At 40.4% G+C, this 72089-nt stretch overlaps 1 protein-coding gene across 2 annotated transcripts; it reads right to left on the bottom strand.

Annotated features, from left to right (window-relative positions):
* Positions 1-53392: 53392 nt before the first annotated feature.
* On the bottom strand, positions 53393-70036 carry Ska1 (spindle and kinetochore associated complex subunit 1). 2 transcript variants are annotated; one of them, XM_046419470.2, is made up of 7 exons: positions 69820-70036; positions 69158-69256; positions 64867-64991; positions 63010-63107; positions 59981-60127; positions 54837-55006; positions 53393-54091 (listed from the first exon to the last, which is right to left on the bottom strand). In XM_046419470.2, exons 2-7 carry the CDS (start codon positions 69243-69245, stop codon positions 53943-53945), a joined length of 777 nt encoding a protein of 258 aa, XP_046275426.1. In that variant the 5' UTR covers positions 69246-69256; positions 69820-70036; the 3' UTR covers positions 53393-53942. The 2 variants fall into 2 exon arrangements, with proteins under 2 accessions (XP_046275426.1, XP_046275427.1); XM_046419471.2 differs by having other exon boundaries at positions 69874-70036.
* Positions 70037-72089: the final 2053 nt, after the last annotated feature.

Below are 72089 nucleotides of genomic sequence, written 5' to 3'. Positions count from 1 at the left end.
TAGACCCCAAGGTGTCATGCCAAGGATGGGAGCACAGAAACTAGAAGGAGCCAGGGTCCCTGACGACTGTGCAGCTACTGTGCATGTACTGGAGTGAGTCCTGCTCTGGGACCTTTTCATGTATGAGAGGAATAAACTTCTATTTCTTTAAGCCACTTTATTAGTATTTTTTTCTGTCACATGTTTCCAAACTTGACCGTAACTAAACACAATATTGAGTCATTTTAGCTGACACGCTGCAGCATCTCAAGAAATACTTGGAAAGGGGAGGGGAGGGGAGAAAACAGAGAAGGCAGGTTTTGGTATCATAAACATGTAAGCAGAAATCTGTAACTATTTAGAAGAATGAAAAATTGGGGAAACTCTTGGACTTGGATCTAGCATCTTGTTTAATTGTTTATGTATTTCCCCTATAGGTCTCTTTGATGGCACTGCCATGCTACATTGTTTTATTATATCAGTAATGAATGCTCAAGACAGAAAGAATGCTTTTGAACATATGGAAAGGTATAAAGTGCAAAGTATATGTCACCTTCTTGTCCTCCTCAAAGCCAGGCTCCAGAGGTGACCAGAACCTAGATTACTTCCAGAAATGGTCAGTGTATCTGTAAGCAGTTGTGCTTACGTCCTCTATATATGTAAAAATTTCTTGCTACCAGACAGGATTGTGTCACAGGGGCAGTTCTGCCCCTCACTGTTTTTTCTTAATCCTGCGTTTTTGGCCCCTCCAGGCTGTTTGTGTGTTCTGTGTCTGTGTGCATCACGTACCACAGCCCCACTGGAAGGGCTCTGTGTTGCTCATCTAGGAAGTCCTGGAACCTATGGCAGGTGCTTAATAAATACTGCTGAATGAATCAGGCCTTGAAGGACAAGTGTCCAAGGTGAAATTTTCCTCACCGACAAGATGTGCTGCTTTTAAAGCCAGTCTGATGACCACTGAACACTCCACTCTCATGTCCCTGAGACTCCTCAGGACTTTTTCCCAGGCCACAAAGTTGGTATTTCAGAACATGGAGCACTTGGAGGGATCCAGGAGTTATGGGGTACCCAGAGGGTTCCAGAAGTTGGGGGGGCGGAACCTGAAGGGGAGCACCAGCAGTTAAGCTCTTTAGTGGAAACTGGAAGAGCTGCCCAAGACCCAGAAGGAAAAAATTAAGGTAAAAAGAGCCAGGTTCTTAAATTAAACTGAAGTGCTGGCTCCCTGCATCTCCCCAGTCTATCCCTTGGGGCCTCATTAAAATGCAGCTCTGTTGAAGGAGGAAGAGCCTCCAGGGCTGGAGAAAGAAGGACGGCCTCTTCCTGGCCAGTCTGAGGCCAAACAACCCAGCTTTTTTTTCCCCCTACATGAAAAAGGCACTAAAAAGAGACTCCTACCAGGTCTCAGACCTCTCAGGTGTGAGCATTTCCACAGGCCAAAACTGTGTCTGGAAGTAAGACTGAGACTGAGAGAGGCAATAAAAGGGAGAATATAGCTCTGCCTGGCTCCCTTTCCCCAAATTCCATACTCCTTTTAGGTTTTGCCTGCTTTTAGTTTTCATTTATTGGTTAAAACTCCATTTTAATAAACCTGACAGGGCATCACATTTGCTTCATGAAATTCAAATCAGTTTGCAAGGAAACCTACTACCACCATGTACAAAGACAGTGCTTGTGCACATTTCTCTTCTCCCCTCCCGTCCCTGAGCCACACCACCCCCTGTCCCCTCAGCCTTGAAACCAGCCTGCTCTTGGGAAAAACTGAAAGCAGCTCTTCTCTGGGCTCCAGGAAACCAACCCAGCCCTCGGGTGTTCTCCCATCTTCTCTCCTGGCTCCGGTGCTAGTAGCTGCCTCCTCAGAGAGCTGACCGGGGTGTGGTAAGCTTGTGCTGCTGCTATAGGAAGAAATGTGCTTTCCGTGGGAAACTGTATATTATCTAGACTCTGAAGGCCACCCTGGATGGTCTGATTCTGATTTTGTGGAAACTGTTTTACTTTTTCATAAACTGTGGGTGACTGATGGCAATGGAAAATGATTCTTGTCTGTAGACATGCAAATTCTGCCCTGTCTGGTGGAGGTTCTACTAACTCTCCTCTTCCACCATGGAAGAAGCTCACTCGGCTTCCACATGTGCATTCATTTCACATTCCTTCACTCCCGTAAATTTTGGCTTTTAAAAATGTTCTTCTTTGAACTGGTTGGGACATCTGTTTCCCTCATCGACCCATGAATCAATAAAATCTTTAACACAGGTGCCTTTTAGATCTGTAGGAGATCTGTAGGAGGGCCATGATTTTACCTTTTTAAAAAGAATTATTTCAACATATACACGTTCTAATATCCAACCTGTGTATGCTTCACTATATACTTGCATGTATGTGTACAATATAGTATGGACCCTGGACTTTGGGAGCTCAGAGGAGCAAGAATGAAGAACACAATACTCCAGGCTGGTCTCTAAAGGGGGAAGGGATTTAGGGAGGAATTTCCCAAGCAGAGGGGGTAAGGCACGGGTGTTCCAGAAGGAGGGAGCTCCAGCTACTGTGGTGGAGACTAAAAGAGGTTTCAGTGGGCGGAGGGCAGGATGCAAAGTGAGGCAGAGGCTGAGAAAGAAGGGAAGCCGAGTGTGCTGTGTGCAGGAAAAGATGTTCCAGCTCAGCTTCTAGACCATGCAAGGGCACTGTTGAGGTTTAAGACGAGCTTTTAAAAATATATACTCTGACAACAGTGTCTGTTTTCTTAGGATGGAAGGAAAGCGAGTCACTGAGGAGACTTTGGAGGTGGCCAAGCTCTTCCCTATAATCTGGGAGGTGCAGAGGAGAGGAGAGGAGGAAGTGGAAAGAGGGAGCAAGGGGGGAAGGAGAGAAATGAAGCAAGGAGCAACTTGAGAGCCTGGCGGGCTTTGGGTGCCATGTTTCCCATTTAATCTAGGGCAAGTGCATTCTGTTTATACCATATTTTCTCAGGGTTTTAAGTTTCACAGGGATTATTCACAATTATCATTTCATTCTGCAACCTGAGAAGGGTTATGTCTAAAGTTTATAAATGAGTCTTGGGGAGGTTCCGTGGTGAAGGGAAGAGATAGTTAGAAACCACCATGTTGGCTTTCTTAGCCTGATTCCATTGCTCTAAAAAATATCTGAGGTTGAGTACTTTATAAAGAAAAGAAGCATATTGAATTCACAGTGTCAGAGGTAAAATTCCAAGATTGGGCAGCCCTATATATTTGGCCTCTGGTGAGGATCCCAGGCAACAGCACATAATGGCAAGATCATGTACAGAAGAGATTCAATGACAAGACAGGAAACTAGAGGGATCCAAAGGCCAGACTTATTCTTTTATAACAACCAGTTCTTTCAAGAACTCAGCAGGCTCCTGGGAGAACTATAATTCCTCTGAGGGTGGTGGTCCCAGTGACCCAATCACCTCTATTAGTCTCAACCACTTAAAAGGTTGGTCCTCCCAACACTGAGGACCAACCTTCTAGCACATGAACACTGGGGGACACACTCAAACCACAGCAGTGGCCCAGGTGAGAAGTGACTCAGGACTGACCAAGGCAGGGACTGGACGGGGAGAGATCAATATTTGGAAGAGAGAGTTGCCAAGAATGGGGAGAATAATAAGATGTGGAGGCAAGAGAAAAGAAGGAGACTTGGCCTGATTTCAGAAGCCTGGGTTTGAGAGGTGGGGATTTGTTTGTTTCCAACACGGGGGCGCAAGAAGGCACTCAGGCATTGCTGTTTGGGTTAAAGTGGGGCAGGAGAAAGTTGGCTTCCCAGACCTGACTTTGTGGAAGCCAGATTGGCTCTTAATAATATTAGAGCAGGAAGCTCACAACCACCTTAGCTGGTGAATTATTATTTCCTTTTACAGATGAAAAAAAAACCTATAGAATTATGGAGCCAGAATTTGAAATGAAAGATTTCTTGATTTCAAGCCTCACTTTCTTTCTCTGGGACTACAGTGGTTCTCTCCATCCTACTTGTCGGTTTTGTAAGCTCAGCACAGTCTGCTCAGTTCTGTCTCAGTCACTGAGGCATCAACATGTAAGAACCTTGTATCTTCCAAGAGAAGGGCAAAATCAATACTCCCAGTTTCAAGAATGAACTCCCAGTGTCTTCATTTCCTATTGCCCCTGAAACAGATTACCTCAAATTTAGCATCTTGACATGGCACAGATTAAACTATTCCCATAGTTTCTATAGGTCAGAAGTCCAGTGGGCTCACCTGGGTCCTCTAAACCAATCACCCAACACAGGGACACCTCATTCTAAATGTGCAATCCACAGATGGGTGCATGTTAAAAAGAAGTTAGGAACTGCCTTCAAGCTTGATTTGACCTCAGCCATGTTGAGTCATAACCACCACTTCTGCCCCGAGTAACCCTGGTCTGTTTTCCCCACATGGTCTTCTAGGACACTGTAAATTAGAATATGGACCCTGGTGGCAGGAACGTGCCTGTGATCTTTGACATTAGCTTGAGACAAACCAGGTATATTTCAGCTTGGATGAAAGTTCCTTTTGTCCTGCCCACAATAAAAGCCCCCCTCCCTCTGACCCAAAGCACAGGGATCCACCCATTTTGCCAACCCAAGACAGAATTCCATTAATAAATCCCCAGTAGTTTGATTTTGTATAATACTGGATCTGTCTGCCTCCTCCCTGGTCTCCGCTGTGGTCAGTCCTTAGACATGATATTGTGTTTTTCCAGAACAAGAAACTAAAGAAATGACCCCAGGAAATACATATGGGAATTAGTCTCAATAAGTTGTACATAACAAATACACTAGTACTTGATAGGAAAAAAAGGAAGAGTTTAAAAAAAAAAAACCCGCTGACTCTGGTTTAAAAAAGAAGATCCTACCTGGGTGGAGATGAAGTCACCCTATAAAGTTAATAGTTCTTTTCTTCCAAAATGTGAAAGAGAAAAGAGAACTGGAAACAGAGAAGTGTCTGTACTCCTGGGGCACTTTCCCTCAGGTAGTTCAGAAAAGCCAAGGATAGGGAGAGGTAGCAAGATAACCAGGGGTAAGTATAGCCAAGGAAACCAGGGGTTCCACAGCAGATAAGTAACATCAGAGCAGCTGAAAAAGGGTGAGTGGGAAAAGCTCCAGTGCTCACTGTGGGGTTTGGGCACACATCTAAGTTACTGAAAAGAAGTGAGAGCAAGAACCCTTTTGTGGCCACCTGCATCCAGTCTAGAGTGAGTGGGGTTCTGACATAGAGCCTGGCTTGTGGAAACAGTGCTTTAAATCACTCCTGCTTTACCTATAATAGCGTTGCTTTGAAAACTGAAATGCATTTAGACAAGCACATGATATTTTGAAAACGAAATACAAACAAAAATGGAATCTTTTCTCCAGATAGAAATATTATGATTAGTTTCTCATTATCCTTCTAGCAATAATCTATATATCCATGTTCCCTTTGTGACAACAAATCCATATAATATATCCTGGAAATCATTGTATATCAGCACATATACATAGACCTCATTCTTTGTCAAAAAATTTGGTTGTACAAACACAAAATTTACTCCCCTAATTCCTTATGGATTGTTTCCAGTCATTTCTGATTTTGTCTGGTGTTGTGCGAGTAGTTCTGTCTATACAATATGTCTTTGCACTTATCTATGTGTATTTCTATACATTACATTCCTATAATTGAAATTTCTAGGCCATTTAGTTCATTAAAATTACATATATAAATATAACTTGTGGAATGGTTTCAATTAAATTTTATCACTTTTTATCTTTAAAAAAAGAAAAATTCTTTATCTTGATTTTAATGTCTACTCATAACTTTGGTTTCAGTGTTCAGAAACATAAATATGATTACAATAACACTACTAATGGCAAACATCATTGGCCACTGTTTTTCTGTGTACACTATGAAACAGTGGACCACGTACAGGAATGGAATCAGGCCTCTGGTTCAAATGTTGCTACTGTTGCTAATTTCTCTATATACAAATAACTAACCTCTCTAATTCTTTTGATAATAAATTAATATCCTGAATGTAAGTAACAGTCTGTGCTAAGTGTGCCAATTATAAGGGATCAGTTCAGAATTCAGACACAACAGTGTGACTAGTAATCAAGAGAAAAGAGCAAAGAGTCACAAAACTTGTGTTGTACCCAGGACAGGCTCCTCTAGTAAGCTGTTAGGACTTCATCCACCATATTTTTAAAAGTGCAGAAATGAGCATACTCTTGATCAAGCAATTCTATTCCTAGAAATTTGCCCTAAGGAGAAAATTGTGTGAGTGTGAAAGGATATTTGCACAATAATATTTATTGTAGTAGTTCATAAAATATAAAGTGAAGAAAGGGAAAGAGGGAAAAACTGGAAGAAACTTAAATGTTCAACAATAAGGGATTAGTAAAATACATTCACACACACACACACACACACACACACACACACTACAAGCTAATAAGTAGTCTGTTACTGCTTCACGGATATTGACAGAAGACATGAGACTCCTGGGTTAAAGACAAAGGACAATGGCACCTCAGCAGCATAAGTATCAGCATGTTTGCATGTTACCTTGGGGGCAATGTCACCAGCCAAGATGGATGTTGTACACAAGTGCGTTTGCATCACATTCCATGGGAACTCATGCTGCTGCCATGAGCTTGGGAACCCACTGTTTTACTGCAAGCAGAAGGCAAACCTGCCCTTTGTTCAGGAGGAAGACATCGCATCACCCTTCAAGGTTGCTGCTGCAGACACAACTCTGAGAAATGACTTTCCATTCTTAGCATACCCAGTAAAATATGTAAGAGCACAAGAGAACCACAGAGAACCATCTCACCCAATAATACCATGTGATTCAGTGAAGAAAGCAGGCCACAGAACTGCATATATGGTACCATTCCAATTTTATAAAATTGTATCTGCACAACATAGATCTAGGTAGATGCTTGAAAAGATGTTTACCAAAAAGTTAATAGTATTTTGCTCTGGTTGGTAACTGAAGAGCAGGTGGTTTTAAAATTTTTCTCTAAGTACTTTTTTGTATTATTTGAATTTACTTCAAATACTGAGATGTATCATTTTTATTAAAGTCATAAAGTTATTCTTTTTGAAAAACAAACTGGATAGAATTGCATTCCAGAGTGCATTCCAAGATTGATTCACACTCAGGAACACAGGTCAATAAGATCCGGAAGCAAAGCAAAGGAAAAGAGATTGGACATCCCTTGGAAATGTGGGAATGAGAGGTAACCAAGAAGCCGGGAGCTAACATCTATTTGCTGGTTTTTATGCCAAAGACAGGAACATCCAAGATCGTGACATCTTTTTTGACCCTTTTGACATCTGGGCAGCCTGAATCCATGGTGCAAATCCAGGAACTGCTAGGTCCATGGGACCATGGCTCTAACATCATCTTCATCAACTGTCTCTTCAGAATGACAAATGCAAGGCAGGCCCAGTGGTGCAGATCTGTAACCCAGAGACTGCAGAGCCAGAGACAAGAGGATCTCAAGTTCAAGGTCAGCCTGGGCAACTTAATAAGACTCTTAAAATAAAAATTTAAAATAAAAAGGTATCAGGGGCAAGCTGGGAATACAGTGCTTACCTAGCCTGTGGAAGGATCAGGTTCAATCCCCAGTATGACAAATAATAAATGAATGAATGAATGAATGAATGAATGAATGAAATGAAACAGCAAGTGCAAATGAAGCAGAGACAGAAGGAAACCCAGGGCTTCCATCACTAAGTCTGTCTTTCTACACCTCTGGCTAAAGAAGTCACTTTTAAATACAGTGCCTGATTATCCCTTAGTGTGTGCAACTGTTCATACAAAGTTGCCAGAGGTTTCAGTTCCAGATTTGCCCCAGAATAGTGACTGCTCATAATGCCTAAGCTAGGGTGCAAGGGAACTCATGTGGGATTAGTGGGGCTGGAGTCTGTTCTCCACAATCCCTAGTTACCAAGTTTAGAAAAGAAGCAACTGGAGAGGCATTGTTAGGAGGGTTGTTTGTGGAAGGCTGAAAGGTCATCCAGCAGACAGTGAGTCAAAGGAAGTCCAGACTCTGGTACGGAACAGCTGGAGGAGGACTGGAAATGAGAACCCCTGCTCCTGTAGTCAGCACACAGGTGCCAGGCAGGGCCAGACCGGCCAGCCCCAAAGCAGTGCTCTCCCACCATTACTAGGTCAGCTCTGGGCTCTGGCCCTGCCCTCTGGCCTTAACATGGTCACTGACCTGGCAGAGCCTTGTGCAGCAGCTCAGAAGAGGGATAGAACCAGATGATCTTTGGAAGCACCTCAGTGCTCCCATCATTCCATCTGTTCTTTCATCACTGAGGCTCTCTCCATGGGCCTCGCTGAGAGTACTCCCAGGCTGGAGACTGGTGGGCAGGACATGGCCCTGAACCGTGCTCCCTGAACCAGAGAACACCTGGCTCTCTAGGGAAATGACCTGGAGCAAAGGGCTGCACCACTCTTTCTGCTCTGCTGCTTCCTAGGGGAAGGTTGGTAATTTCATCGTTAACTGAAAGATGTAAAATGTCAGGTGAAAACCAAGGAAGTCCTGATTTGCTCTCTTCACAGTCTTAGTTTTGTGCTTTTGTCATGAGAGCACAGGATACAGCTATTCTCATGCCACCCTGTTCTTGGAGGTGATAGACTAATGTCTACAGGAGAAACACATCAAGAACCAAAACACACCCAGGAACTCGCAGTACCTTCAACAGCACCTATTTTTGTCAAATGAACAAACGTAACATCCAGTGTTTCATTTCAGTGCCAAGGGTAGGAATTTGCCCCTTCCCTTTAATGTGGCCAGGCAGATCACAAACCCTTATAGAGTTTTTTTTTTTTTTTTTTTTTTTGTAATGAAAAATACCTTTCTAATAAACTGGCTTGCCAAAAAGCTAGAATTTCACCTCAAAAGAAAGGAAGGGACTCATTTCTAATCCTTGTTTGTATTTTAAGCAATTAAAGGTGTCCAACAGGTATGGATGTCTGGCCTTGTCTGGCAAGGCACTGGAGTGGCCCTTGTTCCTTGGACCCCTGGACTTGTGGGCCTTGTCTATAAGCAGGAAATAAAACAGGGAAATTGCTCTATAAGGTCATAGAAAGTGCAGGAAGGAAGGAGGAGTTGGGACAGAGAATGTTATATTCAAGAAAAATAAGTTTTTCTTTTTCAAGTTAGCATAGTACTATATACAGTCAATGATAATTACTGTTTGCTCACTGGGAAGGAGAGAGGGAAAAATTTTTTTCTTATTTCATTGAAATGTTTGTCAGGTCTTGCATTTTATTTAACGTCTTACATATTTATGACTTGTTTTTCCAATGAGATAGTAGGAACTCTAAGAGAGTAAGATTAGAGTCAGACACTGCATATTTATGGTCAAGTAAATCCAAGTGTTAGCTTTGCATTGCTGTAACCAAAATTTTGCCTACCAAGAACAACTTAGAGGAGGAAACGTTTGTTTTGAGCTCAAATTCTGAGAGATTTAGTCCATGGTCAGCCCACTAGATTGCTCTGGGCCCAAGTGAGACAGAACCTCATGGCAGAAGGGTATTGTGGAGAAGCAGAGAGAGGGGAAGGAGCAGCAGGTTGAATCTTTCCAGAGCACAGCCCCAGGGACCCACCTCCTCCAGCCACACCCCCATCTGCCTACAGTTCCCACCCCTGTTCAAACTTGGATGCACTGATTAGGTCACAGTTCTCATCATCCAATCATTTCACCTCTGAATATTCCTGCTTAACACAGGAGCTCCGGGGGGATACCTCATCTCCAAACCATAACAGCAGGATAAACCAAAGTTAATTTCCCAAAACAAGCTTCATTCCGCCTGTTCTACTCTGATTGCAGCAAAAGGTGCTCCTGCCAGGAAAGGTGGACTTAGACACAGACAATGGAGACTTTTCCTGAAGAACACTGATTTGCTCCCATCCAGGAGACAAAGGAAAAGTGGCCCTAAGCCCAGTTCAGAAGCTCCATGTGCTGGACTTTTAGAATCCAGGCAACTCAGGATGATTGATAAATCTTTTTGGGGGTGGGTGCAGAGGTGGGTAACTGAGGATTGAACTCAGAGGCACTTAGCCACATCCCCAGTCCTTTTTCTTTTTCTTTGTTTTTTTTTTTTTTTTTTTTTGGCTGAGGCTGGCTTCGAACTTGAGTTTCTCCTGTCTCCACCTCGTGAGCCTAATCTCAGCTGGAATTACAGGTGTGGGCCAGTGGTACCCGGCCTGATAAACCTTTCTTTTCTAAATTTTCTAATTAAAATGGGATGTAAGTGGCTTATTTAAGCCTCATTCTTTTTTCTGTCCTAAATAACACACATTTTCCCACTGATGAAAAAATTAAGTGTATTGGGATTATCAGTGAAGAGAGTATATACATTAGAAGAAGGGTAGGAGGCAGCATTGTTCCCTGCAGTGAAAATTGCACTGGATAGGGACTGGTTTGGGCTCCTGCCTCATTTCTTAACTGTGTGATCTTGGATAAGCCAGGATGCATCCTTGCAATTGGGCAATCTAAGGTATGGCCCAAGAAGTCAATGCACAATCCTGGAAAACTCTGAATGTGGGGTCCTAGAGCAGGGGTTGGCAACTACAGCCCATAGGCCAAATCTACCCCCATCACCTGTTTCTGTCAAAAATGTTTTATTGAAGCACACCCTTTACATTACACCCTGCTTAATTTTTCTGGATTCAAAGAATTCCATTAATGCAATGGTGTGGCTGAAGGGGCAGCAAATGTGCAAATCTTCTTGCACTTATGGAAATAAGAAACTTCTCATAAATGCAAACTAGGCAACTGGAAAAGGTTTCTTCACTTAGTTCCTGGCATGTTAAAGCAGGAAGGGGCCTTGGGACACGTCAGGTCCAACCTTCTCATTGTATAGCTGAAGAAGAAGAGCCCAGGGAAGTGCAGTGGTTGGCTCAGGGTTACGGTTAAGAACAGAGCCAGGTCTCTCACTTTCCATTCATGTAGTTACCATTTCTGAGGCATCTGCTATGGACCAGGAATTGCAATGGCTGTTGGTAATAGAATCTTGATAAGACAGACATACTCTTGATATGATATGTGGTTTTTTTTCCTGTTAATAGCCAGGTCTTAGATGTATAATACGTTTATAATCATACATATTATTAACACCTGTGATAAGTGTTAGGATGGATATGAACAAAGGTCAATGATAGGTAATAATGTGGAAATCCTGTTTGCCATATTTCATTGTTTCTGGGTATGCCTTTTATGTTTTTGGTCCTGGAGATTGAACCCAGGGTCACTTAACCACTGAAATATATCCCTATCCCTTTTTATGTTTCCTATTGAAACAGCATCTCATTAAATCCTTAGGACCTTGCTAAGTTGCTGAGGTTGGTCTTGAACTTGTGATCCTCCTGCCTCAGCTTCCCAGGTCATTACGATGACAGGTGTGCACCACTACACCTGGCACGGGCGTACTTTTTAGTATTTTAATATTTCTGATGTTAAGATGTAACTTACGATGGGGCTTTGAAATGATAAGGAGTAGCATTTTTACTTTCTGAGTCATACATAAAAGAATGAGACATCTTACAACTGATGTTGTCTTAGATTTAATGATATAGAGTAGATAAGGCAGTCAGGGGAGATCTCTGTTTAAACTAAGTTCTGAAGACTGAGAGCTGTGCCAAAAACAGAGGAGAGAACATTGCAGCCAATGGGATCAGCAAGTACAAAGTCCAAAGGCCAAAAAAAAAAAAAAAAAAGAAAGAGGGTGGGAAGGACCCCTTGAGGAAGTGAGTGGGAGCCACCATGGCCAGGGTGAGGACTAAGGTCCCAGGAGGTCCTGGAAGTGTATGCAAGGACCAGGTGGTTTGGAGGTTTAGAACCCAAGGGCAAGAGGTTGGATTTAAACAGGAGAGTGGCACAAACAGCTTTGTAGTTCTAACAGATTGTCTTTCCAGAAGGGAAACATAAAATCCATGTTATTTATTTGTGAGGCATGATTAGAATCAGGGATTCCAATTCTAATCAGGGGGTAATTTTAGAAGTACAGGCAAGAGATGGCTGTGCCTTTGATTAAGGTGGGGCAATAGAGGTGGGGAAGGAGTTGATTTGAGAGATGCTCAGATGGTGCCCCACGCAGGACCTGTCTCTCAGCATCTCACCAGGAGCCCATAGAGGGGATTGAGATGAGGGGTAAGAGGAAAGGCTAAGGAACAAGCCGTCCATGGCCTGGCTTGCTTGGTCTTCTGCAGTTACCCGTCAGGATATTCTGAAAGTCCTTTCTGAGCTGATGCCATGGATCTCTCTTGTGGGAAAGAAAGGGATTCTTAGAGTGAAGGAATGGCATTGCCTCTTTCTCCAATTACTTTTTGCTCTTCTCAGCTCATTCTTCCTGCTCATATTAGCCCAATTAACCACTATGTACAAGTACTGTAGAGAGATGGAATTGCACATAGTGTCATTCACCTCAGTCTCTTTGCATTTTTCTCTGTCACCCCAAAATAGTCTTGGCTGGACTTGTCAGTGGCAAATCCTTAGGGTTCCTGAATCCACTAAACCCAGGCCCCCTCCCATCAAGAGGCCCCACAGAGGCCCTCAGCAGTTATCAGGAAGTGAAAATGCTATGTCTCTGCTCAGGCCCCTGAGGCCCCAGAATAGTCCATGGTTGGGCCCAGTGTGTAGGAATCTGGGGCTTTCTGTTCTTACTGCCTCAGCTACTTTCTCCATTTTTCTAGCCTATATACATCCGCTGCTGTGAAGTCATCGGGAGAAACCTCACAAAGCACTCGCGACCTCCTCCCCGCTGGAAATGGCTCCTCTGCCTGCTGCCTCCTGGGGATTTGGGGGCTGTGGGTGTGGGTATAGATGAGTCTAAGTTCAGATATGACAAGGGAACCACGTGGATGTTCCTGGTGATGAGTGAGCCTGCTGCTCGCCCACTCTTGCCTGCCTCCCTCAGCCTCATCCAGTTCTAGGAGGACTTGCCAAAGCTCTGTGCGCCCAGCCAGGCCAGTAGGGCACCTTCTCCTCCTGTCTGCTCATTCCACAGCACCTGGCTTTGCCTCCCCATCATCTGGCACTTGCAGAATCAGAGCCAGTGACTGAGTGATGAATCCGGGGTAGAGCCCTGTTTGCTGTCTCCAAAAATATCTGCTCCTGTGTGTTTTGGATTCATCTGACGTTTGTCATCCTCTCTGCTCATTTAGCATTTTGCTTATGATGCCTGGAGTGTTAGGTTCATTTCAAGGTACCATGTCACCTTTCTTTAACTCATAAATTCCTAGGGTCCAAGCTGATGTCACCTAGGCCATTTTTCTCCTGCAGAGTGCTACACCCAAATGTTATGAGAGCAGGACTTCACTTAATATTGGATGACTAAAAACTTGATGTGTCTTCAAATATTTCAAAATTCCCACAAGCATGAGCTATCTCCATAATTCATTTCTTGGAAATGTTGTGGCTCAAGTGGGCTTGACCTCAAGACACACAAGTTTAAGAGAGATGGGAGAGGCCAAGTGTAAGTGTACCCAAGGCCAGAAGCCCCGGAAGTGCCAACAATCCAAACTAGAGTATTGTAATGAAGTGTGCACCATCCTGGATAGTACTGACTGGATCACAACCGGAGGGGCCTCTAACCATGAATGGCAAGTGACTTTCATCCTGATGATCAACACTAATCCATGAGTGACTGTCTGGGGATGTATAAAAAAGAGGACCCTGAAGCTGCACCCATGCTTGTGGGAAAGATTACCAGGAGCATTGGCACTATTTGCATGGGCTTAGGAGAAGGGAGAGAGAGAGCATACACTAGCCATTCTCCTCTAGACAGTGATAGAGGCTTGGAGTTGGGCAAATGGCAGAATTCATGTTCTCTATGAGGAGCAAAACAATGTCCAGAAGTGAAGAGAGAAGGGTGGACTGTCCTTCATGCCAAAGTGGGCTGGCCCAGCTCAACAGCTGGTCTCACAGCTCTGCTCTGGGGTACCACGCAGAGGAATGCACAGCAATGCAGAAAACACAAAAGGAGCTGTGACCAGAGGAAGGCTGGAGTTCATTTTGAACACCCCAGAAACTAAGCTCTTGGCAACCAGATTAATTCCAGACCCCACTCCAATGGAAAGGAGCATTTTGATATGATGGCAGCCTTGTTCTGGATGTGTATGTGAAGCTAGGCCTCAGCTACTTTGGACAGCAGGACTTCACAACCATGGAGATTCTGTTTGCATCATCTTTAACCTAGGTAAGTATAAAGGCCTCCCAGCCTTCAACTTTATTCAATTCCAACTCATTATTAACATGCCAGAATGTTCTATTCAAAGCATACAAGTCATCCTGGTAGACCCTCTGTAAGATTCTTCACTACAGGATGAAATCTGAGCTCCCTAGCCCAACCTAATGTGTCTATGCCTCTGGCCCTGCAAGTCACTCCTCCTAATTCCTCCAATATCGTTACTTAGGGGAAAGGGTTTCAACATATGAATTTGGGGGGACATAGACATTCAGTCTTTGGCACCCTACCACCCTCTTCCAGTGCTAGGCAACCACTAATTTCAATAGACATTTTATTTTTTGTGGCACGACCTCATTTCAAAGGAAACTCAACATTTCTCTATCTCTATATATTTATATCTATACTACATGTCACCAAAATTAGAATACATTAGTTAGTTATGGGGGCACAGAATAAAAACTATGGTCTAAATGTTTATATCCTTCCAAAATTCATTTGTTGAAATCCTAACCCCCAGGGTAAGGGTATTAGAAAGTGGGGTTTTGGGAAGGTCATTAGATCCTGAAGGCAGAATCTTCCTGAGTGGGATTAGTGACCTTACAAAACAGACCTGTGAGAAATTGATTCCTTGCCCCTTCCACTATATAAGGACACAAAGAAATCACCATTTTTGAACCAGATCAGGCCTTTTCCAGATACCAAATCTGCCAGTGGCTTGATCTTAGATTTTTCAGCCTCTAGAACTAAATTTCTATCATTGAATAAGAAATTTAAACCAGTGTGGTACTTTATTGTAGCAATCTAAATGGCCTAAGACCATGAGGGACTTTCATAATCACCCATAATATCTAAATTTAAAATCTCTTTTTTTATGGATTTTGTGTTCAGAAAAATTATAGATCTCTCTCTTAACATTTTAATATAAGGGTCAAGAATGTCTGTTGCATTTGTCACAATTTTCATTGTGTGTGTGTGTGTGTGTGTGTGTACGCGCGCACAACTGAGCAAGGGCTTATGGATATTTTCAAACAACATAAAAATACAAAGAAAGTGCCATTAAACCCACATCCCTACCACTAATCCCTGGTAAAGTTTTAAGCCACCATATAAATCAAGAAAGAGTTTCTTGTGAGAATAGAGTGAAGAGGGGAAAGTTGTTTTCCTGGAAAAGTTTTATTTTAAACTTTAGTTTTCTAATTATGAATTTCAAACATGTTTATTACTTTAAAAAATTATGAAAATCTGTGTGTGGTGGTGAACAGTTGTAATCCCAGCCGCTTGGGAGGCTAAGGCAGGAGGATCATGAATTAGAGGCAAGCCTCAGCAACTTAGTGAGACTCTAAGCAACTTAGTGAGACCCTAAGCAACTTAGTGATACCCTATCTCAAAATAAAAATATATTTATAAAAGGGGGCTAGTGATATGACTCAGCGGTTAAGCCCCTGTGCTCAATCCCTGGTACCAAAAAAAAAATTATAGAAAAAGAGAAACCAGAAAGCTAATGTCTCCCATAATTCTAACCCCTTAGAAGTAATTGCTATTAAAGATTTTGTACATATTCTTCAAAAACGTTTTCTATGCATATGCTAACATGGAGATTTGTTCTTGTTTTTAACAAAAAAATGCTGTCACACTTATACATATATTTTGCAACTTGCTCTTTGTGGTTTAGAACATGTCTTAGACATCCTCTTTGTTGACGTATTTAGACCTACTTTATTTTTTCTTTTTTAATGAATGAAATATTTCACCACTGAGTGTACACAATTTACCCATTCAGTCTACTCCTAATGAACATTTTAGTCATTTTCTATTTTTTATGTAAAAGATAAGCTTTGCCCAAGGAAATGTTTGAACCCCTTGCCCCTGAGTCCTGAGGTAGGTCGCCTATAAGCCCTTGAAATGCCCTGCCTGAGAAGAGGGTCCTTGTTTACCTGGAGGCCTTCAGCCTTGCTGGATAGTCTTTGTTAACAATGTGATTGACAGTGGAAAGCCCTGAGCCACCCCTGGAGAAGCTAAAGACTTACGGTCAGTCATATCTATGTGACTGAGTTCCATCCTTGCAGAAACCAAGGTGTTCAAGCTTCCCTGGTTGTCGATATTCCAAGCACGTTGTTGCTGGTTGTTTCCGGAAGAAATCAGTGCCGTCTGCAGGACTCAGCTGGCAGAAGACAGCTGGAAGGTCCTAACTCCGTGTCTTTAGAACCCTGCTTTTTGTGTTCTCCTCTTGGCTGAGTTTAATCTGCATTCTCTGCTGTAACAAAGAAACATAGCAGTGAGTATAATACCTGTTGAGTTCTGCAAGTACTTCTAGCAAATTATTGAAATTAGAGTGATTTTGAGGATTCCGAAACGGAGTTGGTATCAGAACTGATGGTGGATTTGGGGACTCCTGAACTGTGCAATTTTACACTCTAATAAATTTGTAGTAAACTGGGGGTATGGCTAAGTGGTAGAGTGCTTGCCTAGCATGCACAAGGTCCTGGGTTCAATCCCTAGCATGCACACACACAAACATACACACACACACCCACACACAATCTAATAATCATTGTTGTGAGGACATCTTTGTTCATGCATATTGGGTCAATGGCATGTTTCTTTAGGACAAATTCTTAGAAGTCAAACATTTTCAATTATAATAGATTATACTACACTGTCCCCGTGCCCTAAAAATAGTTGACTAGTTGATACTTCCTGTCTTTTCATATTACCCCTGCTCCTCCATCAATCTAACCTTTTTTCAAAGTGATAAACAAGAGTGCCTGTCATATTGATTTTCAATTATAAATTATTGGTAAGGTTGAGTATCTTTTTATCTGCATTTTGGGCATTTAAGTTTCTTTGGTGAATTTCTTATTTTTGTCTTTTTCTTGTCTTTTACTATATTTCACTATCTTACTAGTAAAAGCTCTATGTACATAGAGGAAATCCATCTTCTGTCTTCAACCTGAAATCCTTACAATCAGAAGCCATGCATTCCTTTGGAGAAGTGTTCCTTGCAAATGGCAATGTTTCTGCAAGGATGGAAAGTCACCAACACATTTCCCTGAAGGTAAAACTATTTCTGTTAAGCTTTACAGCTCAAACCTATATTGCCTAATCAAATTTAAATACTCTGATAAGAAAAATCAATTGTTCTGCTTGAGTTTGGGGATAAGTAATTTCATTCTCAATGGTAATTTAAGAATTGAATTACTCCAGCAAAAATGAGGTCAAACCATAGAGTTCAATTTGAAGCCTTGCTGTGACTTTCTCTAAATTAATCAGGAGACCAGGGTGAGTTGCCTTCGTAAGGATGGCACTGTTGGAACCCTGCTTCTTGGTCTTAGAGTGAGGGTTGTGCTGACCATCCTGTTGTCCCCAGAGGCTAGTGCCACTGGTAGACCTGGGTAAGAGTGGCCCCCACATGGCTCCGCATTTTGAGGGACCAGAGATCACAAGTCACGATCAAAATTGTGTGCCTCCATGTCTCCACTTGGTCATTTTCAAAACCTAGCTTTACACATATTATTCAGTTTTGGAATTCTGGAGGTGTATTTGCTAAGGCAGAAGGACTGGACATAATTTATTAACAGTTTGTTATAAAGTCTGCTGACTTTATATATTTAAAATATTTGTATATAAGTTCTCGTAGACCTCCTCTGCAACCTTGTCCTAAGCTTTGCAAGTGTGGGCAGTGGGCCTGCCTGAAGCCCTTGGTCTCAGCTAGCTGGCCAGGTTAAGGGATTTGGTGCCTCTAGGTCTTTCCCATCAACCTTCTTTTATTTATTTTTTATTATTGATATTGACGATTGAATGTGGGAGTGTTCTATAACTGAGCTAGATCCCAGTCCCAGTCTTTTTTTTTTTGGAGATAAGTTCCTACTAAATTGCTGAGGCAGACCTCAAACTTGCAATCCTCCTGCCTCAGCCTTCCAGGTTGCTGGGATTACAGGCATGTGCCACTGCTCCTGCCTTTGAAGGACAAGTTTGAATTTGAAACTATAACATTTGGAAGCAGCAGAAACTAGTAGCCTAGTAGCTTCAGAGTCAGACAGTCTAACATCTGTACCACTGTGTGCTGTGTGACAGCTTATTTCATCTTTTTGAGTTCAAGTTATTTACTTATAAAATGGGGATAATATTGATCTCCTTGGGTTATATGAACTGAGTAATGATGACCATAAATTGTTTAGCACAGTTCCAAGCTCTAAGCAAACATTCAATAAATGGTACTGTTGATATTATTACCACGTACTTTAGACAGCTTTTTTTTTTTTGCTGCTGTGACCAAAAGACCTGACAAGAGCAATTAGGGGAGGAAGCTTTTTCGGGGACTCATGGTATCAGAGATTTTAGTCCACAGATGGCAGCTTCATTCTTTGGGACCTGAGGTGAGGCAGAACATCATGGCGGAAGAGTGTGGCAGAGGAAAGAGCTGGGAACATGACACCAGGAAGCAGAGAGAGAGAGACTCCACTGCCAGATACAAAATATATACCCAAAGGCTGGGCCCCAATGACCCACCTCCTCCAGCCACACCCTACCTGCCTTTAGTTACCATTCAGTCCCTATCAGGGGATTAAATCACTGATTGGGATAAGGCTCTCATAACCCAATCGTTTAATCTCTAAATGTTCTTGCATTGTTTCACGTATGAGTTTTGGGGGCATACCTTATATTTATACTATAACATTACCCTTCTCTCCAATCTAACCACCCACACCATTTTGAGATTTTAGGGTGCTGAGCACGTGAGTGAACAATCTCATAGTTCTCCAACTAAATAGAATCCTGGGAACCTCCTGTCAAAGACCTGTGCAGAAAGGAGAAGGATTCCCTATGCTCAGGTCCCAAGCACCTCCCTCTCTATCCATTTTGCAGTGTGTTTAAGTACCAGATATTGGAAGCAGAAAAACAGAGAACTCAGTGTGGATCTAGAAGCTTCTCCACAGAATTTCCAGGAACAGAGACTTCAGCTGGAGAGAGACTTCAGGGTGGAGACAATACAGTTCTAAGAGAACTAAAGATTGTTGTGGGTCTGACCTTATACATATTCTCAATTGTGCTGCTCTGGCTAGTTAGGAAACCTTAGGGAGTGAAAGAAAGTGTTCTGAGCTTTCTGGACTTGAATTTTCATACCAAAAATACATCTTATTGCCATAAGTAACTCATGCTGCCTCAAACTCAAGATTACATTGTTACCATCCATGCTCAGGGGATGCAGAGATGGACCCTGCTTGATAGCAATGATATATGGTGGTGACAGTGATAGTGGCCCCTAGTAAGTGAGGGTTATTTGTGTTTTGCTTTTAACTAAGAAGTATCTGCTGGATGTCTTGGCACACATCTTTAATCCTAGGAGCTGGGAAAGCTGAGGCAGGTTCAAAGCCAGACTCAGCAACCTAAGTGAGGCCCTAAGCAACTTAGTGAAACCATTTCTCAAAAATAAAAATAAAAAGACTGGGGATGTGGCTCGGTGGTTAAGTGCCCATGGGTTCAATCAATGGATTTGTTTCCAATATATGTGCTTCAAGTTGTACTTATTCTCATCCTCCTGTATGAATGAATTTTTACTCCACCTGATTTCTTTCTAGCTTAATTTCTGACACATTGACCAGAAGCGGAGAAATTTTCACCACCAAAGAAAAGGTCTATAGGGGAAAGATGGCTGTGAATTTTGTATAGTTTATGAATGAGGAAAAATATTAATTTCACATTTCATTCTATTACACAGTCTATTTCAAACTGGCCAGGGAAGTAAGTTTGCAAGAGCAAAGCCTGGCTCTAAACAAAGTGTGGGACAACAGCTGTGAGTTTAGACCTTGGCCTTCAGAATGCCCAACTCCCCTTTGGCAGAGGTAGAAACTGTGGCCCAGAGCAGTGACATCAATTACCCAGCATCACGTAAGAGGCAAGAGTAAAGCCCATCTGATGCATGGATCCCCTCAGGCCAAGGCAGGGCACCCAGGAGCCAGAAGCCTGGGCTTAGAGGCTTCTGTGGAGTTTCACAGGACATGGAGGCCTGAGATCTCCTTTAATGGTGAAAACATCTTATTTACTTCTTTCTTCTCTTTTTTCGTTTTTTACATATTTTTTAGTTGTTGCTGGACACAATACCTTTGTTTTATTTTTTTGTTTTTATGTGGTGCCGAGGATGGAACCCAGTGCTTCACACATGCTAGACAAGTGCTCTGAACCATAACCCCATCCCCCAAAACATCTACTTTCATAGTAAATGACTTTTGAGAACATTTCAGAGAAGACCCTGGAGAAAAAGAAATGACATATTTCCTATGGTGGAAAATCATTCTATTATATATGAATGTTCAAATCCTTAAAAAAGCTCAGGAAATATAATGAGCATATCAAAAATTCTCTGCATGTGAAAAATTTCCTCTTTTGAGACTAGAAATAGAAGAAAGCTGAGAGATGGGAGGAGCCGATACGCATTTATACAAGATTTCTTAAAATGGCACAAGTGAGAGGAGTACTGGATAGAGGTTGGCGGGGCTGAATGATGTCACTAACATACTGTGTAGGATGTGGGCAAGTCACATCACCTCCCTAGACTTCAGCTTCTTTTCGTGTAAAACAATAGTTTAAAGCTAATTTCTAAGGACTTCTACAGCCGTAAAAGTTCCTCATGAATTTATTCTAAACACCTGCAAATTGCTCACCAGTTTCTTCCAACCTTATGAGTGCCACGTTGATTATGATCACTCAAGAGAATGCAGTGAATCTTTTTTCCATTTTAATTAAAATCCTAGCCTACTTGAAAATTACTTCAAACAAGTCAGGGACCCAGAAGCCCATGCTAATTAACATGGATCGACGTTCTCAACGTTCCCTGTCAAATCATACTTTGTTTTTCTATCATGGAGACAAATATTTTTCAACCTCTTGTTATTTCCAAGTTGTCTTTAATACTTGACACACCTCTAGGTACACCTAAGTGTGATTACTCTCTTTTCCAGGTCATCTAAAGTAAAAACACTTGAACCAAAGAATAATTTTTCTAGCACTCTGCTGGATGCCACCAACCAAGACACCAGATGGTCTTTTGCCCCAAATGTGGCCTTTCAAGCCAACACATTCTGTTTGGAATTAATAGATTCCAAATGTCAGGTCTCATGTATTTTTTTTTTCTGACTTCTTTTGTGTTTGAATTAGAAGCTATGGTTCATATTACCAATCTACATCCTAGGAAACCTCAATTGCAAGTGTAGGCTTAATTTAGGTAGGTGGTTAGCATATCAATGATGATGACAGACAACATCCACTTAGGGTTTATAAGTACTGTGCCAAGAGTCACTGAGCTAAGTGATCTCTGGAAGGGCCTTCCAGTCACAGCATTCTAATTGATAAATGTAGGGATAAAGGATTATTCTCAGGTTATTTCCCATGCAAAAGATGGGGTGTGCTCTGTCTACAGTGGCTTGCAAAATCTTTATCCATAAGCCCCACTTGCCTGTCCTGTGTGCTGGAGTATTCTGGGTTATGGTGCTGGTGTGTTGCCCAATCCAAATGCCTATAGTTGCATGAGGCATTGCTTTGGAGCCTTTAAGCCCAGGTAAAAAGTTCCAGCTCTTTGTTCCCACCTGACAGACCATCCATTCTTATGATAATGAGTTTGCTGCTTCCTCACCTTCTTGCACAGGTCTGCTATTTCTAATTGGTACTTCACTCTATCAAGTCAAGACTTTATGGTTTACCACTCTAATTAAGCAAAACACAGCCACTCCCATGGCTGAGGCGATGAGCACTTGCTGTTTTCGCCCTGGTCACTCTGATATCTGGCCTGACAGCTAGCTGCCCCCTTGTAGGAGCGCTCCCTACCACCAGTATCTGGCAGAATTTGGGCTGTAAATGGCATCACTTTGCTGTTAATTGAAGTGATGCAGCATGCTGGGTTTAAGGGACTTGAGTGCCTGTGTGTGTTTATGGAGCATGAATAAGTTATGACTTTCAGTCAAAGCTTTTCTTTGAAAGAGGCTGCTCTGTGCTCCTGGCCACCCTTGACTTTGTGATGCAGCTCAGAGCCATGATGCTCCTGGGTGTGTCTTTGCTTACTCCACATCTGTGATGGGGACTAATTGTTCTCTTTTAAAACCTCTTCTTTTACTAACCCAGGCTTCAAAAGCATTCTGTAAATTGAAGTGCTTGTCACGTTTGGCTTTTTTTAAAATTTTTTATTGTTGGTTGTTCAAAACATTACATAGTTCTTGATATATCATATTTCACACTTTGATTCAAGTGGGTTATGAACTCCCATTTTTACCCCATATACAGATTGCAGAATCACATCAGTTACACATCCATTGATTTACATATTGCCATACTAGTGTCTGTTGTATTCTGCTGCCTTTCCTATCCTCTACTATCCCCCCTCCCCTCCCCTCCCCTCCCCTCTTCTCTCTCTACCCCCTCTACTGTCCTTCATTTCTCCCCCTTGTATTATTTTTCCCTTTCCCCTCACTTCCTCTTGTATGTACTTTTGTATAACCCTGAGGGTCTCCTTCCATTTCCATGCAATTTCCCTTCTCTCTCCCTTTCCCTCCTACCTCTCATCCCTGTTTAATGTTAATCTTCTTCTCATGCTCTTCGTCCCTACTCTGTTCTTAGTTACTCTCCTTATATCAAAGAAGACATTTGGCATTTGTTTTTTAGGGATTGGCTAGCTTCACTTAGCATAATCTGCTCTAATGCCATCCATTTCCCTGCAAATTCTATGATTTTGTCATTTTTTAATGCAGAGTAATACTCCATTGTGTATATATGCCACATTTTTTTTATCCATTCATCTATTGAAGGGCATCTAGGTTGGTTCTACAGTCTTGCTATTGTGAATTGTGCTGCTATGAACATCAATGTAGCAGTGTCCCTGTAGCATGCTCTTTTTAGGTCTTTAGGGAATAGACCGAGAAGGGGGATAGCTGGGTCAAATGGTGGTTCCATTCCCAGCTTTCCAAGAAAGCTCCATACTGCTTTCCAAATTGGCTGCACCAATTTGCAGTCCCACCAGCAATGTACAAGTGTACCCTTTTCCCCACGTTTGGCTTTGAGACCTTCTCTCAGGGGCTACCTGCATGGGTCCTCCTGGCTGGAATTAACATGCTCTCATGGGCACCAGCATTGCAAGATAGTGGAGTTTAAACAGGCTTCATTGTTTTTTGAGTCTCCTGGGCTCAAGCCTGCTGCCCATTGGGGCTTCTCTCTAGCAGTGTTAGACAAGATGAGCCAACCCAATGCAGGTGCTTGGAAGCCAGCCGGGAGCAGGAGAGGGTTCAGCACAAATGCTGACAGAACCCAGGCCAGAGCTCGCCTTCCTCAAGGTGAGTGGGAGAGTGGTGCTTGTTACTGACTGCTCTTGACCATATTCCTGCTAAGTTGAAGCATTAGGTACTCTGCTCTGTGGAGTATCCATCTAAACACCGCTTTCCCTGAGAATGCCTACCAGGCAGAAAAGGGAAGCGTTTTTCATTTCTCACTATCCTCAGCTTCTGCAGGCTCATTAAATTCCGTTCTTTATTGCTTCAGATGTTTTCCTGTCTCACCTTTCTTTTTCCATCTCTGGCGAACACCTTGCCAGAACCAGATGCTCATTGGCTTACACTTTGATTATCATTATAAGCTCTGGGATAGAAACAAAGAGGAGGAACAAATGTTCCTCATCTGTACATCAAAATCCTTACATGCAGTGGAGCACTGTTGTGTACCCTGTAATCCTGGCTACATGGGAGGTAAAGGTGGGATAAGACCAGCCAGGGAAAATTGTAATACCACCCCCACCCCTCACAGCCAATTCAAAACCATGTAAAGGCATGTTCCCCAACAAATAGCATTTAATTCCCTGATAATTGCTGCAAAACAAGTTTTTAAAAATCTAATTTTCTGGGACTAACTGAACATTCTTTGGGGACAAGATATGGAAGGGATCTTAACTCACATGCCTAAGTCACAGCCACAGAGCCCTGTGAGACAGGTACTCCTAGTAGATGGAGAATCCCCATCAGCCCTTGCTCTATCAGGGAGGTAGTTTGGGAAAAACAAGCTCATCTCCCAGAATCTTCAGGCAGCAACCCAATTCACGTCATGTTTCTCTGCTGCCTTTGCAAATGCCTTAAGTGCAGTAGATCAAACCTTTCACTCAGGACTATTCTTATTTATTCAATATTTACAAGTCAACTCATTATGCTGATCCAAATTCCACTATTCAAGGACAAAATGGGATTTGGCTGTGTGCTGAAAATTTCACATGTTGCAGCAAGAACTTAAACTAGATTCAGTCACTATTTCATAGAATGACACTGGTAATTAAATGACAGGTTCTTAATCCAGATTTCTTTTCTTTACCTTTCTCTATAACAGTGGCTGAGAAACTCGACAAACCACCACATGTTTTTGTAAATAAAGTTTTATTGGTATGTAGCCACACCCACTTGTTGACATATTGTCTCCTGCTACTCTGCCACTCTCATTACAGCAGCAGAGTTGGATAACTGAACCAGAGACCATGAGGTCTGCAAAGCCTAAAATATTTACTCTGGCCCCTGCCATCCCCTGCTCTAGAAATACCTAGTGACAACTGACAAAAACCCAAGTTCTCTTTCCATAGGAAGGGCAATAGATCTGGTTCATGGGTTTTACCTTCAGACACACCTGAGTCCAAATCCCAGGAGGAACAAATGTTCCTCATCCATAGATCAAAATCCTTACATGCAGTTGGGCACTGTTGTGTACCCCTGTAAACAGATACCTCAACTCAATCCAGCTAACAAGCTTGTAAAAGGAAGTGCAAAACTAAAACAGGCTTTCAGGGTCGGTTGATTCAAAGACTCTAAGGCCCCAACTACCTAGTATCCATCTCCTCACACTACTCCCCATGTCCACTGCTGCCGGAGAGGTGCAGCAGTGTCAGGCAACACAAGGAAATCCAGAGGAATACAAGAAACCGTGGAACAGAAGAAACCATCTTTCCCTCTGGTTCTTTCTTGAAAACAAGGACAAATTTCCCAAAGCCCAACAGCTGGTCTTCTGTCATCTCTCATTGGCAGGCATCAGGTCACATAGGCATCTCTAACCAATTACTGAAAAAGGAGAGGATTGTCCTTATGCCCATCATACTCTGTATAGAATTGAAGATTCTCTAGAAACACAGAGCTACATAAGGAAAAGGTAAATATCTGAACAAAATTGGGGCTTTCTTAGGAAAAGGAGAACATTGACACTAAGAAAGCAATCAACGGGGCACACCAAGTTGGCCATGAAAATATTTAATCCCTCTGGACTTATTTCTGGAACCATGTTTACCTGCCCTTAGACACCCCCTACCAAATGAGCTCATTCATATTATTTTCAAATGCTACACCTTATGAACCACTGGTGTGCAAGTTCACATTTTCACCCTAAACCTTTCCTTGGAGATCCAGATCTGTATCAAAAGCTGTCTTCTTGAGATCACCTTTTAGATATCCCAAAAGGCTCTTTAAGTTCAGCTTTTTTAAAAGCACATGGAAGATTTTCAATATCTCCTGATATACACAAAACAACTCATATCCTTGCCCCAACCTGAACCCGGGCATACTGTCCCCAGTTTCAATGAGTGGTGCCACAGTTCATCCAGGAACACAAGCCAGAAACCTAAAGGCGTTCTTGACACTTTCTTCTCCAAACCTAAAGGCATTCTTGACACCTTCTTCTCCTTCACTGTCCCACATCCAATCATCAAGTCTATTGAACTCATCTTTTCCTGGTATTGCTCATGCTGCCTACCATCATGTCTCATCGGAATAAATAACTTGACGGTATACCCAGGCCTCTCTCATTTTACCCAATCAGTGTTCCAGAAGGATCTTTCTTCTTATAATGCAAACATTGGTCAAGTGACAATGCGCTTCTCAGTTTAAAACCCTTGTAAAGTCTTCCACCGATTTAGAAGAATTCAATCCATAATATAACCTTTGAACTCTAATAATGTGGCCCCTGCTCATTTCTCCAGCTTCACCACACTAAGTTTTATTGTCTGTATTCAACCACATGAGCTGTGGGAGCCAATATCTGAACACCCTTTGTCTGGTAATTTCCCGACTAGGAACTTTTGAGTATGGTAGACACTTCCTCCCACGTCTAAGGCCAAAAACTTCTTTCATGATATCTCTTGCAGCTAAGGTGTAGGTATGTGACCTCTGCTCCAGCCATCAGCTGCGCCCAGACCCGACTCCAGAGCTTGTGACACAAAGGATTACAGTGCTGTGCAATCTGTTGAGATGAGATGAAAGTCATGGTTGTTGTCCAGGGACAGGAGAGGAAGGGAATACAACAGCATCAGCCAGTGGCAACGTCAGCAGGGCCAGTGGAAATGACTGTGCTTCCTGAAAGCAGGCGCAGAGCTCCTGAGGCCATTTCTACAGCAGGATTTTGAATGCTCCTTCTGGCTGTGATTTTTTTTTTCCTACCTTACCAGAGAGTTTGCAAACTGCTCAATAGCCTCTAAAAAATTCTTTTTTATGCTCAAATTATCCAGAGTAAACCTATTTTGCCTGAGATTTAAAGAAAAAGAAAGAAAGAAAACAAACAGGATTTGGTTTCAAGGAATAATTGCTTATGATTGATGCTTCATATAACAAGGGGGATCTGAACTTGATTATTTGGTATGGCTGAGGATAAAATCAGTAAAGTTCAGAAAATCAACATGTTGTGGTATCTAGTGATGAAAATATCAGGTAAATTGTTGTCTGTATTACATGGAACAAAATTTCCATTAAGGGTAGGGCTCTGAGGATTTAATGTCATCTGCCATAGAACAGTCATCAAAAGCACAAATAATTCAAGACAAGGTAGTGAGGTGGTTTGTTTGTCTTGAAATGCTGGGGATGGAACCCAGAGCCTTGTACGTGCTAGGCAAGGACTCCACCACTGAATTATATCCCCGGTCTGAGGTGGTTGTTTATTAATAACACCAAAAGAATGATGCTCTTTATATTCTAAATACCCAGCTAAATATAGGAATAGAAATAAGTGATACTGAAATAACTTGTCATCTCTTAAGACTGCAATGCTGGGCTGGGGATGTGGCTCAAGCAGTAGTGCGCTTGCCTGGCTTGCATGCGGCCCAGGTTCGATCCTCAGCACCACATACAAAGATGTTGTGTCCGCCAAAAACTAAAAACTAAATATTAAAAAATTCTCTCTCTCTTTCTCTATCTCTCTCACTCTCACTCTCTCTTAAAAAAAAGACTGCAATGCTGAGATATGTAAAAACTAAACTCAAAATTTGATCCTATGGGTTACAGAATTCCAACTTTGGGGTAATTCACAGCTTCATTCATTCTTAGGTAAAAGCTTGGGCATCAATCAGTGGATTGCGACAAAATGGGATATAATAGAATTCCAATGCCTCTTGACTTAGTCTATTTCCTGTTGCTATAACAGGATACCAGAGGCTATATGATTTATCGTGAACAGGAGTTTATTTAGCTTATGATTCTGGATACTACAAAGTCCAAGATTGAGGGGCTGCATCAGGTCAGGGCCTTCTGCTGTGTCATCCCATGCAAAGAATGTCTCTCTTGCACACACTTGCATGCCAGAGAGCAAGGGAAGGGAGTTGTACTCATTTTTTGATCAGAAGCCCACTCCCACAATAATGAACCCCCTTCTGTGAATGGCATTAATCCATTCATGAGGCAAGGCCCTCCTCACCTAATCACCTCTTAAGGTCCCACCTCTGGACACCATTGCAAATGGTATTGAGGATTAAGGGTCAAACACAAAAACTTTGGGAAACACATTCAAACCATAAGACCTCCTGAGCATCCAAACTCCAGAGGAAGGTCCTTTCCCTTCTGATGAAGTTATTCCTGCCTTGTTTGAGGACTCATGGCTGGGGCAGGTGCCAAGTGAACCAATTCTCCTCATGCACCCCTCATTGTTGCCAGGCTTCTGACAAGGATATAATAAGAAGACAAACCTAGGAGGAGATTATACAGCAAAACATATGTATTTTATTTTCAAAATTTTGCAAAATATGGGTCTAGACCAAGGACAAAGAAGCATTATTTTAGAACAGGCTGAATTTAATGGCAAATGTATATACCAGGAACCCTGAATTCAACATGCTAAGTTGAGCAGCTGGAAGGGATTTTCATTGTGTTTTCAATTAGTTGACTGATACCTGGGCTCAGGGGTGGCCTAACTGTAAGATGTTAAGATGCCAGAAATTTGCTGGCATACCAAATTTAAGTTAGTTCTTCTCATGCTTTAATGTGCATATGAATAGCATGGGAATCTCATTAAAATTCTGACTTAGTAAGATCTGGGGTGGAGTCCAAGATTCTGAATTTCTAACAAGATCTCAGGTGATGCCAATATTCCTGGTCCTCATACACTTAGTGCAGCAAGGGTTAAAAAAGGATCCAATCAATACCTTGGGGATGTGGGAACACTGAAGTAGACTCATCATGGGATTCTACTCATCTGTCTCCTAGGTACCCAGGAGAAGTCTAAAGATACTTCCTTTCCCACTCCAAGAATTACACTGACGAAAGTGCTGCCATTATTTTCAAAATTAGTGGTAGGGTCTATTTTCTCTCTATAGGTTGAGGTACTGGTGGGAGAAATGGAAATGGATTTCTGGATGTCAGTGACAATGGTGGGATTCCAGGGTAGATAAAGCCTATATTCAACATTTAGCTCCCAGATTCAAAGAGGGGTTGGTTACTGAATAAAACATGAGGTCAGAGTAATAGAATGGTTGACCTAAAGGAACTTGGCAATGGCTGCTGATCATGAGCACCTTAGAACTGAAGTGGAAGCCAATCCACTTAGTTCCTTCTAGATCAATATAAAAAATAAATAAAATCTAAGTCTGATGAACAGAGGTCTGAGCCACCACAATAGTCATGGGTCCTATCTTAGGTCAAGTTCTTTGGAAGCAGACCCTGAAATAAAGATTTCTATGTGATATACTAAGGACGTGCTCTGAGAAATTATTAAGGTGAGAGGAAGTATGCCAGAAGAGGGAAAGAAACCCAAAAGGGCACAATTTCAAACCAAATATCAGCCTCCCCCGATCCCACAATGGAACTCTGGAGTTTAAATTGTGCTTCAGAGTCTGTCCCTACTCTAGGGAAGGGAGCTGGATTTTCACTCTGTGCCCCACTCTAGTCATTTACTAGGAACACAAGGTAGGGAGGTGTCATAAATTCTCAGGTACTTCCAGCTCCCTGTGCATGTGGCCAAAGTGTCTTTAAGTGCCAAAGGGCAATGCTCTGAAGAGATATGCAGTGTGGGACATTAGAAGAAAACCCCAGAAACCAGGGGAGAGGTGACAGAAATGGAAGAAAGTACACAAGGGATATGGGTGGACACAGAATGCTTGCAATTATACCCCATACCAGAGTTAGTTAAATTTAAGACTCAGTGGGCCTTGAATAAAGAGGCTTTGCAAGGAGAAGATCGTGTGAACCATCATGTACACACTAAAACTATCCTTTTTAGTCTTTGTTGTTTGCAGTGCTGGGGATGGGACCCAGGGCCTCGTGCATGCTAGGTAAGCACTCTACCACTGAGCTGCATTCCCAGCCCTCCTTTTTGTCTTTCCAAAGGAAACTATGGCCATTTACAGGGCAAATGGACATTGGGGAATGGTAATTATCCACACTTCTTGGGGATTATCAGACATAGATTGTGAGCAAAAGCTAATTCTCAGGGACCCAGAATACCACAGTGGGTCAGTCAGAGAAGGAACAGTGATGGCCAGGTGATGAGTGAAGTTTGGTCTGAGTCCACCTCATGATGAGTCCAGTGAGACTCCAACACTGGTTCAAGATTATTTCCTGTTCCTGAATGCACAGTTGGGAAGAGATGCTCCACAATGGGCAAGAATTGGACACTGGCTTCCTGACCTGTGGGCATTTATGGGCATCTAAGTGCTCTTATGATATGAAGAAACAAGACCCTGGGGCTACCTCTTTCTGCTAAAACTGTTAACCAAAACCAATATTGTGATCCTGGAAGATCTGAAGAGATTTATCGAAAGATGTAGGAATGGTAACTCTTATTGTTTCACTTTTAAAATCACATTTGGTTAGTGGAAAAGACAGCTCAGTCTTAGAACAAAGGCACCAGCTTAATCAATGATATGCAATTGTTGCTCCAAAACCTGTCTCCATCAAAACAGATTAGCAGTCTCTGAAATTTGGTATGCAGAATGCAAGTGGGTGCTTTGTTAAAAATCTATCCTTAAGGAAAAATATAAGAAGAAAATTGTTTCTCCTGTTGGGAACTGCAGTATTCCCTCAGAGTTTTATAGAATATCCACATTCTGATTTTTTGGGAAGGTCTTTTTGTAGCTGTGTTGATCTGACCCATTTATAAACTCTCACTTTTGATAGATCCCAAAATGAAAAAGTTGCTTCAGCTGGTTCAGGGCACAGTACAACTGGTTCTGGCATTTGGTCCTTTGGCCAAGGAGATCCAAGCAACTGTGGCATATCAGCATACTAAAGGTACCTATAATAAGCCCCAAGTGGAGAATTTCAGCCATCCAAAGGGCTCTGAAGTAAGATCATATTCTCTTTAGAGAGTAGCCATTCTCCTTTTGAAAAACAGTTCTTGGATTTCTACTAAATACCCATATAAATTGTAGAAATGAAGTTTCTAGTCATCAAGTGACATAGCATGTGAATTTCCCCTCACTGAATGGATGTATTCTGGTGTACCAGGCAACAGAGTCAGAGAAGCCCACAGCACTCCATCAGCAAGGAGAAACAGCCTGTGGTAGTTAGACAGCTCCCGATAGTCTTGGCCTCGCAGTATCCATGCCTGTGTAGTCCCCTCCCACATTGTAACAAGGTTGGAATAGATGACCAATGGAATGTAGCAGAGGTGATGATATGCACATTCTGAAGCCAGGTTATAAAAAAAACCACTGTGGTTTCTGCCTTGCTTTCTCTCTTTTGGACTGCTCTGGGATAAGCCAGTTGCCATGTCATGAAGATGCTCTAACCACCCATGGAGAGGCCCATAGCCAAGGAAGAATTGAGGCCTCCTGCCAAGAGCCATTGAGTAGACTATCTTGGAAGTGGATCCTCCACCAGGCCCTCCACGTCCACCAAGCCCCACCAGACTCACTGATTACAGCTTTGTGTGAAACCCTGAGCCACAACCACCCAGCTATGAGATTCCAAGTTTCCTGTCTCTCAAAAACTATACAATATAAAAGGTTGTATGCATGTTACTGGGGATTGAACCCAGAACCTAACATATGCTAGGCAAACAATCTACATTAAGCTATACCCCCAACACTTTCTATTTTATTTTTAAATAGTGTCTCACCATGTTGCCTTGGCTGACCTTGAATCTTTGATCCTCCTGCCTCACTTTCCTGAGCAGCTGGGAATATAAGTGGGTACCAAGGTGCCCAGCAAATGTTTGCTGTTTCGGATGTTATGTTTTAAGGTAGTTTGTTATATTGTGATAGATAACTACTGTAAAACCATCCCTCAGTATCCACAGGGGATTAGTTCCAGGACTCCCCATAGAACCCCAAATCCTCAGATGCTCAAGTCCTTCAAATAAAATAGTGTAGTGTTTGTTTATACCCTATGCACACCCTCCTCTATACTTTAAGTTATCTTTAGATTACTTATAATCCCTAATACAATGTAAATGCTGTGGAAAACATAGTTATACTGTGTTGTTCATGGAATAATGACAAGGAAAAAAGACTGTACATGGTCAGTATAGACAGTGGCCCCCCTAAATATTTTCCATCCTCAACTTTGGATAAGAAAGGCTGTGTAGTATATTGGAGTCCATAAGCGGCACGACTAAATGTCATATGTCGTGAGGAGGCTCACACATCCACTGGCCTTCACCTGTTAAGGGTAGTTTCCTAGAGGGTCTGAGTTTTCAGGACATGGTGCTTTCTTTGTAGGTCCCAATGGAGTGATACGATGGGTCACACAGAAGGGGGATTCCTCCTGATAGGCACAATATGAAGCCATGTTTCTCATTGTCCACTTTGCTTTCCAAATCTGCCTGTGGCAAGGGTATAGACATGGAAACTAGGTCTTCCAGCTGGACACATCTGGGCAGGTACTGACTCAGCAACTAATGACAAAGAAGCCAGGAGTTTACTCTTATCAGCATGGTGGCCACAGTACCTGTGTGGCTTCCAGTGGTTGACCGATGTTCAGTGTCCAGGACCCTTGGGCACCAGCAATACTAGTGTCAGTGGTAACTTCATGGCACACACAGTCCATGGAATTGTTTGGAAGTGATCACTGGACTTGCTTCTCCAGTACTCTAGGATATCCTGTGAGCTTCCAATCTCTTAATACATTCCTTTTCAGCAAAAAATAGTCTAGTTTTTGTTGTTTCCAATTAAGAATCCAGAGTAACACAGTGGCCAATATTAATTCTCTCAGTTAAGTCACAGTTCTTTCTACCTCAGGGTCTTTGCACATGTCCTTTCTTCCACCTGCCTGGAACATGCTGTCATCTCACTTCTTTTAGTTATTTCTTATTCATTCTTAGGGTCTCAGCTTAATGGTTCATTTGTTCCTTTCTCTTCCTCCTCCTCTTCCTGCTCCTCCTCCTCCTCTTCTACTAGAGCTTGAACCAGGGGCACTTTACCACTGACTTATGTATTTCTTTATTATTTTATATTTCCAGACAGAGACTCACTAAGTTGCTGAGGCTGGCCTCAAACTTGCAGTTCTCTTGCATTAGCCTCCAAATTCACTGACATTACAGGCATATGCCATTGTGCCTGGCTCAGTTGTACTTTCTAAGGGAGACTTCTCTCATCTGCCATTAAGTATTTTCATGGTATCATTTACCTTTTCCCCATTTCTTATCACCTTTGTGTGTTCTCTGGTTGATGTAGATATTCCCTCTAGTATATAAGCTCCCTAAGAGCAAGGGCCATATCCATTTGGCTCAACATTCTATTTCCTGGGATTAGTCCTATGCCCAGAGCGTAGGGATATGGTAAACATTTGTTGGATGAATATATGAAAGGGAGGGACAAAATCGTTTCTCCAATTATCCAAGGAAAGTGAGCATTTTTGTGAACAGACTTCACGGTTTCTGGGTTTTTGTCATTCCCACAACTTGTCTCTAACCTACTTTTGGTCTTCAGTTAAACAGGTCAAGGATATTGTATAAATCCTCAAAAAAGAGTCAACGGCACATACTGAAGCCACTAAATTGTGAAAACTTTTATACTACTTTGAATCTTCTGTTATTGAAACTGAATCACTAAGTTGTAAGGACTACAGAGTTTTGTTCTACCTACAGAAAGAATCCAAATCTGTCTCAAGTTCTGGCAGGTGACACTATTGCTGTTCTTGCTACCTCCACATAGGTTACGTGTCTGGAGTGCTCTCGAAGCCAAGAAGTACCTTTTTGTTCTTAGCGTCACTTGGGTAGCGTAGGCTTGTGTGCCGACTCTTGCCCCCTCACTGATAAATTTATTTGGTTTCACTCCTTGTTTTTAGCTGGAAGTATCAGTTAGAAGCTGCTTTGGGGTGGCTGATGCAAGGATATGCAACTAAATATATAGAAGTCCATGAGGATTTATGAGCGAGGATGATCCATGTGAAAAGCATGAACACACATGGCATGAACTTGGATGTTGGCTCGGGCCCATCCGCCCACACAGACTTTACAGAGATGTTGCTATGGCATTTCTTCAACAAGAAGCAAGATGCATGGCTAAGCACTATTGTTCCTTTAGAGTCCCCCGCACCTGCAAGTTCTGTTTAAATGTCAGGGACCACGCCAAGGCCCTTAGCTACTTTATTATTCACTTTGGGCCTGACCGAACACAAAGCCACCAGTTAAGAGCATTCTCAGTCATCAAAGGCATCAGAGGAGGCACTTTCCATTCAGAGGATTCTTTTTATTTTTTATTTTTTGTGATGCTGAGGATGGAACCCAGGGCCTTGTGCTTGTGAGTCAAGCACTCTACCAACTGAGCTATACCCCCAGCCCATCCATTCAGAATAATAGCTGAGAATCATTCACTTAATTTTTTGTTATTTCAAAAATGGTAAAAGCATTTTTTTAATTGGCTCATTTCTAGTTTTCCATTCTAAAGGCTTAGAGGCAGAAAGTCTGTTACCTTTGCAAGAAAGCAACCCAGTCCAAACTGCATTTTATGTAACTCATCCTAATTAGACTAGAAAACTGCTCGGCAAGGAATCTAGCTAGCTGGCCGGAGCAAGAAGCTCCCAAAGCCTTTTCTCCCTCACCCACAGAAACCAGAGCAGTCACCCATTTTTCCATCACAAAACCCAGACACATAACACTCTGTAAATTATTCTTCCTACCAGTGCAGGAGGAGAATATCATAAAAGGAAGTCATTTGTGCAGTAAAGAATATTATAGCAGTACTAAGATAAAGCTATCCTAAACTAACTCAGTGTCTTTATCCCAGATAATCAGGATCCTGCTGTCCGGGGGAGCTCCAGCAATAGATGAAGGCCTGCCCCAAGGACGGCATCACAAAATTGTTGAGTTTCAGCTTCTCTATGATGGTGTACTGAAATTTTATGAGGTGTCTGGGCCTTGCCTTTTTATATCCATTTCATCAGCAATATTTATTTGCTGCTGTAGGCCAAAACAGGATCTCATTGAACTATGACCCAAAACAGCAATTTAATCAGCCTTGCTTCCAGGAACACACACACACACTTTTCTCTTTTCTGGAGGGAGGGTGTGTGGAGCATTTAGAACAGGAGAGTACATGGACTCTGAGTTGATAAACTTGAATCCTAGTCAGTTATATCACTGGCTAGCTCCAAATCACTTTCTTTTTCATTTGAAAAATTATAGGTAGAATGGGAACTCTCTAAATACTTAAAGTGAAAATGGAATTTTGTTGAGTCAAGTGTAGATTGTTAGATAAAATTGTCATCAGTCAGAATCAGGACTTCAGGAAAAAGTAAATAACAGAGAGACCTGTGTCCCCTCCAGCTGCTGCTCTGCAAGGCGATGACCTGCTTTGTGACAGGTATCTTGTTTTTTCTTCCTTCCTTCATTTTCTTTTCTTCCTTCCTTCCATCTTTCCTTTATTTTCTTTTTAAGATGGGGTTCTGCCGTGTTGCCCAGCCCAGCCTTGAACCTCTGTACTCAAGTGATACTCAATTGATACTCCTGCCTCAGCATCCCAGGTCAAGAGACCTGACCTAAAGACTAAAGTCAAGCTGATGCCATGCTCTCTAAAACCCCCACCATAAATCACAGTGTTAGTATAAACCATCTAGTGCTGGCCAGTGCCCTAGGTATAAAGACATGGGTGTCAGGCAGGCTATTCCAAGAACTTACAGGTTATCTCCTGGGAGATGGAGAAGGGCCGAACCTTCCTTTGGAGAATACAGGGTTTGGATCACCCAGACCCGCTGAGTTAATCATGTACTGCACAGTATTTGAGTGCCATCAGGGTGGTTACCTTGGGGCAGGGAGGGATCTCTGGGATGCTACAGTATTCTGTATCTTGATCTGGATGTGTACAGTTAGCTTACAGATGCTAATTGAGTTGTTGTTTACTTCTGACCTGTGCATTTTCTGTTATGTATGTAATACCACAATAAGAGGTTTTTGAATAGAAGCCTTATCTTTTAGAGAAGTATTTCTCAATCTCAACACTATTGATATTTGGGCATTATAATTCTTGCCTGTGGGGGACTGTCCAGTTTACTGTAGCCTCCTTCGTCCTGTACACTCAGTGGCAACCTCCCCTCTCCAAACATTGCCTTACATCTCCTGGGAGGCACGTGGCCCCTCACTGAGAACCACTGCTTCAGACATACATACTGGAAAATTAACAATTGAATGATATATCAAAATCTGCCTCAATATAATCCTGGGTGAAAGGGCTGAGGGTTTAAAGAAAACAAGGATGGCCATGAATTGTTAATTTTTGAAATTTGGTGATGGGAACTGATGATGCCATTCTCTATACTTTATATGTGTTTTAAAGTTTCCATAATAAACAAATTTGCAACAACAGGAAAATGTTTATGGCATAATGTTAAAGTAGAAAAAAATCAGTTGAACAAAGTATATAATGTGCAGATAGTAAAAAGATTAGAAGACAATAGGACAGAGTGTGGTTGCCTCTGGGGGGACAATATTATTATGGAATTATGGGCAGGTCATTTGACTTTTTCACATATCATATGTTGCATTTTTGAATTTTTAAAGTTGTATAAAATATTTTTAAAATTTGAGAAAAGAGTAATTCAATTTAATTTGATAGTTATTGGACAAAAGATCAGAGCAAAGAATTTGCTAACTCTAGCCAGGAAACTAAGAACAGCTCAAATTGACTTGGCATCTGGGCTGAGATTAGTAGGAAGAATAAATAGTTCTGTGGGGGGAATGGATGAGGCCTGGTTGGGCACGTGCAGGTGAGGGAGCCACACACATGCAGAAGCAGAAGGATGGAGGATATGTTACTTTGAGCAAACTAAGATCTTTATCAGCTGAAAGAGGGGTCCCACCCGAGAGCACACACAATCAGAGAACACTTTGTAAGTTAAAGGTCAGCTGGTATCTTGGGAGGATATTTTATTCTTGACTCTTCTTATAATTCCTTTGCCAAAGCCTCTCACAGGGTTTCCCATCACACTCAGAATGAAATCCATGGCCCTTGCCCTGGCTCTCCAGGCCCACTTTCCTCTCTCATTGTCTTTTGGTTCACTCCACCCACAATGGCCTCCCGGCTGCTCCTGGAATCCACCAAATGCTCATCCCCTGAAGACCTGGGCAGTTGCTGTCCCCTTCGGTCTCCTTGTTCTCCCCCATGCCACCCAAGGACTCATGTAACTTTCCTCCTCTCTTTCCTCAAGTGACACACCACCGGCAGTATTTTTACTAACTAGAATAGTTTCTGACATAGGATCTCAACACATATCCCTTAATGGAATGATTCTTATACACCACATGGAGGGCAGTAAGTGCAGGAGTTAAAATCACGGGCATTGGAGTTATCAGGGAGGGGTTCAAAGCCCAGCTCTGGATTTAACCAGCCACGTAGCCTCAGGAAATAAATGTATCTTCTCTCTGCCTATTTACTTCATTTATAAAAAGAGGCTCACCTGTCATAGGGTTGTTTTCCAGGTCAAATTTGGACACTGTCAGTGAAGTCATTAGCACATTGTCCATTGGACGCAGGTGGCAATCAAAGGTTATAAGTAAGCAAGTGGCTGGATTTGCAACCCAAATCTACCCCACAGAAATGTGAACGGATCACACGAAGATGGGGAGGGGGATTAGTTCACTGCCTGCATTTAAACATTGGACACTTTGACATAAATATCTGGGTCTGAGAACCAGGCATCCTGGCAGATGCTTGTTAACCCAGCAACTCAGGAGGCTGAGGCAGGAGGATGGCAAATTTGAGGCTAGCCTTGGCAATTTATCAAGACCCTCTCTCAAAATAAAAAGGGCTGGGGATGTAGCTCAGTGGTAAAGCACCCCTGGGTTCAATTCCCACCATCAGAAAAACAAAAATCCATTCCTGGGTCTGGAGCTCTTCTTTAACAACTGTGTCCCATTCTCCCAGGGCAGCCATGAGTTGGAATGTAATGGAGGCCTCCCCGCTTTAGGTGGGTGGGGGTGTTGAACAATCTCCAAGTTGTCCCAGCCTACTTCACTGTGACATCACCTACCTGGCCACTGTGGACGTGTGTTTGCACCTCAGCAATAAGTAACAGCAGTGTGGTTGATGTTTTTAGGTTGGCACTTAATGGCTACTGCTAAGGACTGCCCTTTTAAAACTTTCATGAACACTGGAGGGCAATACAGATCTAATTTTTTAAAAACCACGTTAATATTTTTAAAACATGTTACACATATATAAATACATATCATATTTTTTACATACACATATACACACATTTTTTGATGATGAAGACAATGCTACACGAGAGGCCATTTTTATGAACATGATCAAATGTTAAGAAACCATCAGTCCTCAGCAGAGACCTGACTCATCACCTGACCAGCTGCATATGGGGGAGAAGCATGGGAAATGGCTGCCTTCTCTATAATTCCAACCTCATAGAGAATGAATTCTGGTGTTCTCACACATAACATAGGCAGAGATGAGCCAGCAAAAAAAACAACCTACTGGGTGGACTATCCAAGTTCAAGGCCCAGCCCTGACATTTATTAGAACTGGAATGCATGGCTACTTACTTTTGGTATGTTTTCACATCTGTACAAGGGGATTACTGGAAGGTTTAAATGGTTAATAAACATAGGGCCAGCTTCATGGATGGGACCAGTGCTGTCTCACAGACCCTTCCTCCTCCTGAGAGGCTCATTCTCCTCAGGTTTAATGTTCTCTGGGCACCATCTTGAAACACTACATAATTTTATTTTTGAGGTCTGGTGGGACGATGGAGCATGTTCTGGGGACTTGGATAGCTCACACTTGGTCCTACCTCCTACTTTGTCCTCAGGATGAATCCTCTGCTGCCTACGCCTTTGACCCTGGCATGCTGGAGCAATGGCAACAATGAGAAAAGTGCCAGGAAGATGTTCTCTAGGGCCACAGATCACTGCTAACCAGCCCAGCTTTCAGGAGATGAGGGGCAGCCTTGAACCTGAGTTCTGAATACAGGTGAGGCTCAACATGACCAGAAGAGAGAGAGAGAGAGTAAGGAGCCCTGGGAAAGGAGGCCAGAGAGGCAAGCAGGGGCCAATGCACAACTGATGTGTTCTAAGCTGGATATAATGCCCAAACAGTACTATTAACTCTGGCAAGAAAAACTATGGGCCCAGGTGGAATTCAGAAAGACATATCACTTTCCTCAAATCAAGTATCTCTGTCTAACATGGCTTCTTAAAGATGTTTCCAGATGACAAAGAATCTCTAGCGCAAGGCATTATCTTTGAGCTAACTACTAAGAATGTCAAGGTAACCTAATCTCTATTAGCTTGAAGTACTAGAGATTAAGAAATTCAAAATCAGATAGTCAACAATAAAATAAAAATACTTGGTTTTTTAAATAAAATTTTTATTAATTTTATATTTATTGGTTTTTTGGTTTTTTACAGTATGAGGATTGAACCCAGGGGTTCTCCACCACTGAGCTACCTCCTCAGTCATTTTTTATTTTGAGACAGAGTTTCTCTAAGTTGCTGAGGCTGGCCTTGAACTTGTGATCCTCCTGACTTAGTCTCCTGAGAAGCTGGGATTACAGGCATGAACCACCCATGCCTGCCTTTTTTTCCTTAAAAATTTTAAAGGAGCTGGTGCAGTGATGAATGCCTGTATTAAATAAAAAGATGTATTACATAAAGAGCTGGATATATTTACAAAAAGAGCCTTTTGCAATCTAACAATACATACATACTTGGAAAGAAAAAAATGGAATTATGCATTTTAATGATGATTACCTTCAGGGAGGTGATACATCTTTAAATGGCTTTGCTAGTTTCCTTTATTAATTGCTATGTGCAAGGCACCACATCTGGTATATTCAACTCTTTTGGAAGTGCATTTCTATGAGTCACACCTGGACTCTTAATTAATAGACAATTTGCAAATAATTTATGATTTATCTTTTCAAAAATTAGACAAGATTCATATTTATCCCTATGATTTTATTGCTCACTTTGCATTCTACATGACAAGAAAGGAAAAGCTGGGTATAGAACATAGCTGGATTTTCTTTGGGGCATTTGTCCTTCATGGGAATGGCAGACTGCTCTTTCTGCTTGGATCCTCTCTCCTCCTCACCACCCCAGGCCTCTGGCTTCTCCCAGGAAGATATCGCTGGTCCCTATATATTTATGTTAGGTGCTTCTGTGCATCCGTATAATAGCCTGTGCATCCACATCCAAGTATTTATCACTCTACCATTTAAAAAAAATTTAAGTTGTAGATGGATGCAACACCTTTATTTTGTTTATTTAATTTTTTTTATGTGGTGCTGAAGAGCCAACCCAGTGCCTCACATATGCTAGGCAAGTGCTCTACCACTGAGCTACAAGCCCAGCCCACTCTGCCATTTTTTTAAATTTACTTGGGTATAATTAATTCCTCCCAAAATATAAGCTTCAGGGAAACAAAAGCTCATGTTTCTAGATGTCACTGACCCTCCACCCCTAATATAGTGCCTTTGCCAAGGAAGATACTCAATAAATATTTGTTAAATATTTAAACGTATCTATCTTGTGTTCTGGAGAAGGGGTAGGGGGCACGTTGGGAAAGCACTGTGTGAAAGTTTCTCCTCGGTCTTCACACTGGCTGCAGGGGCACCAGGGAGCACATCTCAGGAGGATTTGCAGACCACTCGTATCTAGGACAAGCTGAGGGCAGGGTTGGGCTTAGCAACCGAGGATGAGCCAAAGGGTAGAAAGGAAAGATGCCTCAGAAATGGGCAAAGTAGGAGGTTCATCCAGATAAGGAAGAGAAATTAGTAGCTAAGAAAACTGGGACAGTAGGTTTCAATACTTAGAAATAACCCACAGGATTCCTTTCAGCAGGGGACAGACATCTCATCATCTGAAATCATCGCCACCTAGAGGACATCTTTCAACATAACATAACATTTAAAGTCATACAATTAGACATTATGTCCCACCAAGGTTCTTCAAGTTCAATATTTTGTTTGTTGAAAGAAATATTTTTTTTTAAAAAAAGATTGTTTTAAAACATTGTACTACCTGTGAACTGGTATAATGTTATTTAAAAGTGGACTTAGAACTTGTGCCTCAGAGATACACGGCAACAAATCTCATGGGACAAAGGAATTCCCAGACTATAGGTTAGAACACTGCCGCTGACCAAATCTCAAAAGGACAACACAGATTCCAAAACCCGGAAATTAGCCTGTTTACATGGCTGGGCTGCTCCAAATCCTATCAAATGTCAGGAGTCTTACTCAGAGGGAGTCAAAGAGGCAGAAGGAGCAAATGTCTTTCTCACTCCTCCCCCAAGCAGAGAAGTCAGCTCACACTTATAAATGGCGCAGGTATTTGTCACTATACATCCCTGAATCCAACTCCACCTCCAAGGAGACCTCAGAATAGAAGAGAACCACCCACCTCCATGCCCTGCCCACGTGGAACAGCAGAGGCTTGGGTGTTCCAATTCAGGAAAACAAACGATTGCTATGATTTATCATATCTCTAAGTTGGAAGTGATTACCAGAAGTGAGTCATTTATTTCCAGCTTACTAATACCAAAAGCTGTTTCTGATAACACAAAGGGCCAGAGAAAAGACAGCTGTCTAAGGTATATCTCAATTATTAGCTTGGAGAATAAAAGTATATATTTAAATTTACTTAGGTAAATTATTATTATTATTATTATTAATTATTATTAATTATTATTTAATTAATACCTAAATAAATATTCTTCCAAGCTGTGGCAACAGGCCAAAATCAAGTATAGTTATATATCTGTCCTGCTTGAAGAAAATCCCACATCCAAAATTAAATATTCAAACAGATTTATGATTCTCATTTCTCTCCACTTGGTAGGAAAATACTAATGAACAAAAGCACATAGCAGGTACATGACATTTTTGATTACCAGCCACCAAGGGAGATAAGGCTAGTGTCTATATATTAAAGGCATGTCCTGCTGCTCTCTTCAAAAAGGTCAAGAGATAGCTTCCTAAATCACTCTCTAGATTTAAGAGTAGCTTAAAATGGACTAATCTCCCACAGATGACATTTATAAATTCCATGCAAAACATTAAAAAGCCAACTATTTGAAGACTGTAAAATGACCCAAAGGAAGCAGAACTGGAAGGGACATGTTCCCTGAAACAAAGGAGTTCACAGGGTTAAGATCCACATGTATCCAAGTGCAGTGGCACATGCCTATAATCCCAGCAGCCCAGGAGCCTGAGACAGAAGGATTGCAAGTTCAAAGCCAGCCTCAGCAACTTATCGAGGCCCTTAGCAACTTAGTGAGACCCTGTCTAAATAAAAGATAAAAAAGGGCTGGGTGCACAATAGCTAAACTGTGGAACCAACCTAGATGCCCTTCAGTAGATGAATGGATAAAAAATGTGGCATATATACACAATGGAATATTACTCAGCAATAAGATAATAAAATCATGGCATTTGCAGGTAAATGGATGGAGTTGGAGAAGATAATGCTAAGTGAAGTTAGCCAATCCCAAAAAAACAAATGCCAAATGTTTTCTCAGATATAAGGAGACTGATTCATAGTGGGGTAGGGAGGGGGGGCACGGGAGGAATAGACGAACTCTAGATAGGGCAGAGGGGTAGAAGGGAAGAGAGGGGACAGGGGGTATTGGAATATGATGGACTTCATTATCTGAAGTACATGCATGAAGACACAAATTGGTGTAAATATACTTTATATATAACCAGAGATATGAAAAATTGTGATTTATATGTGTAATATGAATTGTAATCCATTCCGCTATCATTTATTTTAAAAAATCAATTAAAAAAAAAAGGGCTGGGGTGGGGGTTGGGGTTGTGGCTCAGAGGTAGAGCACTCACCTAGCATGTGTGAGGCCCTGGGTTCAATACTCAGGATCATAAATAAATAAATAAAGGTATTGTGTCCAACTATAACTAAAAAATAAATATTAAAAGTGGGGGCACTGGGAATGTGGCTCAATTGTTAAGCACCCTAGGTTCCATCCTTGGTACTAAAAATAAATAAATAAATAAAAAGTTCCACATTTAGACAGGTCTTCACTGAGGGCATTCCCCAGTCTGTATGCCTGGCAACTAAAAAAACAGGAAGCAAGCTGTAGTACTACTGGTGTGTGAGATATCAGAGGAAGGGCTCTGGGAGTGTTGGAGTGGCTGGAAATGAGAAATGAGGCAAAGTCCTAGATGAAAAGGAGCCAAAAAGAAGAAGTCCCAAAATCTCTTCATACATTCCACTCAGATACTTGCTGGGCACAGGGGATGGAGGGGTCTTCAAGGAGCACACAGGGAACAACCAGCTGGAAGACTATAAGTGTTGGTAATAGACAGCAGCTGTTGCCCAGTATAGCAGAGACAAAGTTGGAATATGGAACTTTGCTAAGTTAGAGGATCTTACCAAATATTTTTGGCTTTTCATTAAAAACACCAGAAAGACCTGGGTTGCAGGACTAATGAACAAACAGATGGGAAACATATATGTAAATGGCTATACCAGAAGGAAAAAAAATAAAATGAATATTTGAAATGATAATGACCAGGAAATTTCCAAAATTAATGACAGATACTAAACAACAGATCAAAGAATCTCAGAGAACACTAAGCAGAATAAATATGAAAAACCTTTACATAATATACTCAAAAACCTTCAGCATAATACACTCAATGTTTTTTTAAGTGGACTTAGATTAATGGCAATTGTATATAGGATTCTAGGGAAACCACATGAAAAAAATTTAAAGAAGTATAATTTATCTGCTAAGAAAAAAGAGAAAATGGAATCAGAGAAAATGCTCACATAAAACCAGAGAAGTCACAGAAAGGCAAGAAGATTTTTCAAAAAAGAAATGAACAAATATAACAAATAGGAAAAAATAATGAATATGGTAGCTAATCATCCAAATATGAATTGTCAATATACCAATCATAAGTCAAAGTAGGTTAAATAAAGGCAAGGCTCCACTATACATTGCCTATAAAAAATGCATTTTAAATATAAAGACAGAATAAAATCAGAGAGATGGTGAAAGACACATATACCCTGCTAACGCTAGTGACAGAAAGTGGAAGGCAGCCGTCTTGTGCAGGGCTTTCCTTCCCAGCACTGAAGCCCTGGCAGCTGTTGCTGCGACTGCTGCTCAGTCCTAGGTACCCTCTGTCCTTTGCTCCTGCGCACCTCATGGCCCCTACTTTAAATGTGAAGCACCTTAAATAAAGATGGAAAATATTTTTAGTCAGGTTATCAAATTTGATTTATTAAAAAAAATGCTTTGTTTGAAATGCATACAGGTTTGAAAAAGTGTATTAAACACTCTGTATTCTGGGAGTGTGAATGCTTTTAAAGTCTGTCAGTGTTATTTCTCAATAAAGAATAATTTTCTCCAAAAAAATAAAAAAGCTGGAGTAGCTATATAAATTTTAGACAAAGCCAACTTCAGAACAAGGAAAATTATCAGGGGCACAGGAGACCTTAATGACAAAAGAGTCAATGTTCCAAGAAGACTTAACAATCCTTAATGTGATGTACGAAATAACAGCATCAAAATACATGAAGCAAAACTGATAGAACTGCAGAAGTAGACAAATCCACTATTCTAGTTATAGACTTCAACATTCGTCTATCAGTAATCGGCAGATAGAGCAGGCAGAAAAATCAGTATAGAGTTGAGTGGAACAGCATCATCAATCAACTGGATTTAATTGACACTTACAGAATGCTTCATCCAACAACATCAGAATACAAACACTTCTCAAGTTCACATGGAATATTTACCAAGAGAAATCACATTCAAGGCCATAAATCATACCTTAACAAATAAAACAGAAATCATATAAAACATGCCTTCAGATCAACATAGAATTAAACTAAAAATCAATATAAAAAAGATAGCTGGAAAAAAATCCCAAATATTTGGAGATTAAAAACTTCTATGGGCTGGGTTTGTGGCTCAGTGGTAGAGCACTTACCTTGAACATGTGAGGCACTGGGTTGATTCTCAGCCCCACATAAAAAAAATAAACAAATGAAATAAAGTTATATTAAAAAAAGAACTTCTAGACTTAACTTTCCTAAAAAAACTTCTAGACGTAAGTTTCCTGTGTGTGTGTGTGTGTGTGTGTGTGTGTATGTGTGTATTATACAAATACAACATTCTCACCTGCGTCCCACACAGAGGGTGGGAATGGGGTTCCCCTCAGTGGAATGGGCTGGCTGAGAAATAAAAGCTAGGAAAAATAGAATGAGAAAACCACAGGACACAGAAAATATTTTCAAAAGCGGGGGCAAGCCGATCTAACGGATCGAGCTTCTATACTAATGGCAAAATGGAGCCTGCACCAGCTTTACTTATCAGGGGACATCAAAGACCTTCCATAGAATGTTCTTCTCCAAAAAAGGTTAAAGGTGGACATTCCAGTTCCCCCTATCTCCGAGCAACCATAAGAGATCTTCCTACCAGAGAGAAGATGAAGGTCATGTGCTCTGGGCAATCTATTTCCTGGGAAAGCAGGGATAGTTCCCAAGGTTAAACCTAAAATCTCCCTAGCTTCATGCTGAGAGAAGATCCTCCTATGTTTTTCAGGAATGGCTCCCCACACACATAGTTAATCTCCACATCAAGTACAACCACAAGACTGGGATCTAATTAGAATACAATGTGCTGCATGCTTGTATAAATATTTCACAATATACTTTACTGTCATGTATAATTAAAAAGAATAAATTAAAATGGAAAAAAACCCTTTTAAACACAAAGATAAAGAGTCAAGAGAAATTTAAAGTTATTTTGAAGGAAAGAAAATAAAAATACAACTTATCAACATTTGTGGAATGCAGTGAAGAGAGTACTCAGAGGGAAAAAACAGTATCACTCTGGAATATACTTTGGCAATTAAAATAAAAAAGAAAGAAAACAAACCCAACAACTAAACATGCAACTACCAGAGGACCCAACAATAGCACTCCTGAGAACTGTACACCCAGATAAGATCCATGTACACACACACACACACACACACACACACACGAGGGAAAAAAAAAAAAAACCTATACTTGAATGTTGACTGTAAATAGCTTCATTCCTGATAGCCACAAACTGGATACAATCAAAGAGGAATAATCAAATGACCTGGGACATCATGGAACATTGTTCAACAATAAGGAACAAAGTGTTGATGGGAATGACACACCTGGTGAATCTCCAGAAAAGTATGCTGAGAGAAAAGAGCCAGTCTCCGAGGCTTCATACCTATCATTCTGCTTATAACCACCCCCCACCCCAGCCCCCGCAGTGCTGTGGATTGAACTCAGTGGTGCTTTACCACTGAGCTACATCCTAGCCCTTTTTAAAATTTTGAGACGAGTTTGACTAAACTTCAGAGGCTGGCCTTGAACTTAGAATCCTCCTGGCTCAGCCTCAGTACCTGGGATTATAGCTGGGCCTTATAAATAACACTCTTGAAATGACAAAATGACAATGGAAAACAGATGAATGGTTGCCAGGGATTAAGGAGGGGATGGTGGTGGGAGGTGGGTATAGCTACAAAAGGGCAGAGGAGGGGCCTTATGTACAGGAAATGTTCTGTATCTAGCTGTCTCAGTGTCAGTATCCAGATGTGACATTGTGCTATGGTTTTGGAAGATGTTACCAGGAGGGAAAACTGGGTAAAGTTAAAGTTCTCTCTGTTATTTCTTATAGCTCTGTGTTAATTTATAATTATTCTCAAAATGAAAAGTCTAAGAGAAAAAAAAATGATAGGCATGTGGATTAAACGGGTTCATATGCAATGACCTATATCCTTAAGATCTGTGCATTTACTGTATATTTTATCTCAATTACTAAAAAATTATGTTACTCATAGCTACCTAGCTTACTGCTTTGCAATGAAACAGGGCAGACTACTCCAAGTAAAGAATTTGAATTACAACTTGGTAGTGATACTTTCTCAGAAATACTTCTTTTGTATGCTCCTTGAGTACCTAACTTTAACAGTAAATTGATACTGTATTATATTACATTTCTACTTTCTAATCATATATACAGTCTTGGCTCCAGTCTGTTTAAAATATACCAGGAAGAGCCCTTAATATCTTAAGTAACTCTTTTTGCTACTTACATAGTTATGGAACAATGCCAGTTGTTTATTAGATGAGATATTTCATAAAAGCAACTGCAGTAATTTCACAATAATCCTGAAATCACATCTGATAAGCAAAATACATTAGAAAACTAAAGATATTGGCTGAAAAGAAATTTATAGAAAGGCCCTTATCAGTGAAGTTCCTTACTTTTAATTATGTAATTAATAACAGAATTTCAGTATTTCTTGAAGCTTAATAATTTGTAGATTATTTGCTTAAAAGATGAGATTTCATGTAATTATCAGAATTTTTAAACATTTTTTATGACCCAGTCAAACAGAAGGGTATCCTTTAATTTCAAATGAATGTATTTCCCAGAAGAAACTAGGAATATTAGAACTGTAGAATATCAAAACTACAGGTCCTTAGACAAACTTTTGTACAACCATCTCAGTACATACAGGAAGAAACAGACAAGGAAAGGTGAAGTCACTTGACGATGATCACCAAATGTTTCAGTTAATGTACATTCAATAAATATTTATTCAGCGCCCTCTACTGCAGAGCCCAGCTAGAGAGGCTGAGGCACAGCAGTGAACTTATCAGACAAAATTCCTTGTTTATATGGTTTATATTCTAGTGGAAGGAGAAAGACAAAAAAAAAAAAAGTAAAATATCAGAACCATCAGATACATGTAAGGGCTGTGATAAAAATTAAGCAGAGAAGGGAAAAAGCAAGGAGTGCATAAGGGAAATGTGATATTTAATAAGGGGTGGCCAGAGAAGGCCCACGGGATCAGAGGGCACTTCGCAGAGGGACAGAGCAGGAAGGAGCAGGTCCCTTAGGCAGAAACAGCCACTGCACAGTAGTGACCTCTGGCCTGCTCTGGAAGCAGCAGAGGCTTAAGTGGCCAGAACACAGCCAGAAATGTGGGGAACAGGAGATGATGCCCTGGGTTGAGGAGGACCCAGGAAGGGCTTCGAAGGCCTTTGTAAGGACATGGCTTTTCCTGTGAGAAGCAGGAAGCTTCAGAGTAGCAGCGTGATCTAATCTAACTCACTCATGTGAAGTACAGTCAGTCACAGGGCCAGGAAAAAATCAGAGCACTTAGGAAGCTACTGTTTTAATACCAGGGAGAGGTGACATTGTTTGGGACTAGGGTGCCAGATATGGAGCTTGTGAAAACAAGTCAAATTTGGATTATATAGAGTTAAACGTTAGAGCTAGGAATAGACCTCAGGTTTCCTAGTGCCAACATGTCCCTTTTGACACACCATATTGCTGAACAATTTTTAAAGAAACCATTTTCAAGGAATAATGTGATTGTTTTAGTCCTGATTAATGATTACAGTTAGTCTTCAGTTATACAAATGAGGCACAGCTTACAATCACTACATTAAAAACTATCCATAATTAGAACAGACCACATTCACCAGCTTGGGCCATTAGAAGAAAGGACATTTCAGTGACCTCAGATTGTTGCTTCAGTCATTAGCCACAGGTTACACACTGCTCATCAGCAGCATGTCCAGGATTTAAACTCCAACCAGCCTTCTCATTCCAAAGTACATGATACTTGCTCAGAAAGTGATATATATATTTACTAATAGTGACTTGTGGTAATGAACTTCATTTATAAAAATGAGCACAATTTCAAAACAGAGTGCCTTATAACAAGGTCCCAAAATGCATTTCATGGAGCATTAGTCTGCCAGAGATATTAATATGCATTCCTCAAAAACAGTTAAAGAAATAACACACACATTGTCTCTATTAGAGCTTTATAATGCAAATAGGCATAGTGAAGTACATGAGAAGTTAAGCAATAATAAAATCCATTTAACTTGGGCTGGGGCACAGTTTAGCATAGAGCACTTGCCTTGCATGCACAAGGCCTTAGGTTAGATCCTAAGCAGGCAAGAAAAAAAAAAACATCTGTTCAATTTAACTGTACATATCACAAACTCCTATAAACACAGAATCCTTTTTAATTTATTTTTTATACCTGTAGATGGACAGCATGCCTTTATTTTATTTGTTTATTTTTATGTGGTGGTGAGGATCAAACCCAGTGCCTCACACATGCTAGGTAAATGCTCATCCACTGAGCTACAGCCCCAGCCCCCACATAATCCTTTTAAAAACCACCTACTATATTGAGACACTAGTCCTCAAAACATGCAGTTTGGGAAACATAAAACTACAGGTCTGTGAGCTTTATCTTGGCAAAAGGTCCCCAGAGCAAGGCTAACAATTTATTGGGGGTTCCATATCTGGGGCAGCAAGAGTGAGGGAAAAGAGACCCAAGACAGGGAAAGATGGAAAGCAAATCCAAAGTGATAACACACCTAAGCTCATCGCTGCTCCATGACCCACAATCAGCATAGCCAATCAATCACACAGGATGTCGCTGGACAGGCAGGTTAGAAAAACTATTCTTTGGAACAGTGTCTCAAAAAGAGGTACAAAGAATTTATCTGCCACTTCATCTCCTCTCTCACTGGGAAAGTACCTTCTATGGGTGTATCCTCACAAATCTGGGTTGTCAACTGGCCTCCTCAAGCAGCTGCCCGGGAAGCCAATGCCCATACTCTGTGGCCAGCTGCTTCATGAGTCCAGGAGGAGAAGCCAGAACTTCCACAGCTAGCTGGGTTGGGTTTGAGGACTGGCACCACAGAGGCTGCCAATAGTGTGTGCCAAGGAAGCCAGAGCCTGACGATCGCGCAGGGGAGGAGGAGACTGTCAGGTGTGCCAGTGCCTGGGCAGCACCAGTCAAGACTGAGATGAGGCCAAAAGAATCTGAAGGGACACCCACACACTCAGTTAACATAAAGGAGGACAGGCATACCTAAGACAGGGCCATGTGTAAAGTACACCCAGGAGAAGTCCAGGGGACAGAACGTACCTAGGAAAGACTTGGGAGTAGAGCCTGCCTAGGAGAGAGGCCAGGACACAGTGTAACGAAGAGAGGTATAGGGCACAAAATGTACCCAGGAGGAATAGAATGGGATTGAGGTGGTAGTTCCCAAGATCATTTCTAACTAGCCTGTGTTTCCTGGGGTAAAAAAAAAAAAATAGGGGAGTGGTTATATATAAACTTTCCTTAAAAAAACAGAATTTATAAAAGAACAAACTGAAGATTTTATCATGATAAAGGATTTAAAGTATCACAAGAATGAGGCCACAAAATTCTTTAGCCCGGGGAAAACATGAGGCATGAAACAAGTCACCTAGGTTGTTCTGACTTGGCATGCCATATTTCTGCCACCTCCCTGGCGCCATAAAGATAATAAATAAAAAAAGCCTTTCCCACTTGTCACAATTCCTTACTGGAATGTATGACATAAATGAGCAATGATAAATCAATGACTGTACAATGCTTGCTGACCCACTTGTTGTAACCCCCTCCTTGTTCTTCTTCATCTATACAACCAGATCCTGGGCCAGGGCATCATTTTGGAGCACTGAGTCTGGGCCATATGTTTCCTAGGTGGCCACCGCCATTTTGGCTTGAATAAACTCCTTGTTCTCACTTTGGGTGTGCCTACCAGAAGTTGAGGATGCTTGTATTTTTTTCCTGGCCAGCTACTACTTCCAGCCTGTCCACTGCATGCCTAGAATGGTGTACAAGCAATCTAATCAGTGAATAAAAACGATCACTGTTTTTCTTAAAATGTCCAGAACTAAAAAACATCCTGTGACTGGGCAATTAAGATCAGTTGTGCCCCAGCAGCTTGGGAGGCTGAGGCAGGAAGATCGCAAGTTCAAGGCAAGCCTCAGCAACTTATCAAGGCCCTAAGCAACTTAGCAAGACCCCGTTTCAAAATAAAAAATAAAAAGGGCTGGAAATGTAAGTCAGTGGTAATTGCCCCTGGGTTAAATTCCCTGTACTCTCTCCCTCTAAAAAAAAAAATCAGGCATGCATCATCTCGTCATAAACCTGGAACCCTCAGCAGCAAAGAGAAGGTGGCCACCAGTCTACAAACACCCATCATCCTCCTATATAAACTACTCATACATCAGCTTCCCAGCAAGATAGATTTTGGACAAGTGTTCTCTGTCTTAAAGTTGCATTCCTTGACTTAACACTTTGTCTGTAGGTTTAACTGGGCTGTCATGTAGCCAATTAAGTGGGGAGGTCTGATAACATCCCCACTCACCCTCTGGATTGTAAATCAAATAAATACTAGTATCTTACAACCAACATACACAGAAGCTACAGAAGTTTCTGGGTGCCTACTGCCACAGCATGATGAGAACAGGAGAGAGCAAACGTGGCCTCAGGCTCTGCAGATCCTGTCAGAGCCAGCCCACTGGGACATGCTCCCTAAATAGATGGAGCAAAGAAAGGGCCAGCAATGAGCTGAGGGCACAGACTTAGGACTACAAAGTCTCTCAAAATTCGATTAAAAATGTGATTTTCAAGAAACAAATAAGAACCACCTGTTGTTTTGCTTGAAAATGAAGTTGGAATAAGAAATTAGTTCTTATTTTAAAATTGATACCATCATTATTCTTCATGGGATATAATTTTATCAACAATGTACCTAAATTTATACAATAAATCAATTATGTGCTAATGAATAAGATAGAGACTAACTATTCATCTTAGTATCCATTTGGTAAAAAATGAAACAAACTTGCTGACACAGTTGTTCAGCTGTGGAGGAAGGAATATTTTAAACAGAGAAAGTTTTTCATAGGGAAAAATGATTCATAGAAAAACATGAAGCAAGACTTAAAAACAAAATAAAGGATAATGCTATCATTAATATTTAAATTGAGGCATAAAAATACAACTTGCCTGCATGTGAATTAAGGAGAAAGGATCAGTAATCAGGACCTATACTCTGTGGTCACTAGTGAGGGTGTTAACAAGGCCATGAGGCCAGATGACACATTTTTTTCCTCCGATGCAGGGATAAGCTTGCCAAGCAGATGGCACGGCCACAGATAGACCAGACTGTCTAACCAGGTGTAGAACAGGGCTCAATTCTTAAAATCCAATTACCCACATTCACATCATCCCCATCAACCTGTGCACACATTATCTTGCCATCATTTTTATCTCAACAGGGAAAACCTTCACTGTTTTCTTCTATATTACATTCACATAATACTTCTGACTCCAAACATGTGGAGTTCCCTCCATATGTTAGGAAGCTGTGACCAAAATACCTGACAAAGAAGCATACTGAGGAACAAAAGTTTATTTTGGCTCACAGTTTCAGAGTTGTTCATGGTCAGCCTACTCTATAGCTCTGGGGCCTGAGCCTGAAATTAGGCAAAATATCAAGGTATAAGGGCTTGATGGAGGAATATTGCACCATTCATAGCAGTTAGGAAAGACCTTCCCAACCTCTGCAGGGAAGAAGTACCCTTCAAGGGCCTTCCCCCAGTAACCTACCCGCTTCTACCATACCCCACCTGTCTACAGTTACACCCAGTTAGTCCATTCAAACTAGCATGGACCGATTAGGTTACAGCTTTCATAATCTAATCATTCCACCTCTGATTACTCCTGCATTAACACAGGAGTTTTGGGGGGATGCTTCATACCCATAACTCCATCAGATTCTCTAACTCTCTGGACACCCTGTGTGTCTTACAATTCAATTCTAACACTTACTACCTGGAATTAGTAGAGACCCCACAAGTTAAGGGCTTAGTCCTACAACACTGTCTCTATTTCACACACCACTCACAACTAATGGGTCCCCAGGTTACCCACACTTTTGCTCAATGAGCTACAAATCAGGGGTTCCCACTTCCCCTCATTATAGGTTTGATAATTTGCTAAGACTACAGAATTCAGGGAAATAGTTATGTTTACCAGTTTATTATAAAGGGTATTATAATGGATACAGATAAGCAGCCAATTGAAGAGGTACACAGAGTGACTTCCAGAAGGACCTCAAGCACAGAAGCTTCTGTCCTTGTACAGGTGGGGTGCAACACCTTCCTGGCACATCAATGTGTTTACCTACCTGGAAACTCTTCGAAGTCCACAGTTTAAAAATTTTTATGACTTCATAAAGTTGGCATGATTGATCACTAACATTATTTCCAGCCCTTCTCCCCTTCCTGGGGATAGCTGGGGAGCTACAAGTTGCAACCATCTAGTCATTGTGATCAGACCCCATCCACTGCTGTCCAGGAGCCCATCAAGAATTGTTTTGTTATAACAAAAAATGCACCTTTTTTAAAACATATATTTTTTAGTTGAAGATGGGTACAATACCTCTCTTTTATTTATTTTTATATGGTGCTGAAGATCGAACACAGTGCCTCACACTTGCTATGCAAGTGTTCTACCAATGAGCTACAACCCCAGCCCCCTCAAAAGGCTCCTGTTGCAAGGAAATTCAAAGGGATTTAAGAGCTCTGTGTCAGGAACTGAGGCCAAAGACCAGTAAGTACAAAAGATGTATCCCTATCCCTCAGGACATTACAAGGGTTTTAGGAGCTCCGAACAAAAAACCAAGGATGAATAACAAATATAAATTTATTACATCATGACATCACATTATCTTGATATACTTTCATTACAGGCTGAAGTCTACAGACAGGGTTATACTGAATACATTTTAGGTGAGCTGGTCCCTAAGGACATGTGGAAAAGCACAATTATCAGATAAGCCACCTTCAAATCCACTTCTAGGAAGTCACCTACAGGCTGAAATGCCTTTGATGGAATTTGACATGAATGACATTTAGTTTCAAAGGGCCTGGGTATCCTTGACCTCATCTTCTTGATTTTTTTCTTGCAATATCACATCTATACCCGTTTCACGGAGTCTAGCACAAAACTAGACATGAGCAAGTTTAGTCCATGATGTGCCTAGTAGAGAGGCTTATGTGGTAGGTGATTAAATATTTGCTGAAAAGAAGTGACCTTTAAAATATACATACTTTATCCAAAAAGATCTTGTTTCTATAAGAAACAAATAGAAAATGAAAAGCTAAAGAAATTATATGTAAGAAAATCATAGGACTAGCTTCTATCCTCTACTGTTTAATTCCAAAGCTTACAAGGGTCAGGTTATGACATAACGAGTAAGTCCTCCCCCTCGGACCTCTGACAGCCTCCGGCAGTGTCGCAAGATATTCAGGATCACATGAAATCTCTTGTCAGCTTTCAAAGTTGTGAATTCCTTTATGTCAGCTTCCACTATAAAATACTGTCCTGAAAATAAAAATGTTAGTGCTAACTTTTATGAAGACAACTTTTAAGATGAGTCTTTAAGGCATTAAAGTTTGAATATAAATGACATTAGTCATTCTTACTGTCATTATCCAATCAAAGTGAGAAAATTATATTCTTGCTAAACTAATTATTCTTACTAAAATTGCATATTTCAGTACGGTGACCCTGCTTATTAGATTACCAGCTGCCTGATGGTATCTCTTGAACAACTCACTTATCGAGAGGCATTATATGGTGGTGGTTAACAGAATGGAGTAGCCTTACCATTCAAGCGGATGACCTAGGATAAGTTAAACTCTCATCTGCAAAATGATATAGGGATGTGTGAGGATCAGACTTCAGCACATTCTCTGGCACAGGGTAAGTGCTTTATAAGCAGGACCAACTAGTATCATTACAATTCTAATTCTCAAAACTTTGGGTATAGTTTCAAAACAGACTCTAAAGCAGTGTTCCTCAGCATTAGCCATGTTGGGCACGGTCCTATGCTTTGTAGGGTGTTTGAGCAGCACTCCTAGCTCCTATCCACTAGAGGCCAGGAGCACCCTTTACCCAGCTGCTACCACTAAAAATGTCTCCAGCATGACAAATGTTGTTAGCTGGAAAACTGCCCTGGTTGAGATTTAACCATCTAGATTTAGAATTTTCTAGAATCAGCTTTGCTGCTCATGATTAATCAGACTCCCAACAGTTGACAGGTACATGTATATGCATATCATTTTACCTTTAGTGTCCTTTGTTTCTTCATTAATAAATCTATGATAGAGATTTCTGGCCACAGAATTCATAGATGATTTTGGTTGATGTACAATCTTGTATTTACTAACTACTGCTTTGTTGATTTCTTTAATAACATCATTGATTTGACAATAGGTCAATCGGGATTTCATGTACCTGTAAAAAAAATATATATTTTTCAAATTACTTTCTTTGAAAAATACAAATTTGTACTGTAGCAAAATATCCTTTATATATTTTTTTAATTTTCTTAGTTATTGATGGACATTTATTTTATTTATTTTTATGTGGTGCTGAGAATTGAACCCAATGCCTCACACATGCTAGGCAAGTGCTCTACCATTGAGTTACAATTTCGGCCCAAATATCCTTTATATTTTTTAAAAAACAATTTATATCAACTCTCAAATAGACCAGACACATCTCAACAGCTGAAAAATTAAATTGAGGTGGCAACATACCAGTGCCTAGCTTCCCTAATTCATATCTGGATGCATTAATCAATTTCTATTCTCTACCTATACAATATTTACACTCAAAATAGGCAAATTTTAATTTAAATGAACTAACCACAAGATTATTTATTTAGGCATTTAGAAATGTGTGCAAATAAAAATTTCAATGTTGAGAAAGTATACAACCCGTAGCATCATTTTCTGAAAACAGTATGTGTTCAGTGCGGGGGGCGGGGGGGGGGGGCGGGAGGGAAGATGAGGTTAAAAAGGCCACAGGAAAGAAGATGACAGTGACAAAGAAGAACGGCTAGGGAGGGGACATAAAGAATAAGAGGCTTCCGAATTTCAGCACAAAAGCAGTCTGTAGCCATGCTCCTTTCTACTGGCTACCTCAAAGTCCTTCAAAGAATTGTTTCTTCCATGTTTGTCTGTCCTGTTACCAAGGATTCAGAATATAAAAATCAGAAACTCTCAACTCTGAGGGTTCTGGACACACCAAAACTCAATCATCTGCCTCATTCTCCCCTCAACAAGCTGTTGCTTTGTGTTTCTTGCCCGCGTCCTCTGTGGGCAATGAAATTCGGGGTTCCTCTGCATGTAACAAGCTGGCTCTGAAATAAAGTTAAGAAAGAGAAAAACAGCAAAGAAACCACAGAACACAGGAAATAATGTTAGAAAGTGGGGATGGGACGGCTCTTCAACCTTAGGGGTCGAGCTTCCACACTAGAAAGAGAGAACAAAAGCCCATTTGCTTTATTTATATGTGGGAAGCATCAAAGGTTTTTCATTGGATGTTCTTTTACCAAATAAGGTAGGAGGTGGGCTGTCCATTTCCCAGTGGGTTAAACCCCACTCTGCAGCTATGAGAGTGGTCTCCCTAGCGAAGCAAAGACAGAGGTCACATGCATTGTGCAATCCATTGAGTGGGAGGGGTCACAAAATAGTCTGCAATGCCAAACCAAAATCTTCCTGGCTCAAGGCCAAGTGAAGATGCACAGATAAGCTCAAATAATTTACGGGTGGCATTCCATGGTGAGTTCATCATGTTGAACTCTGTCAAAGAGTTTCTACTCAAGGTGGCAGTTTTCCAATCAAAAGTTTTTTAGTATTGGGCTGGGGTTGTGGCTCAGTGGTAGAGCTCTTGCCTAACTTGATTCAATTCTCAGCACCACATATAAATAAATAAAATAAAGGTCCATCAACAACAAATAAAAATATTTTTAAAAAAAGTTCTTTAATATAAAATAATAAAGGAATTTAAAGGAGAAAGCTCATATTTCCAAAAGCATTCATTTTCATTATTCCTCTTTTTCCCAAACTTCTGCAGCAGTTTTTTTCTAAACACAATTTCCAAACTCGATTCGAATACCATCGCTCTCCACAATGCACTTAGGAATTCCTCCAAGTCCTCTTGATTATCACTTTATTTCCTCTGAATCCATCCCCTATCTTTGCCAATGTTTTCCACTTTAACTCCACTCTCAGAATTAAATCTTTTAAATTAATAATTGAAAGTCAAACGTTTGAAATACATTCTTCTTGATCATAATCTTTTAACATTGTGTCTCATTCATTAAATAATGAATTCCTATAAAATGAGTCCTCTACCATCACTGTTCTAATTTCCTTCACCCCTACACACAGCATTTTCTAAGAACTTCTTGTGCACTGCTCCTCATGGCCATTTGCTTTTCCCTGTAGCTCAGGTGATGACCAGCAATAACTACAAGCAAAACTGAACAGCATTAAAGTGTCAAACTGATTCTGTGGAAATAAAGTTGTCAGTAAAGGAAATGATGGAGTGACAAAACAAAAAAAGCCTAAAGAGAAATGTCAGCCTCAATACTTGTCTCAAAATTGTAGCAGATATCTTTCAAGGGACTACCTGGCAATAATTTTTAAGACAGTAGGTAACGCTAGCAAGGCTGACACAAGATGGGTATTCTCATTTATACACTATTAATAGGAATAAAAAGGGGATGTAGAACTCTGATAGTAAAGAACTTTGAACTCCTCTCCTCTTTCCAGTCTTCTCAAGAACAAACTAAAACCACAACTCTTCTTCAATCCATCAGAGAACTGAGGTTCTAGGGCAAAGCATTGGCTCCCAAACTGAAATCACAAGGAAATACAGAGAAATTCAGCTTCCTGGGAAGAGAAGCCACTGAACTAGTAACTACAAGAATACTTTAACAGTAACTGATAAATCGCTTAGGTTCATTTTGAATTAGTTTGAAATCTAAAAAATCCTGGGAACCAGCTTAGGGAGCCCCCCATGCTCATTAGTTTTATCTCTAAGATAGCTTCCCCCTCCCAGCTTTTAATGGTGCAGTTCAAAGAAAAATTCTCTTTTAACAGCATGAGGGAAAACATAATCATTTTGAGATAGCTCAAGGAAAAATAACTATTGTGAATTATACCTAGAGCAGTTCTCTTCTCCAAAGGCCTGTCCTCAAGAGAAACTAACAGAGCTTTATGGAACCTAGAAGGAGGTAATCCCAGAACTTTAGGTCCTCTAGCTAAGAAACCAGAGTCAGCCCTTGGTCAAACCCACCGAAAAGCCTGAGAATTAACCACCAGATGATACAATGCTTCCTAACCACCATACTTTACCACCAGCCAACAAGTCTCTAATGTTAATAGTGGATCAAAATTGAGCAAGCTACAAGTCAGAGTCTATTCAAGAAGGAGTTTCTAGGGGAATCCAAAGACAACAGGGCAGACAAACAATAGAAACTGTAAGAAACTGAATACTCTGACATCTATAGCAAATATTAACAGCCCAGCTCCTAAACACAGCAACAAAAACCCTCTTACTAGAAGCCTCAGTTCTTATTACCAGGTACGCTCCATGCAGCTTGCTTTTTTTTTTTTGGGGGGGGGGGGGCGAGGTGTGCTCGAGATTAAGCCTAACCTCTCAACAGAAAATTGCAAGGCATAATAAAAAGACAAAAAGCATGGTCTGAAGAGACAAAGCAAGCATCAGAAGAAGCAGACTCAGTAATAACAGATTCTGGAAGAATCAAACTGCTAATTGAAATAACTGTTTAATATTCTAAGGACTTTAATTTAAAAAGAACAAAATACAAGAACAGATGGGTAAAGTAAACAGAGAGAACTCCAGAATCAATACAAAATGCTAGATATTTTAAAACTCTGTAACAGAAATGAAGAAGTTTTTGATGGGCTCATCAGCAGACCAGACACAACTAAGCAAAGAATTAGTGAACTTGAAGATATGTCAATACAAACTTCTCAAACCATATTGCAGAAGGTGGGGGCAAGGGACAGAACAGAAAACCCAAGCACTGTGAGGCAATTACAAAATGTATGGCATATGGCAGACGCACAATGGGACCACCAGAGAAGAAAAGATATGCAAAGAACTTTCACTCGGGGCTGGGGATGTGGCTCAAGCGGTAGCGCGCTTGCCTGACATGCGTGCGGCCCGGGTTCGATCCTCAGCACCACATAAAACAAAGATGTTGTGTCCGCCGAAAAATAAATAAAGAAAGAAAAAAAAAACAAAAATAAAAATAAAAATAAGAACTTTCACTCAACAATAAGGAAATAAACAACCCAATTAAAAGTTTTATATTAAAAAAGGGAATCCTTAAATAAATTATAGGATGGTTATGTAATGAAATATTACACAACTATTAAAATCCAAGTTTTCAGTGATAGTTAATGAAGAAAAAATTCCGGATTAAAAAAAAGTAAATTATAGTTTAACTACATTGTAAAAACAATCAGAAATACCTGTTATGTGTGTGTAATAAAATAAAATCTAGAAAGAAATACCATGTCTTTTCTGAGTGGTAGAATTACAAATGAGTTTTATTTTCTGACAATAAATATTTTCTAACTCTATATATATTATCTGTAATAAAAGGAACAATAAATGTAACATAATATAAAACTTAGAAGTTACATAAAACCCCAGAATTAGGAGAGTTTAAGAGCAGGGATTTCCATAATTATTTCCCCATTACTGCCATCTGTAACAAGCAAAGGAAACCTCCCTCTAGGGGAGGCATCTCGTCTTATTCATTCCTGTGTCTCCTCAGTGACAAGGTGCTTAGAATATAGCACAGACTCAACAAGATGTGGTACAAGAGACAAATGGAAACCACACATGTACTCTGTTCTAATTCTCAAATCTACACACACACTCAATTTAAAACTACCACAAAACTGATATACTTAGGTAAATCTGTATCACAGAATGGTCCTAGAGAAGACATAAGCAAAATCTCTAAATTTCTATGAAAAGAGATTTTTACAACTAAACAAAAAAACCTGATTTTGAGCATTTTCAACAAAACATTTCCTGCCTTTTCATAACACAATGCAAAAATATTTTAGATAAGACTAGGATTTGTACTCCACATATTACAATTAATATAATCAGGCCTTATGATCTAAATAATCATGTATGATGATTATTCAAAAGTTAAACATTAAAATCTATCTTGGGCTGGGCACTGTAGTGCATGCCTGTAATCCCAGCAGCTTGGGAGGCTGAGACAGGAGGATCATGACTTCAAAGCCAGCTTCAGCAAAAAGCTAAGCAACTCAGTGAGACTCTTCTAAATAAAACACAAAATAGTGCTGGGAATGTGGATCAGTAGTTGAGTTCAATCCCCAGTACCAAAAAAATAAAAAAACAACTTACGCAGGAACACCATTGAACTCATCAGTAGTTATAAACAGCATTTCTTTAATACTATTAATACTTTTTTGTTCTTTGGGAGTCTTCTTTATGGATACAGATTCCTCAACTTTGACTGGTCCATCAGGGTCAAGATCTGGTCCTTTAACCCTAAAAAATAGAGATGTACATATGAACAGGTAATTGTCAAAATTAAGCAGTATCCTGGAAATTTTTCCCAACTGAAAATAATCAATAAACACATGACTCATCCTGTTATAATAATTTTATAGCCAACATTTTTCCTATCCCTTCACTAAGATTAAATAGTGAAGGAAATGTTAAAGAAAAAATAAGTCCCCAACTCTTCAATAATACAGCTATATTTACTCACATACCTGAAACATAGACTACATAGGATATATGCTAGACATCTCTTCCCAACTTCCATAGTTCTGAACTGCCAACATTACTCATCTTAGACCTCCATTTATTCTAATTCACCCTGTTGCTTGTGTCAGTTGTTGCCTATTATGGACTCATTGTAGTTGCCAGCAATGAGCACGGGTCACTATATTCAGTCTGCCTAACATTATTTAATGAAAAGCCTGATGTAGCTCAAGAACGACTGTAGCTTCTAGGCTGTTTAACTGCCAGGGAAGGAACAAAACTCTGTGGCCATAGTGGCTTCACCACTACAAGAAAGAAAACACCAGGAAACAACAAATCCAACACAGAAGCAAGCATAGGGAATCCCCAAGACTACAGCTGAGCACCAGACAGAGAGCAATCAGGTAGGCCCAAATGGCTGTTGTGGGCTATTGAGATAAAGATGCCCAATGTGAAGATATCATCATCCTAATGTGAATGCTAATGTGAGACTCCACTGAGAAACTGCCTTACTTTTTCCTATACTTGCTTGTCTTCACCATATGCTAAGTAAGCGCCAGATTGCTCCTGCAAGCCCTGTTGTGTGTTATCAGTCAACAACAATCATTTCAACCTACAGAAAGGTTCTGCTTGATCTACCCCCAGAGAATTTCAACCCTCAGTGAACTCCTGTTCTCCTGTCATATTCCTGCCAGATGTCTAAAGTCTGGCACATTCTACAATCCTGAAGATATAGGGGATGACTCTGTTCTCTAGTATTCTCTCATAACCTTGTCCACTAGTCTTCTCTTCTTGCAGGAAAATTCTCAGGCATGCTGATCACAACCAGAGACACTGAAGAGCTTTCATTCCTGGAGACCTTCAACCATCAGCAGCACTATAATTCTTTTCCTAGTGGCAAGGTTCACTGTTTGCCTTTCAGTTTTCCAAGTTTAAACAATATACTATTTGTGGAAACACACATGCAAGGGCAGGATTGTCATCAAGGACAGGAAAGTGAGTACCTCTGTGACAGAGAGAGGGTCTGCATTAGGAGTATTTTTAAGGTATTGGTAATGTTCTGTTTCTTAAGTTGGCTAGTAGAACACGGATGTTTGTATCATTATTCTTCAATTTGTAAAAGTAATACTTTAATCACTTTTCTGTATATATGACACATTTCAAAACTTTTCTGTTTCTTTAATTGGGTCATGGAATGTTTTTATCTACTCAAAGTACTTTTTAGAAGTAAAATTTTGGTGGCAGAGAATAGAAGACATGGGAAAGAAGAAATACTGGAAGAGAAAACACAGGACCTCCCAAATCATAAAGTCAAAAGATGATGGAAGATCTTATACAGTCAGGCAGTAAGAATAAGGAAAAGGACGGACAGACAAAACCCTGGAGAGGCAGAATGGACCGGTGATGGCTACAAGACAGTGAGGCAAAGTAAGGATGCCAAGTCCCTGCTATTTGATGGGAGGACAGGACCAGCAGGTTGGGTGATGATTAATAAGACAATTGGTGAGTTCTGCCCTAGACTTGCAAAGTTCGAAGAGAAAATATTTCCTTCATTAGATTCCCAGTAGGCCACGAAATCACTAGAACTAAGATGTGTCATGACTGGAGCTGGACATTTGTGAGCGTTAACAATAGAGTTAGTCAAGCAAGAGTAAATAGCTTCAGGAGACACTTGTAATTTATGGAATGGCAGAGGGAAAGCAAGCAGCCGGGTCAGATATGGGATAACAGCTAAGGAACCAACCACAGTGCAGAAGCAGCATCTCTAAAGGGGTAGACAATGCAGGACCTGGAAAGCAGAACCAGGGCTAGAGGGACCTCAACCTCTCTGTGACCTGCAAGCCATCAGTTTCATAAGAATGGTGGTAATGAAGAGCTAGGCACTAGGACTCCTGGGAGAAAGGTCAGCAAAACAGGAGGGGGGAAAGAGCTAAGTTGAGTGTTTCTTTAGCTATTTTTCAGAAGAGAAGTTTATCAAGTTTATTCTTACTCTAAAGCAGTCCAGGGAGAATATGCCTGCAAAGGATACTTGGCAATGCCTGAAGACCATCATTGCCACAACTAGGTATGGAGGAGGGATGCACCTGGCATCCAGAGGGTAGAAATCAGGGATGCTACTGAATACCCTAATCTCACAACAAGGAACTACCTGCCTAAAACAGCAATGGGGCTGAGGCTGAGAAACTGCTCTAAAAGAAAGAACGAGTGAGTAGAGAGCCTCGGGAGCCTGCCCCTCAGAAGCCTGCCTCATGTCTCTTAGCCATCACTGTCCATTACGCTTCTCTGAGGTTTTGTCTGCCCTTCCTTCCCTTGTTCTCACTGCCTGACTCTTGAGTAGGATCTTCCATCATCTTCTGTCTTTATAATTTGGGAGGGCCTGTGTTTTGTCTTCTAGTATTTCTCCTTTCCCATCTCTCCAGTTCTCTGCCACCAATACTTTATTTCAAAAACGCACTTCAAGTAGGGAAAAATATTCCTCAGAGATGCAGGATAAGAAAACTGGTAAAAATAGGAGGACATATAGTTTCTACTGCACATGACAAAAAAAAAATGGATGACAACCAACAAAATAACAAGCACATGATAGAGAAAATGGTTCTGAGATATTTGTTTTCATGGGTTTAAGTCCAGATAGCAAGAAAAATAATTATAAGTATACTTACGAGCTCTGGGTTACGTTTACTTGAGGCAAATGGGAAGGAATATTTTCTTTGAGATGTACCACATCTTTATAGTCTTCTTCAAGAGACTCACAGAGTTCCTAAAATTTTTAAATGCTCATTAATTTCCTTCCTGTGTGTTATAAGATATTATAAAGACAAAAAAAAACTATGAACCATAATCACAGTGATTGTGAGGTTTGAGGATACAGAATGAAAGGGGAAAAATCACTGGGTACAGCAATATTTATTAAAAAAAACTTAGGGGCTGTGGTTATAGCTCAGTGATGAACCACAAAGCTTGCACAGATATGAGGCCTTAGGTTTGATGCCCGAAACCAGAGGAAAAAAAATAAATAATAAACAAGAGTTTTGGCTTCTAGAGCTTTTTGGACAGTGATATAATATTGTTCCCTACTAGACTTCATCAGAGAAAAATCACTATAACTACATTACAAAGCAAGATTGAAGTTTAAGTTTTTCCAACACTCTAACCTTGGGAAGCAACTAAGAAATAGATGAAAGACTGATCTTTTTTTTCATTCTGATAAACTGCTTTTGCTAACTTAACCTGCATTCCCCAGTGTTACATATATGACAGTACCAAGTGACAATGCCTACACAGATGACAACTACAAAATGCTGCTTGGAATGATTTCATGTGGTCATGCATACATTCCAGCTTAATGAATATCTCTACTAGATCATAACTGAATTTTTAAAAAATCTTTAACTGCTGCTAGAATTTGAGGAAATGAAATTATGCAAACTTTAATGAGAATACTCTGTACCTATTAGATTCCTATTATCTGGCTCCCAACCATAATGTAAACAGAAATTCCAAATATCCTTCAGTTCTCATTTGAACATTCTCTAGGTTTACCACAAATCCTGGGCGTTCTTGAATAGAATAGAGTTGAAATAGCGATACTGCTTCAATTTTGAATTTATAACAGCTTTTCTTTTGAAGAGTTAAATGATGCTCATAGACACTAATTTCATGTGGACTAATAGTGTGTGTGTTTGTGTATATATATGTGTGTGTGTGTGTAGGTATGTGTGTGTGTGTGTGTGTGCATATATATATATATATATACACACACACACACACACACACACACATACATATACATATATAGATAGATATGATTATACCCATTCCTATAGCTGAAAAATCTTTACATAAGGATTACAAGTCTGACAGGGACCAGAGGCCAGATTGTTCAGCCCCATTGAACACGTCAATGGCCCTAAAAACACCAAGAGGTAATTATTGTACAGACTATTTTTTCATTAGGAAGTATACAGCACCTTTATTAGCTGAAGTCCATTAGAAGTCTTATTTAGAACAAAATGTACATATAAGTGAGGCTCAAATTTTCCTTTACTGAAGAACCCTTATATTACATTTTACAAAAATGTAGAAATACAGAAATTTAAAAAAGGCTAAGAAATAACCCAGTATTATTTTTTAAATGCAGATCCTGAGATCTCAAGAGGTAAAGTGGCTTTCTTGGTATGGCAGAGGGTGCCAAAGGCAGCCACTGTGAGAACCCACGTGTTCTCACCTGAGGAAGGTATTCTTCACACATCACTCTCCCAAGGGACCATTTACTTACATTAAACCTACCAAGAATTATTTCTTCTTTTTAGTAAAGTTCAATTCCACTGGCATGAAGAAATAGCTGTGCTCAGAATCCTTTATACTAGGATCATAAAATACAAACAGCACTTCACACCATTAATAATTTACAAAGCTAAGAACATTATAAACTTAAAGAATGCTTCCAGATTAGCTGGTAATTATGGAGTTTGTATTTGTTGCCTTTTTACTTTGTTTCTTCATTAGGAAAATAGTACCTTGAGTGAAGTATTGGTTTGTTCCTGATGCTGAATTTCCAATTCAAATTTATTTAGAAGTTCATTTACTACAATGATCTCATCTTCTATTTGATTTAATATTGACTTCAAGGTAGGTTCCTGGCCTGTTATAAACAAAGATAAAGTAGAAAACAAAGTATATGTAAAAACAATAGCATTCAATAACCATGCAAACTCTTGGGGCAGATAGCTTTGCCTTGGAAGCACTGGAGGTGCTTCATGCCGGGGACCTGTTTCCTAGAGACTCTACAGATGTCATTTCTAAGCATGGGAGAGAAGTAGGGGAAAGGCACATACAAGGAATCCTCTGAGGCTTTTGTTTTTAGCAAATTCCTTCATAATAATAAACGCCTACAAATATTAGATAAAATAAACACCCCTCTACCTGCTTCACTGAGCCTTCTTAACAATAAGATAAATTCCCAAAGGTTCCAATGTGAAGAGGGATCCACAGACACTCTTCGTAGTGCACATGAACTGATGCTGCAGCAGCTCTGACCTAGGGAGTGTGGAGGGATGCTGGAGGAGACTGTCAACATCATCAAGTGGATGCATTTCACTTTAAGGAGGATAGGATCCAAGGCTTTGTGGCTTCAAAATACAGGTGGTTGGAAATTAGTATCTCAAAGGAGGCCAGGACCCCTGTTCAAAGGATATATCTTCAGTGAAAGTTCAATCCCCAAATTCTAATCACAAGCTGGTGTTTTCAATTAGTCCTCTGGTATGTGTGTGGCGGGTAGGGGTGGGGTTGAGAGGAGTTCTCTATGGCAATTTGTAATATAGGCCTGGGATTCATATTTACACTATCTAAAAAGTTAGAACAAATGAAAAATTTTTTTAAAAAGAGTAATACTGTGAATTGAGATGTGTACTTGGCTATAATATACATTTGTCATTTCTTGAACAAACTTTTCATCAATTCCTTTCTGAATTATATTTGTGTTATTTGAGTCAAAAATTGACTTTAACATTAAGACAGAAAAAAAAATAATTTTTCTGTGTTTAAAGTGAAAAAAAAAAAAAGTCCTAAAAGAGACAGTGACATAAAAAGTCATGGGCTAGTGATAACTCCAGGGTGCAGAGAAGAAACACACACAAGAAATGTATAAAGCAGCAAGTTTTCATATTCCCAGTTCCACCTCCTAGTGCCTCTCTCTAGCTTCATAAATTTGAGAATGGGAAAACCAGAATCCCTTCCTCCTTAGAAACAGAAGAAGTAATTAAAAAAAAAAAAAAATGAAGGGCAGAACAAAAGCACAAAAGAAAACCTACAGTCATAATTAAACCTCTCTGTCTTCATTTCCAGCAACAAAGCAATGAAAAACATAAATAAAAGCACACTTTGGCCATACTTGTAGATTATAAAGGCAGTAGACTGAAAAGGCTAGATTCTCCAAACTTGAAAACAGAGACACCAGTACCTAGGCCTATGGTCACTATGAAAGTATATAGAAGACAGACTAAGTACTGTGTCTGGAACCTAGTAAAACACTCAGTGAATGCTAACTGCCTTTCATCATCATAATAAGAAGCAGTATATTATTCCATCTAGTTGAGAGACGCTAATTGACTTTGACACTCAGCTCATAACAATTAAAATAAATTAATAAAAGTTGTAGAGTATCAGGAGTCCACTGTTCTTGCAATCTGTTTCTAGACTCCCTCTCCTAGGCTCAGGAGCCCTTGGTTTCTGTGCTACGCAGGTGCTGAAAGAACCATAGGGAGAACGTGGAGGACTCAGAAAGCCAGGAAATGATACCCCCTTGTTCCAGCACTTTAAAAAAAAAAAAAATGTCATTTTTCTACTTCTCAGCAGTGGAAACTTTCATTTATCATTGTCTAATTGGACATGTCTTGTTAAAGATTCTCTTTTTAGTTCTACAGGTCTATCTATTCATAACATTATGAGGTGTGCACTGATTTCTCTGAGTTTATAACATAAAGCAATGTTTGGCCTAATGATCTTTTGGTCAGTGATGGACTTTATGCATATGATAGCTACATTATAAAGCATAGGCATGTAGTAATTTAAAATGTAAGTGTCAGCGCACAGCATGATATTTGCAAAAATGACAAAATCACTTTTGAGTGCATATCTTTGAATGTATGCCCATCATTTAATGAGGGACCTTTGTACACATATACATATAAGTACAGATGTAATTAATAAATATTTATGTCTCAAGTCTTTCAATTTTATTTCTTACTAAAGCACCAACATTTGACATTACTGACACACTGAGCATTAGTTCATTTTGAATATCTTTTAATTTTGTTCTTTTACTTAGAATTTTCTATACTCTCCTTTTTATAAAATTTGCCTTTTTCAAACTATGGAGATTTTGATGATTAATTAACGAATTTTAGGCTTTACAATAACCAATATAAGTAATAAATCCATTACTCTAAATAAAATGTTTTCTAGTACCCATATAAAATTCTTTTCTCCTCTTCTTTGTCACGTTTTTATTTTTATTTTTTTATTTTTTATAGTAGATGGACACAATACCTCTATTTTATTTTTTTGTGGTGTTAAGGATCAAACCAGTGCCTCAAACGTGCTAGGCAAGCGCTCTACCAACTGAGCTACAGCCCCATCTTGCTATCACATTTTAAAATAAATTTTGACCATTTTTAAGGTTAAAAAAAAAGTTCTAAAATTTCTACTGAGAATAATTTCAGAGAGTAAAAACAAATTGGATACAATATGTCTTCCTTGTGCACTGGTATCTCATATAACTTTTAGGCATCTAAATTTTTAGGGTCTTTTTTTTACTGATTTGAAGCAATATAATCAATTGAGTAAATTCATTCCTTTGATAGTAGTCAGCTAATAGGTTATAGTAGCCAAAATGGCAGACAAATTACCTGGCTTTAATAAATAGGCTATGAAAACAAATTATTCTCCCCATCTACAAAATAACAATTGCCCAGTACATAGTAATCTGTTTAACAGGCCTGACTGCTTCAGATTGGCCTCTGCTTTGGTGGCCAGTTGAATCTGATTTTACAGATCTCCAAGTTAGATCTTTTAATTCAACTGTAATCATGCCTACAGAAAAAGAATCAAAACAAGGCAGCTTATTAAAAACCCAAAAATCATTTTTAACCCCCCACCAAAAAAAAAAAAAAATTGGCATAGAAGTAGAAAGGATTCTACACTGGAAATCAAGATTCAAACTGTCATTCCAACTGAGTACTCATGAGCTGGGGAACTGGGCAAGCCACTGGACTTCTGAGAGTCTCAGTTTCCTAATGTGTGAAATGATGGGGGTTGCTACACTGAGTACACAGTGCCTATAGCTTTTCTAGAGTATGTGAACCATAACTAAAATGGAGGAAGGAAATTTATTAGAAGTTCTCAATAATGATTGAGAATATAGCTCTTGGGAGGGTATGTGTAAATCAAAAGAGCATATTCAACATGGTAATTTCATATTTGAAAATAGCTCTAAACTATGAATTCATAACACAAACTACACTAAAAGTTCGTCATAATCTTCCCAGTAGATGGAATTCCATCTATCAATAAATTTTTTTTTAATTTTTTTGAGTTGTTGATAGACCTTTATTTATTTACTTATATGCCGTGCTGAGAATCAAACCCAGTGCCTCACACATGCCAAGCAAGTGCACTATGGCTGAGCCCCAGCCCCAGCCCTTATCAATAAATCTTTAACTCTTCTAAACAAGGCTGTGGGAAACCTTTTTTTTTTTTTTAACATTTTCGACTTGACAAGGATCATCTGTTTCTTTGAACTTTCATTACATCATCCTTCCCAGCATGTCAAGATATTTTCAAAGATGGTTATAACTTCCAATTTGTAAATGTAAAAAAAAAAAAAAATTCATTTTTAATTAGCTGTTTCTGTGATATAAAGGAATAAGCTTTCTACAGAGCAGGCAGGGAGATGGTTTATGGACTAAGTCCATCTCTAAATCTTCCACTTCAGTTGTTTTTTTCCCCCCACCCCTTTTCTTTTAGCATATATATTAAGGTTGAGAACCATGGATGCCACATACATTTCAAATCTTACTAGTGGCATGTACACACACACACCAGAAAACTATAAGTAATGAAGTTAATGAATATTTAGCTCATCGGCACAAGTATCCTCTGCAATATTCAACAAAGTGTTTTAAAAGTCACTATTCAAAATCTAAAATTACCTTACATACATTCACTTAATCAGTCATAAGATATCATTTAAAGAGGAACAATAATCACAATGCATTTTGTACATAGAAAGTCAGTGAATCTTTTACTTACCAAGGTTTCTTAATGACAGAGTTTTTTTAATATTGCCAATCTTTTCATTAACATAAGAGCATAATTGTTCCAGATCTGAGGAAGCCATCCTTTAAGTCTCTGAATAAAAAATATATAAACACATTTTTTTAGAAAAAGAAAAGCTAGACAAATTTGTTTATTTTCAGAATCCAAGAATAGTAAATATGAGTAAATCACTGTTCCTTGAAAGGAAAGTATAAAACTCAAGAACAATTCCTTTCAATTCTACAAAATTCAGTTTCTAACCAAAGCACAGTCTTAGAGCCAGCCTTCTGCGGTCAACGGATTCCAAAACAGGGTACAGGGGATAACCTGGGTCATTTCCTTAAGAATTCAGTTAAGACCAAAACATTATTTCCACATAAGCCAACATTGATACTTTCTTTTAAAATGCAAAATACATATGCATTTTTAAAAAATCAATGTAATTTCAAAATGGGCCCAAAGAAGCATTGGGGTGGGCGGGATGGGGCCTTCACTGTCTGAGTTTGGTAATGAGGCGGAGAGAGGGAAAATAACTGTTTCTAGTAACGCCCAGCATAAGTGAGAAGGGGCCGCTCCAAAGTAATCACTCAAACTAAACCAAGCCAAGGACTCTCCAACCGGTGCTCCGCCCCACCCGGTGCTGCCCGCGTCCCCACCTGCCAAGCGGTGCTTCCGAGGTGAGAGACCCCGCCCCAACACCAGACTCCGACCTCTTGCGGGTAGCTGGCGGCTGGGTAACAAGCTGTAGATATTCCAGTCTCGGTGGGAAACCCGGATCGCGGGAAACAGCTCCAGGTACGCAATTCAAACGACCCGCGGGGCCCAGCGTTGCGCAGGCGCACATACGCGTTCTCAGAGCCGGCTTGGCGGCTGAGCGCGTTTGGGTGTCTTCCGGAGCGGGGGCGGGGCCGGGGGCGGGGCCAGGGCGGGGCGGGAGGGAGCGGGGCCTGGTCGGCCCCAGAAGATCCCGCGTGATCTCTGTCACTCACTTAGACCTAAGCCCCGCCCTGCCAGGGTACAAGCGCTCCAGAAAAAAGCGAAACCCGTGGTGCACGAAATCAGCTGAGCGGAGGGCAATCACCAGGGGCAACTTTTACAAAGTCAATGTTTAGGGAACGAATCAGTAAAATCAGACACTTGGAAGGTGAGGCCCAAGCCTTAGTATGTTTTAAAATACCCCACATTATTCCCAAAGCAGCCAAGATTGCGAGCTAACAGGCAGAGACTGTGGGACTTATGGCTTCTTAAGGGGAAATATCTAAAACTAAAGTTTGGTTTTGTTATGGGGAGCTGCTTTAGAAAATACTTTAGAAAATACTCTTATGTCCTAATTCAAACCAAAGAGAGCTTTATTTACCTGGCCAGGAACTGTCTCCCACCCATAGAGACTGAAGCTCTGTGGGAGAACAGCAACTTCCTGGCCTGTGTCTTGGGAATTTAAGGACAAAAACTATAGCTTAGGGACTTTTCTTAGCGTCATGCAAGCAAGCCAGTCACAGAAGATTAAGACAGCAATTAGCACAACAACTCAAGACAATCGCATCTTGGATCTGAGCAGGTGTTAGACAACCTTATCTTGAGTTCCAGCAGGTGGTTAGCCAGGTGAGAATCTACTTCAAAGTCTTGGGTCACCACGACCACCATATCCTTCCTGGGTTGATTACATTTTGTGGGGTACGAAGTACATAAAACAATATATTATAAGAAAACAACTTTCATTTCAGTTTCTCAGAAACAGCTCTTGTAATAGATTTTTTTTAATAGAAGGCAGCAAAATGGAGTCTAAGACCTATGACAGTTCTTGCTTTATAATTGTCTTATCTCACTTATCAAAATCTTATATCTGTAATCTATATTTTTTAGTAATCTATAACCTATAACTTACACTCTTATTGATTGTTTTATCACTTCACACCACAACAGTTAAAGCATCCCAGGGTGATAGATCCGAAGTCATCATGTACCTGGGTACCTTCATCCTTTGGCTCTGCCATCCCGCATTTTGGCCTTCAATTGGCTGTGGTACAAGAGGGTCTTTCCAGTCTCTGTGTTCAAGTCTTGTCTCAGGCAGAAGAAGGAGAAAGAGGTAAGGGTGATAGGCTCACCCACCAGCAGAGCCAGAACCTTTGAAGATTTTTCCTGCAAGCTGCATCCAATGACTTCTATCTGATTTTCACTAGTCACTCACATCTGTGAGGGGAAAAGTCTTTTAAAATTTTTTTTAAATTGCCTTCAAAATATTAAAGAATTTAAAAGTGAGAACAAGAACATAAATACTGGGTAGGTGAAGGACTACTAAACATATCACCTCAAAACAGATACTCTGGCATATGGATTATTTTGTTAAAGGCACCTAAAGCCATTAAATACAAGAAAGGCACACTGGCCTTTTTTCTCCCTGAAGGCAGGAGATGAAATTCCCATGTGAAAGATGACCTCACTGTACCAAGAGGAAAGAGACAATTTTATCACCAGAGATGGGAAGTTAAGGCTGACAGAAATTGTGAAATATACACAAGTAAACCTTTTTAACCCTTATATTCCTAGTCATTCTCTACAATTAACGAGTCTAGCCCAACCTCTTGTCACATGTTCCCAATTTATTATTCTTTGCCCAATCTAGTATATAAGCATTCAGGTCTAACTACTTCTTTGGGTGTTCATTTTCCTGTGAGGGCTTCTGGGTACATGTAAAAAAATGTATTAAAATGTGTATACTTTTTTTTTATATCAGTGCCAATTGGAGACTTTAGGATGGTGGAAGAAAATGTTTCCTCCCTTCCATAGGCAAATAGGCCATTTATGATTTTTTTATTATTTTTTACATACATGACAATAGTGGAGTGCATTACATTTATAATTTTTTTTGCATTACAATTCTTAATACACCTTTACACCACGATTTATCAAATCTCTATTTGTATAT

The sequence above is a fragment of the Marmota monax genome, unplaced genomic scaffold (genome assembly GCF_021218885.2).
Source record: "Marmota monax isolate L192 unplaced genomic scaffold, Marmota_monax_Labrador192_F-V1.1 WCK01_AAM20220418_F8-fsc00088, whole genome shotgun sequence".
NCBI lineage: Eukaryota > Metazoa > Chordata > Mammalia > Rodentia > Sciuridae > Marmota > Marmota monax.
Note: the sequence above shows the minus strand (reverse complement) of the source record. Positions and strands in the feature narration are given on the sequence as shown.

Bases quoted from the DNA above. Each gene is read 5' to 3' on its own strand.
- Ska1 (XM_046419470.2), bottom strand. From the start codon at position 69,245: ATGGCTTCCTCAGATCTGGAACAATTATGCTCTTATGTTAATGAAAAG. The intron at 63,108-64,866 runs GTACTATTTTCC...TAAAAATTTTAG, and splicing joins AAACCAATACTTCACTCAAG to GAACTCTGTGAGTCTCTTGA. The intron at 60,128-63,009 runs GTAAGTATACTT...TCTATTTTTTAG, and splicing joins GTAAACGTAACCCAGAGCTC to GGTTAAAGGACCAGATCTTG.